Source organism: Poecilia mexicana, unplaced genomic scaffold, assembly GCF_051168715.1.
Source record: "Poecilia mexicana isolate PSO_F unplaced genomic scaffold, ASM5116871v1 scaffold_18, whole genome shotgun sequence".
Taxonomy (NCBI): Eukaryota; Metazoa; Chordata; class Actinopteri; order Cyprinodontiformes; family Poeciliidae; genus Poecilia; species Poecilia mexicana.
The window spans coordinates 3,002,010-3,056,712 of NW_028263387.1; the positions used below are offsets into that span (position 1 = coordinate 3,002,010).

General features: G+C 39.4%; 1 protein-coding gene across 1 annotated transcript; it reads right to left on the reverse strand.

Moving 5' to 3' along the window:
- Nucleotides 1-777: 777 nt before the first annotated feature.
- On the reverse strand, nucleotides 778-44,967 carry zanl (zonadhesin, like). Its single transcript, XM_088015974.1, has 91 exons — nucleotides 44,938-44,967; nucleotides 43,937-44,138; nucleotides 43,554-43,819; nucleotides 43,234-43,318; nucleotides 42,889-43,041; nucleotides 42,511-42,675; nucleotides 42,331-42,431; nucleotides 41,968-42,046; nucleotides 40,732-41,142; nucleotides 40,442-40,635; nucleotides 40,176-40,317; nucleotides 39,769-40,013; nucleotides 39,364-39,512; nucleotides 39,029-39,157; nucleotides 38,661-38,799; nucleotides 38,278-38,419; nucleotides 37,506-37,702; nucleotides 37,014-37,149; nucleotides 36,788-36,853; nucleotides 36,493-36,686; nucleotides 36,227-36,368; nucleotides 35,820-36,064; nucleotides 35,415-35,563; nucleotides 35,080-35,208; nucleotides 34,712-34,850; nucleotides 34,329-34,470; nucleotides 33,489-33,685; nucleotides 32,997-33,132; nucleotides 32,771-32,836; nucleotides 32,476-32,669; nucleotides 32,210-32,351; nucleotides 31,803-32,047; nucleotides 31,398-31,546; nucleotides 31,063-31,191; nucleotides 30,695-30,833; nucleotides 30,312-30,453; nucleotides 29,472-29,668; nucleotides 28,980-29,115; nucleotides 28,754-28,819; nucleotides 28,459-28,652; nucleotides 28,193-28,334; nucleotides 27,786-28,030; nucleotides 27,381-27,529; nucleotides 27,046-27,174; nucleotides 26,678-26,816; nucleotides 26,295-26,436; nucleotides 25,455-25,651; nucleotides 24,963-25,098; nucleotides 24,737-24,802; nucleotides 24,442-24,635; nucleotides 24,176-24,317; nucleotides 23,769-24,013; nucleotides 23,364-23,512; nucleotides 23,029-23,157; nucleotides 22,661-22,799; nucleotides 22,278-22,419; nucleotides 21,219-21,415; nucleotides 20,819-20,957; nucleotides 20,107-20,223; nucleotides 19,712-19,836; nucleotides 18,702-18,847; nucleotides 18,335-18,478; nucleotides 18,004-18,111; nucleotides 16,791-16,960; nucleotides 14,505-14,707; nucleotides 14,088-14,232; nucleotides 12,853-13,100; nucleotides 12,555-12,732; nucleotides 12,338-12,446; nucleotides 12,062-12,156; nucleotides 11,593-11,769; nucleotides 9,836-10,044; nucleotides 9,612-9,756; nucleotides 9,430-9,527; nucleotides 8,152-8,298; nucleotides 7,888-8,052; nucleotides 7,678-7,805; nucleotides 7,247-7,518; nucleotides 6,958-7,166; nucleotides 6,449-6,593; nucleotides 6,075-6,322; nucleotides 5,863-5,992; nucleotides 5,565-5,766; nucleotides 3,898-4,059; nucleotides 3,689-3,819; nucleotides 3,392-3,594; nucleotides 3,164-3,299; nucleotides 2,613-2,750; nucleotides 2,319-2,412; nucleotides 1,467-1,510; nucleotides 778-1,011 (listed from the first exon to the last, which is right to left on the reverse strand). Exons 1-91 carry the CDS (start codon nucleotides 44,965-44,967, stop codon nucleotides 956-958), a joined length of 14,151 nt encoding a protein of 4,716 aa, XP_087872100.1. The 3' UTR covers nucleotides 778-955.
- Between the last annotated feature and the right edge of the window lie 9,736 nt (nucleotides 44,968-54,703).

The following is a 54,703-nucleotide window of genomic DNA, read 5'->3' on the forward strand; positions in this document are numbered from 1 at the left end:
GTTTGTCTTATTTGATTATTAGGACAACAGGAGGCAAATGCAAATCAGCTGATTTGCATTTGCCTCAGCTGATTTGCCAGCTGATTTGCCAAATGCAAATCAGCTGATTTGCATTTGGCTTACAGTTCTACTGAATATAAAAATAAATTATATATACATAAATCACAAAATGTGTTGAGATGGATTTATATATCCAGCCAGTTCAGAGCTTTCAAATGACAATAATTAGTGAAAATATGTCAGCAGATGCAATCCCAGCCTGAGCAGGTAGAGACCATTCTGAGGTAAAAACCATTAAGCAGAAGCAGCTTCAGGACAAGCAGTTCTGTGCCTCAACTTGCTAGTAGTGGAAAGAACAGGGGATATAATACTTCAAAAGGAAAAAGTGAATTGTGAGGATTCCCTCTCAGCCTCAGTAGTGTCTCAACAAGCAGACTGGTTCTGTTCTCTCCCTCCATGCTTCAGGTTCTGCCTCTGAGGAAGCCAAGGAAGAGAATGAGCAGAACACACATGAAACCTCTAGACTCTGTAGTTTGTGGGCAGAGACTTATGACACTGGTTTCACTTCAGCTTCAATGGTGAAACATGGAATAACCACAGCAGACTATTCGGAGACAGAGAAGTGCTTTACTAAGACAGACTGTAGACTCCAGAGTCCAGACTGTTTTAAAAAATGTTTTGCTACTTGTGTTGTATGTCGTATTCAGGCATTTCTGAAAACAAGAGAAAATATCAAAGAAAGAGCCGTGGCGCTTAGTAACCAGAAGGCATTCAGGATGTGCTTCAACAAAGGCATATTTATTCACAAATCACAGACATTTTAAAAAGAACAAGTTCATTAACGAAACATTAACATTTCACACAAAAAATGGTTAGTTCAAAAATATAAGTTAAAAAGTGTCAGTTTTTCACATGACGAAGAAGAGCAGAGCAGAAGTTGACAAGTGAACCAACATCACATGTTGGTCAGTTTTTCTTTCCGGTCATCATCTATCTGTTCGTATGGATAACCTGGAAGACAAAGCGCAGGGCAGAGTTACAGGAAGGAAAGCATTAACAACCACGAGTCATTCAAAGCTGAAGCTGCATGAGCTACTTCAGGAACACGTCTTCCAGAAAAGTTTCTAAAATGATTTAACACATTTAGATCTTGTTTAAAGATTCTGAAAGTTTTTCAGTTACTTAATTAAAAAAAATTTAATTGTTTTAAAGCATTTCACACAACCGCAAGTATTCTATTCTATTCTATTTGAGTCAACAATCATCAGCAGTTGCATGAAGCTTATCTGTAATTAACCCCAAGATTTTCCACAAAATGAATGACCTTCTCAAAAAAAGACCATTTGAATTTTCTAATTTTTAATTTCTCCCTTATGATTTTAAAATGGTTTTAATTTTTATTTCAGCTTTTCAGAATTTAAAAGCTCAGTCTAAGTCTAACTGTTGATCAGATTAACAATTCTTACTTGTTGATTTCAAGCTGACGCTTCCGTCATCAGAAATGCTTTTCCTGTGAACAGAAAGGGCAGAAATGAGACTTTTTCCCCCATGAGAAATGATAGAATTGTGATTCATTTAAAATGTTCTCTGTTAGTTTGAAATAACTGACTGAATTAACTTAAAGGCAAGACTCAAAGGGGCAATGTTATGTGTTCTTCAGGCACATATTGCCATAGCTATTTTAATTCCATTTGTTATTAAAATGCTGTGTATATCAAACATCACTTAAAAGAAATTTGACTTCATAATTTAAACAGCTTGAAGCTGAGCCTGTCTCTTTAAAACCTCCTGCTCTTTCTGAAACTCCGCCTTCAGGAAGTCATCACAACACAGCTCCTCTAATAACTAACAATGTTTTTACCTGCCTTAGACTGTAATAAAGCTCTGCAGATGTGCAGTTCCACCAGGTGTTTGCTAATTGCCACTAGCTAGTCTGAAGGAGCTGAGCGGGGGAGTTGCAGGGAAGAGCTGCTCTGTGAGGCAGCTCTGAGGAGGTGGAGTGACGTCCACCCAGGCGTTTTGCACAGCTGAATGGTTGCCATGAAAGGATTTCTCAAACATGTATAAACAAATCAGGGTCACACCCCAGGCATGATTCTGATAAGGAATAACATAATGTGATGTGAAGCTCAAAAAACTGGACTTTACATAATATTGCCCCTTTAAACAGCACATCAGAGCCTTTAAATGAACATGCATGGACATGTTACTATACTGACAGTAATTCTAGAAGATCTGGGAGTTTTTATGGGAATCTATGAAAACGCAAGTGATCTCCAAGTCTGTTGTATCTGGACTGGAACTCTGTTGGGACTCACTTGTTTTTCCGTGTGCACACACACACAACGGTAATCACAATGGCAACGACGGCAACCGAGACCAAGACTGCAATTAGGATTATCCACTTGGTTTCTGTAAGAAACAACAAAGACATTTCAATGAGAAACCGCCCTACTATTACATTCTGCTGCTCGCACCGAATAAAAACAGCAGCAACATAAACAGCTAACCACTGGTTGATCTGCATGTTCAAAACAAAATGGAATCCTGTCATTAGCTTCAGAGCTGGAGTGTTAACTCGGTTCATGAGGATAAAATTGAGCAGCTCTTACCCAGTCCTCCAGGAACATCAGTAACCTCCATCTCACAGACTGAGCCGTAGAACCCTTCTGGACATGCACATGTGTATGCGTTGTTGTCTGCCACACATGTTCCTCCGTTCTCACAGGGAGAACTGAGGCAGGGACTTGCTGCATGAGGGAAGAACACAGATGAGCTTCTAATACAAGAGTAGCAGTGATATTATCAGCTAAGTTATCAGCGCACGGAAGCAGACATTTTACTCATCTTTACTGTTTAACACCTTATATTAAAACTACAAGCTAAACCAGCTCCAGAAAAGCATGTAGTGGATAAACTAAAGCAAAACATGTGATTTTTACAGTGACATCTTGAGTTAAAGTTCATGCCTCCCGCCGAGAAGATGCCGCCCTGGGTGGTTGCCCATATCGGAACCCGCTACAGAACTAGGCACACATCGCAATCCATGTGTGCAAGTTTGAGTAAGCTAACAAACATTCTCAAATAAGACACCAGCTTTTTGAGATCAGTTAAAAACCTATGGTCAGTTTTTTTTAATTGTTTCTCCAAAAGGAAAACAAACCTTTGAAACAGTCTCGCTTTAAGTCGAAGATGGTGCAGACATAATCCTCCTGGCAGCTCTTGGGTTGGCACACGGCTCCCCTGCTGGTACACTCGCACGACTGGGAGCAGTCTTCAGTGACAAACTTCTCATTCAGCTGCAGGATGGAGAGAGAAAAGATGAAGCAAATATCCATAGAGACGCACAAAAACATGGATACCCTGGGTGTGATAAGGGGGTGCGGCTCACAGGGTAGTATCTGTTGAGGAAGGTGCAGCCACACTCTGGGTACGGCACACAGATCCCCTCGCTCATGACGAAACCAGAGGCACACTGGCACCCTTCCATACAGGAAGTGATGTCACATTCAGAGGGTGCTGCCAGGTCGGCGCAGGATGATGGACAAGCCGTCATGCACTGGGAGTAGGAGCTGTTGGCACCACAAGTCAGGGCTGCAACCCAAACACAGACAGTCAGGTTTGTGAGGGAGTTTGTGGCGGCGGGGCCAGGCTCCTCTTCCCCGTGTCTGTGGATTATTAATCTTACCGCAGTTCAGATTCTGCCTCCAGGCTCCCAGTTTAACTCCGGCCTCCTGACAGGCGGTGGCGTACGCCTCGTAGCCGCCACAGCGCAGCTCCTCGCTGCCCTCCTCAGCACACAGGTCAAACAAACAGTCACTAGAAGGACAAACAGACACATTGAGCATGAGCAACTCCTCATACATGGTTCCACATGGTGCCCACAGGATTACTCACTCCTGGTAGGGTTGGGGGTCCACAGTGTCATGGCAGGCCACAAACGGCCCCTGAGGGTCTGATAGGGCTCCGCACTTTTTCACGCTGTTGTAGTCGCTGAGTTGAGACGCGGAGCAGTCAGACGTCTCAAATCCTGACTCTGGATCTGTCTCCACCTCTCGCCTGGAGAAGGACAGAGGTTTGAGTTAAATATGACTGACTGCTCAGGCACACTCATCTGGGTAGAAACTGACTAAGGCAAATCTTGAATCATTTCAGAGTGTTTGCTGTAGGCCTGCATTGACCCATGTATGTAAACTGCACAGTTTTATTCTGGATTTTTCTAGGAGTGATGTGATAGTCGAAGAAACTGTCCAGCTGCTTTACAGACAACAACTAAAGAAACATTTTTGTTTTTTCAGGTTTTAAAATCTGCCGTCTATGAAACATGAAGTGATATATGCGTAGTGGGGACTGGACTTCAACATGTTAATTTTGATTAATTAATCACATAGATTTTGAGTTTTAAGTTGGAACCTTTGTATTGATATGTTTCCGGTACGCCCATAAATCTGACGGACAGGTGAGATCCGCAAACACAAACCACAAAGCTGCTTGTGCAGACCTACTGGGGTTCAATCTGACTGGATTCTGGAAAAGATTATTGTTGTGTTCAAGTCATTGAACACAAATTGAGCTACTCTATGAGTGAAACTATTCAATCCTAAAATAGCATCTCAATGCTAAACATGTAGCAGCAGCACAGACTTCTCCGATGCTGATGTCAGCGTTTCTACGTTCAGATTTCTAAAGAAGTTCCATGAATGATCAGGAGTTCCTGAAACTCTGGAAAGATGAACAGACAGAATAGGACATTGTTCCAATCTGATGGTTGAAGAACAGATTAACACTATAAATTTATTTGTTGTTGAGCTCATATGTCTATTTATTCAATAATTTAGTAGCAAAAAGGATTTTGAATTGAAAATGTTGCCTAGCATTGTTAGTCAATTAAAACTTTTCATTGCGTCCCACTACTACTGCAAAAGGTTTATTGTGCATCATTATGCCATGAAATGCAGCTGTTCTGGTGTCAGCATCTTGATCAGAACCCCCTGAAAGAGGGGATTTTGTATCTCAGTGGAAAATCTCTGATTAAATAAAGAGTACATGGAGTCTTAGTGAAGCAGTTACAATGCTGGCTCAGTTTCTCTTCATCAGGTTTCCCTTCCAGACTGACATTAATAAAACATGTTGAACCAACATCAGGATCTGTTAAAACAACCAACAGAATGATGAAGCCAAAACTTTCTGATAGCCATCATATCTACAGAACCCTGTTCTCATATCAACTTGTCATTTAAAATGAGATTGTTCACAAGTTTCTGTGTTAACAGACTTCTTGTATTTACTAGGAATGCACCGATTGTAGTTTTCAGGACGATTTCCTTCCTTAAAACGCCTTACCTGCCGATCCCCGTTGTGGCAGATATCAATGGATCGACTAGTGTTGTTTCAACTACTGACTACACACATGCAGTCGTGACCTGGTGGGTGTGTCTGTCACTCAGCCTCTCTCATGGCAGAGCAAAAGGGGACATCGGTGCACCACTGGGATTTACGATGAGGAATGTTCACATAGGAGTAAAATCCTCATCAACCAACTTGAACACAAGCAGTTCTCCTACCTGTGGACATGAACGGCCGTCTGAACGTCAGAGATCTTCAGCCCACCAGCTTCTCGGTCGTTGGTTCTCCAGCTTTCTCCAAACTCATTCAAACTCCTGACCACTGTCCCATCAGGTTTCATGTACTCGTTTCTTGTGATGCCATCATAGTTTCCACACAGTCCTCTGACAGAGTCCCTGTATGTGCTGGGGAGCTCAATTTCTAAAAGAACCAAGAGGGAAAATGGAAGTGATGGGGATGAAGGCATCGATACGTAGGTTGAAGGAAGGTCTCAGTATGGTGACGTAGATACTTTACCTCCACGGATTTTGCCATCAAAGCGCACTGTGAGTCCAAAGTCTGTGGAAAGCTGGACTTCCTTGGAGTTCATTGTGATTGTCAAGCCCCTGACCGGAGTGAAAGGAGGTGTGACACGCTCTCCGTTCACCTGAAGGAAATAAGAGTCAATGACTTTTAGTTTTCTTTACAAAAAAAGGTTGCACCGATGCACGCTTTCCTCCAGAACTCACCAGCACAACGTTCTTCTCCAGGAAACGAACGCTGACGCCGTAGACGTCAACATACATCTGATCGAGGATGGACACTCTCTTGCTCATACCTCGCCTGATGTTCTTCCCTCTCACAAGCAGGGGAACCTGGGAGTCCAGGAGATTGTGGCCCTGAGTCAGGATGTAGGTGTTAGCTCCTTGGAAGTGATGTTTGAAGCCGTCGAAAGTCCTGTAGTGAGGGTCTCCAGTGATGCTGCACCGGTCAAACTCTACAGAGGATGACGATGGCAAAGAGTCGGTTAAAAACAGAAACTAAACTGCCAGGAATCAACGAGTCTCTGATCTGCACATGTCTGATATTTCTAGGATGTGTGATGGTTAAGTGTTGAACTCACTGCTGGGCTGGCAGTAGATGTCTCCGTTTTTGTCCAGGGCACACACTGAGTTCGAGTTACAGCTGTGGCTCTTACATGTGATTCCACCACCAAGGTTACAAGTACACAACTCAGAACATTTATCTGTCAGCCATGAGTCTCCCACCTGCACACAAGAAAACCGATGCTCAGTCATATTTATCCACGTACCGACTCCTACATACAGAATGTCATTTCCTGATCAGTATATCACATAAACATGGCTCCAGGAATGTTTTCTTATTTTTATGTGATTCTTTGAATCTCACTGCAGTGCATTATAGACTGGATTGAATTTGTCAGCATGATAATTGTCATGAGACAGTTTTGAGGCAAACTGACGTAAGAATTTAGAGAGTAAACTCTGTGCTCAAATCCCTCGTTGTTTCTGTGAACTACAAAATATATTCCATGGAAAAATAGTTTTCTGTCTAAAATACTTTGCTGTTGTATTACTGAACATCCAGGCTGATGTTTGCTGTCAAACTCACATCATGGTACTCTCCGTCCGAGCCCACACAGCCACATTTATCCAGAGGAACACACTTGTCATCACTGAGGACGTATCCGGCGTTGCACTGACAGCCTTCCACGCAGGTGGTTGGTGGAAGGTGGCAGGATATTGGGAAGAGGTCAGAGCAGGTGGGGGGGCAGGGCGGAGTGCAGTCTGAGTAGTGGCTGTTTGTGGGACAGGGCAGCGCTGTGAAGAGAAAGGACCATACGGGGTAAAGCAGTGACCTCTGAGCTGGACCGTGACTCATCAGCATGAATGAAACTTACGGCAGAAAGTGTTGTTCCTCCAGCTGATGGTGACGCCGGCGCTGTGGCAGGCCTGGGCGTACGCCTCCACGTTGTCACACAGCGTCGCCTGCATGCCGTCGTACTCGCACATGTCGTAGATGCAGTTACCAAGGAAGGCCTCGGGAGGCACTAGAGAGTGGCAGGGCTTGAAGCGGTCAGACATGATGACCTCAGCACACTGAGCCGTAAACAGATTCTCTTCTTCTGTGGTGCAGTTGGGGTGGATGTCGGGGCGTGTGTCCGGCTGACAGCTACAGACAAAAAAAAATCCGTTCAACTTTACTAAATGTCCCTTTTGCAATGCAAACACAGAAACATCCTAGAGTGCAGTTATGCATTTTTATATTTGCTGAAACAAAGCTACGCACCATTCAGATAGTTACAGTTAATCGGATTTTGTCGACACTTACCCAGGATCACTGTCTCCATCCGATTTCCAGCTGTTGCCCAGTTCAATCACGTCCTTGGCTGGTCTTTTATCAGGCATCAGGTTATCATCAGAGTTATCATGGTTGTAGTTCCCACACATGCCACACACCTGGTCAAATCAGAAACCAAGCTTCAGAGACTGTCCTACACTCACAAATGACAGAGTAAAACATGTAAAATGCTCTCTCTACCTTGTTGAAGTATTCTCCAGGTATGGTGACTTCCAGGTGATGGACTCCATCAAACTTCACCTGGAGGCCAAAGTTTGTGTCCAGAAGGCTGTAGGATCCGCTGGTTATCACCTTGGCTCCAGCTTCATCTATGGTGAGCGGGGTTCGCACACGCCGCCCATTCAGCTGAAACAAGACGTCATGAAATGAGACGTTGGATATGGTTTTCGTTTTTTTGCTGGCTTTAAATCATCCATGCTCATGTCAGTGAGTTTGAGACATTACCAGAACTCTGCGGCCTTTCTGGAGCTCAACCTCGGTGTCGTGAGGCAGGTAGACTTTGACGTAGCGGACGTAGGAGGCCTCTGGCTGACCACGCTCCTCGTTTTTAGCCACCACTTTGAAGGGAGTTACCATGCTGCTGTTGCACACCTGTAGGGTGTAGACAAAATGCATACAATGAACATGTCTGATTGTCTCCAAATGAAGTATGACCTCAGACAATAATGCTAAAGCATTATTGTCTGAGGTCAGTATGTGAGTCATACTTCATGACTCACATACTTCATGACTCACATGATAAATCATGTGAGTCACAAAAGCATTGGGATTAATAAAGTATTTTTCAACTGAAGCAACAAATAGACACATTTCAAATTCTATAGTAACTCCTGAGTCAATATCAGGGAGATTTATCTGATAGTGGCTCTGTACATGTCACTCTTTCACTTCCTGCTGAAATGCCGTTCACTCTGCTGCATCCCAACCAATATTATTTAAAATATATTTTTTTAAAAATCACAAAAAGTTACAACTGTATAGCTCAGTTTAATAAGCATTATGGCTTCTGTGGTGCTCTGCTCAACCAGACTACAGATAATATATAATAATAACTGTTTTAGGGTCATGTTGATGAACTAAATCCTAAAATCACATTGGTTTTACTCAATCAGGTCAACTTTCTGAACTTTGGAGCAACATGAGCATCAAAATGCAGGACTTGTTCTCACATCTGGAGAATCTGATCAATGAGTGATGAGCAGGAGGAGAGATTCCATCAGGACAGGACAGAGACGGAGAATTTTACACAATGAAGACGTAATGTTCAGTTCACATGTAATTAACATTATCAGTGTTTATTATTCAATCTACAGAAATCCAGGTTTGTAACATTTAATTAACACACTCTGTTAGAAAACAATTCTTTTTTTCTCCTAAAGCCTTTTTTAATGGAAATAAACTGATGATGTCACAAAAATGTCATGAATTTAGTCAGAAGATCGAATTTCTCTGAGTCAAATTAGAATAAAAACCTGATTGAGAAAAATGGATGTCATTTTTGGATTCAGCAAAATAGTCATAATTCCATTAAAACAGACAACTTCCAAAAAAATATTTATTTGTAACCCAGTGTATGTAAAGCCTTTCTTCCAAGCAATTTACTTTAGACTGTATGACTGTCATTCTTGGAACTGAATCAGTTTGATAATATTAATGTCAGTCTAGACTAGAACAGGCTGTCTTCTACTGCTGGGTTGAATCAGGAAGGTGATTATTCCTCACCTCCACCAGTGTGTATGTGCAGGTACCCATGAACGTGTGCATCACACCGTCAAAAGTGTAGTAGTGTGGATCTCCAGCGACATGACACACTCCTTTACCTGGGGAAGGAAGAGGAAGTGATGTAACCGTGGCAGAGGGATGCAGGAACACATGCCTGGGATGTGTGTGTGTTTCCAGGTTACCTGTAGAGTGACAGCCCAGAACTCCCTCCACCACCTTGCACTCCTGCGCCGGGCTGCACCGCCACGGCTCACAGGTGACGTTGAGATTCCCGTTACACTTACAGCGCTCCGAACAGTCAGACTCAGTGAACCAGGTGTCTCCAACCTGAACACACACACCCACACACACGTTCAACTCCTGCCATGAGTCACACATGCTTTCTATTCTTGCAATGAATACCCACCGGTCTGTATGCCCCTTCTTCATCTGTACATCCACACTCACTGAGTGGGACACACTTGTCTCCACTGAGGACCAGGCCCTCATTACACACACAACCCTCCACACAAGGGTGCTTGCAGGAGCCCCCGGGACCTGCAGGGTCCTGGCAGCTGGGCTGAGGGCAGGCAGAGGCACACGGGTCATAATAACTGCCGGCCAGGCACTTCAGAGCTGCAGGGGGAGGGAAGGCGGAGAAGGCAACTCTTAAAAACAAGGACAATCTTTTTAATCAGGAGTTCCATCAACTCAGCTCAAAAACACACACACACATCTAAATTGCAATATCAGAGACTGCGTTATAAATTCGGTCACCACTAAAGTGACTTGCCCTCATTCGAACCTCTCACAGGTGTTGTCTTTCATTTGGCTACACTGCGGCATTAAAGTGGCACAAGTCAAGAGGGAACGAATAAAAACTGCACAAACTGAACAGCTGCCAGGATAGGTTCAGGCTTTATAACTTCATTTCTGCTACAGTCTGCCTACTACACCAAACAGACTGAAAAAAATAACTGAAGGAAATCGTTAAGATGTAAAATCTCTTTTCATATTCACGTGTAAATATGACAGTTTCCACACAGTCTGACATTTTTCCTTTGGTTTTGCTGCTTGTGTTGTTCAGCATGGTTGTCTTCCTGTTCATACAACTCTTATGTCCTCTTGATGTCCTCAGCTGTCAGGATTTCTACTTCAACATCACTTATCGCATATGTAAAGGTGGCATTATGTATTTTTCAGGCACATATTCCATTTTATAGAACAATCATGTAACGTTATCTTCAGGTGTTGTCAAAATGCTGCATATAAAAATTACTCAAACAAACTCGACTTTGCCTTAAAATTGTCCTCTGTCTCTTTAAGAAGCTCCCACTCTTTCAGACACTCCTGTTTCAGCACGTCATCACAACAGTGCTTCTCCAGTATGCCATTTACAATCATTATTAGGAACATTAGACTGAGAAATAGTTCCTATGATGAGCTCAGCAGATGTACAGTTCATCAGGTGTTTGCTAATTGCTGCTGCCACTAGTCTGGAGGAGCTGAGAGGGGAAGGGGAGCTCTGTGAGGCGGAAGCTCGACTGGGGACTACGGCTTCAAGGAGGAGAGTTGTGGGAATAGGTGAGACCAAGCGATTAGTGGTTGCCACGGGAGATTAAAGGATTTCGCAAACATGCATGAAAGAATCAAGGCAAAAACACTCCCGGTATGTTTTAGATGAAGATAATATTATAACATGATGCAAATCTCAAAAAGGGTTAGGCTTTTTTTTTTCATAATACGTCCCCTTTAAAGTTTTACTGCCAGACTTGTTCCAGAGTACTTCAGACGTCTGACAGCAAAATACAATGTGTGGTCAACGCCCAATAAACTGGTGGAAAGAACGAGGTTTATAGCAATCTAATTATATGGCAGACATAATGGTAAAACCAGCAGAGTACTGGTTGGTGAAGATTATATGAGAGGTTTGTTTAATAAGAAATAGTTCTCCTCTTCATGGCCCCACCCTTACACTGAAAAAACAATTTGGTCAAGACACAAGGAGTCATAGGAACAATCATACAAATAACTTCACTCAATATTCAAAGGGAAACTCCAGAGATAGCCTGTAGAAGCATCAGCATGTGGTGGCATCTATTCCCATCATGTCCCAGTAATCACCAGTAATAAGTCTAAAGAGATGACCTGGTGGTGAGGACTATCAGGCTGAGGCAGACTTACGACAGAAGGTGTTGTCTCTCCAGTGGATGGGGACTCCTGCAGCAGCACACATGTCAGCGTAGCTCTCTATGGCCTGGCACAGGGCCACGGTCTGGCCGCCGGTGGCACACAGGTCATACACACAGTTCTCAAAGAAGGACTCAGGAGGAACGACAGAGTGGCATGGCTTAAAGATTCCTGAGGAGGAGATGAGAAGCAGAGGACTGGTGAGCATCACGTTCATCATCCTGTTAGACTCTCAGACCAACCAGAACAGATCGCTATTGTTTTATTATTCTGAATGTTTTTCATCTCCAAGACCTTTCTGATTCAAGAGACTGAAATATTAAACTGTACTAAAGTCACATTATGTAAAACCCTATGAAGTCCAATATATTGCATATTTTGGACTTTTGTTTTGTCACCTGACCACTCCTGACATGTGTGTGTGTGTGTTTAGGTGTGTGAGCATTAGTGTGTGTGAACCAACCAGTGGGATCAGTGATCATTCCACAGCTGGTGGGCTTCTGTGCCTCTTCCTCCACATCTTCATCACAGTCTTCCTCTCCTCCACCGTTAGTGCAGCTGCAAAAAAACCAAAAACGTCCATCAGAAAAGAAGATCGGTCTCCATGTTTCTGGAGACACGACCAGATTCTCTGCAGGCTGCAGACATTTCAGCTTCTTCAAAGACAGATGATATGAGGGAAGTATTTTGTTAATGTTTAATGAAATCTGGAGCAGAAAGTCAAATACTCATCACTCACTCTGGCCGTGGGTCAGGCACCTGCCAGCTGTCTCCCAGGTCGTTGGTGTTAGAAGCTGCTGTATTGTCTGGTTTCAAGTTGTCGTCGTTGGGCTCGCCGTTAAAATTTCCTGTCAGGAGCAGAAACATTTTTGTTACTTACAAAATGATACACTTTGAGATTTTCTTCATCTGCCATCTGAGAAGAAGCTAAAATAATTCGCTAATGTGTTTCTTACCACACATGCCACAAAGAAGGCCGTTGTATGAAGTTGGAACGGAGACGTCTGCGTGGTGATTCCCGTCAAACCGAACCCTCAGCCCAAACGATGTTTCCAGAACGACAAACTTTCCACTCAGGTAGATCTGAACCCCACTGATGGAGGTTACAGGTGGAACAACTAAAGTCCCGTTGACCTGAAGAGAAAAGTCACATTTATGAAGCAGCACAGAATGCAGTGCTTTTTACTCACACATGACAGAAATTCACTGTTAAGGAAAGTGAATCCTGCCAGTGGTTGTACTTGCGGTTCAGACCTGGACTTTGCGACCTTTGCCAAGGATGAAAGTCACGTCGTTCACGATGACGACCACAGCTCGGACGTAGGAGACCTTCTTGTTACTCCCTCTGTGCTCATTCATGGTGTCCACTGTGAAGTACGGCAACCCGGAGGACTCGTTGCAGGGCTTGGTTAGTGTGTAGGAGCAAGCACCCATGTAATTGTGGGTTTTCTTATCAAAGGTGGTGTAGTGAGGATCTCCAGAGACTGAACAGATACCATTACCTAAGAAAGAGAGGTTGGATTTGAACCAAGCTGTGTTCAGACACTCAGCCTTGAAAACCATGCTTTTCTATGTTACTGTAGCTTGGCAGAGCAGAAACAGACTTATTGGAATATATAAATTATAGACCCAGTAGTACCAACAAGCAGAAAACAGCTAACAGGTACCAGCATGTTGGATCCCTGGTGGTTTTGCGTACTCCATATTTCCCCAAACATTAATTCTTTTTCTTTCATCACCAACACAAAGCAACATGTTAGCTACCATGTGACCCAACAGGCAGTGTGATCTAAGGAACTCCATGTGTTGTGCTGTCTGTACAGGTCACATGATTCTGCCTCCCCAGCGTTCTGCTGACTCTGTGCTCCAGGTCCATCGTGTGTTTTAATCCAGTCAATGTTTCCATCCTGGCTGTGTTCTCCAGGTCTCACAACTTTTAATCTCTACAACGTCTATATCCACTTTATGTTTTTAAATTATTTACCAAGTTATTTGTTTACGTGTTGTGAACACTGCAAATGAGGGAAACACCTTCCAACTACATTCAAGTTATGGACATGCTTAAGCTTCATTCTGTCCATGCAAGGTTACGTCAGTAATTGTGTGCAGTGGTTGATTCCCCAGTGACCCGTTATGATGGTGGTGTGGTGCTAACATCTTAGCATACAGCCGTATTTAATGATATCAACTTTAACTATATTTTAAAAGTAGAGTTCAGCAAAAATGCATCATCCTCAGTCAGATTTACCTGCCATAGAGAAAAAATTCCCTCTGTTTTAAATGAAGGTGTAAATTGTACAAAGATATTTTCAGCTTTGATCTAGACTTGTGCAGCCAACCAGACTGACAAAGGATAACATCCATGAAAAAAGATTGCAGAAAAACGTTGGACACTGCAGATCAATTTCACCGCGTGTGCATGTCCACAGACGACATTCATATTTAATAGCGTGTTGAAGTGTGTGTCAGTTTGACTGTTCTTTACTCACCCAGAGGTCGGCATTCATACTGTCCGTCGTGCAGCTGGCAGCTCTCAGTGCCGGTTCTACAGCTGGTGTTATAACATTGGAGCAAACCTCCTTTCTGACACTCACACTTCTGCTCACAACCCTCCAAGTACCAGTCCTCTCCAACCTGAAACCCATACGAACAAATAAATACTGATTCACTCCGGCTTCAATGTGAAAAACAGCTTCCTTAAATGATTTTTATCTTGATATTTTTAGACACGTGGAGAGAACGCTCCTTAAAATGTGTGTCGTGTGCACCAACATGGATCTTTCTCGGCAATTCTCACAAAGAGGCTTTGAGCTTCTAGCTTTTCCTTCTTGTTTTATTTTTTTTTTACAAAGATTCCATAGCAGGAACAAGTCATAGTGAATCTGTTAAAAACCGGTTCCACTTACAGGATAGTACGTCCCACTGGCGTCCACACAGCCACAGTCTTTCAATGCAACACATCTGTCATCACTGAGGATGAAGCCTGGGTTACACTCACAGCCCTCCACACACACGTCCTGACAGCCAGGCGGGCCGGCCACACCCAGGCACGTTTCAGGACAGGAGCTCACACACAGGGAGTACGAGCTGTTAGGGGGACAGGCCAGGGCTGCATGGACAAACACACCGAGGACAAACAAAACGGTGGACAAAGGGAAGGCAGAATTAAAGGAAGAAGGGAATAGAGAAGGGTGGGTGGATAAAAGGTAAAATAGGAAACAAAGAAAGAGAAAAACAGTTAATAAGTTGTGTGGATAATAAACCAGATAAAGTAATAATCACAGTAATAGGAATATTTAATTCCCACCTCAACCCAGTTCTTATGTTTTGATGATGAAACATCAAACCTGTTCTATAGCAAACATTTTCCAAAATATTGGAAAATGTTTGTTTATAGTTAATATTTGAACTCCTCACACGTCTTCTTTGTCACGCTTACAGTAAATGTGTCAGATTGTGAAACCAATTATAGCATTAGACCACAGCAAATACAAAATGTAGCTTTTTTTTTTAAATTGTGATTACATTTAAACAGTAGTTATCCAAACCCTTATTAAATCATAATCCACAAAAATTAATTTCTTTAAGTTTACTTGCCACAACCAGGGCTGGTTACAGCCTGGCCTCCATAATAAAGAAATATCTGAAATTATACATATATATATATATATATATATATATATATATATATATATATAAAATCAATTTAATGAAGTTTGATTTACACTTTACTTAAAGAAAGAAATTTAGAGAACATATAAAAGGAAACTAAAAAGCTCAAAACAAAAATATTGTATCAAAAATACTTTTATTTCAATGTATTTTGAAATAAAATGACGCCTGATGTGTGAACAGATGTGTGTCTGTTCTATCATGGATTGATAGAACAGACAAAGCTCTAAAAACAGAAACTCAGCCCAGCTTTGTGTACAGAAACAACACTGCAGCTGATCCTGCATTAAGCCCTGCAGTCACAGGCTTAAGCGCTAAGGCTAACATCCTGAAGAGAAGCTGATCTGTTTATACAGCTCTTGAGAATACCTGACAGAAACTCCTTTGTCTGGATTAAATTAGCTTTATGTCTGAGTGAGTAGAGATAAAACTGTAGTTTATTAATTTATTGAACTTGACCTGATGCAATAAACGTATGTAATATTTCTATAAAGGTGAACACAATGGATTAAACATATCAATCAAATACATTTTTAAACCATTTTTTAGGGATATTATTGGCATGGTTATTGGTATCGACTAAAATTAGCTGTAAAATTTAATATCAGACATTGGCCATCCTGTCAAAAAATCTCATCAATATAAAAAGTGTTTTTATGTGACAAACCAGTGACAGTGATGCACTGTTTGAGTGTTGTCATTGTCTTAGAGAGCAAATGTCATGAATAAATTTGACATTAAACATAATGCAAGTTGAAAGTGTTGCATCATTTTCAGCCTAATTTTTAGCATTTGCATTTGGTATCAGGCTAAATTGACAAATATAATGCAATGTTTTAATTCCACAGTAGAGAAAGCCATAGAGTTTCAATAAGTAGGTATAGGAAAAAAATATTGGTATTGGTGTCGGTTATCGGTCAAATGATAAGTAGTATATCGGCATATTGGATAATGACCAAATATTAAATATTGTACATCCACGCTACCATTTTTACATTTTTGGATGCTAACAGAGCTAACAGCTACATTTGTGTTAGAGGAGTTAACCATTGACTAGCCCACTTTAAAACAAGTCAGGTTAAGTCTCTCGCCTTTATCTTCTCACATCTCTTTTAGCTCAGGCTGACCCACAGCAGAACACCAACGGCAGCCAGGAAAGAAAAAACCCTACTGAATAATGTACTGATACTTGAGCTGCAGAACTGAGAGAACCAAACTGCAGCTCCGGTAGCATCATGCAAGCCAGGACTCTCACTGACTTTTAGATGAAAACAGACAAGTTCACTGCAATGATCTGGAATCAGTTAACCTAGCATAACACACAAATGTTCCCTTTGCTGCTTTTGTACGACCCCAGAACTAAAAGTGGTTAATCAGAAATATTTCCACACATATTTCTGTAACACATGTAACATAAGTTACAGTGCATACATTTAGTAAGACTAAACCACTAATCAGAACATTTGATTTGTGTCCTCGGTGCTGAACTGAGAAGACAACAGGTCTCATGGAAAACTTACGGCAGAAGTCTGGAGTTCTCCACTGGTGCACCGTGGCTCCAGCGCTCTGGCATGCATCAGTGTAAGCTTGCAGCTGGTCACACAGCACATGCTGCTGGCCGCTGAACTGGCACATGTCGTAAACACAACTTTTGAAGAACGACGTGGGATCTACAACAGCGATGCAGTCCCTGAAGAAAAGAGAAACACACTTAGGGACGTTCGAGGAACGAAGAAGGACATTTTTCAGGACAGTCACCAAAAAAGCTGTTAAAACAGAACTCTGAAAGATCAGGAGAACACAGGAGAGAGGAGACAGAGCTGAGCACTGATTACTTCAGAAACTCATAAAAACTTTGTGTTTTGTTCTTCAAACCGATCCAGTAGTTTCCAAAGGAATTGTGGAGGATTTTTTAAAAATGTAAGTCTAAATTGTTCAAACTTTTCAAAACCTAAATCTATAGCTCATAATGGCAGAAAGGAAAACAAAGACTCTGATTGGTCAGGCCCAGAGCTAACATTCTGTCTGCTTTTAGCTCTCAGTTAGTTCCTGCAGCCAGGCCACAGGTATGAGGTGTGTGTGTGTGTGTGTGTGTATGAGGTGTGTGTAGGTGTGTGTGTGTGTGTGTGTGTGTCTTTGCGCATGGTATGCCTCCTGTTTGTGTGTGTCAGTCTCTGATGATACCAGGATTGATGACTTTATTTGGAAGGATATAGTGACCTCTAGTGGCTGCTATGAGTGCATAGATGTGAAGCAATTATGTTCAGAGTTCCAAAATAAGATATAAATGTAATCAGAAGCATGATAAGGCAGATATATAATGTCTGCCTCAGTGCAATAAATGCTTTATTGGGATCTTTAGTCTTCAGTAGCCTTTGATCCCATTCCAAATCAAAACATCCAATCAGTGCAGTTTTAAAGGTTCAGTTGTTGCCAAGCCAAGCATAAAAATATCACATAATTGCATGCACATAAAACCTTTATGGGATTATTGCCATCATATAACTGCCCCTGTATCTGCAACGTGCAATTTAAATCATCAAAACCGGACAGGAAGCTGCTGACGCTGCTGAGGAAAGGGAGTTCCCACTGACATAAAGATCTGGTAAAAGATACACACCAAAGAGTTCAAGATGAAAGCTAAAAGGATCCTCAGTGTTCTCTGTACAGCTCAAAGTACAGCTGTACTGTTGAATCACTGATTAAAAAAAGGTTCTTAATGTTGTGTCTCACCTGAAGGGTCCAGCAGGATCTTTTATTTTGCCACATTTGTCTGGTTTCACCAACTCATCCTCCAGGGTGGGGTCGCAGTCTGGGTCCGGCTTCGAGCCTTCGGTGCATCTACACAAACAAAAGCCATCAAAATCAGCATGGATTTAATGAAAACAACATGTTATGTACTGTACAGTACATATGTACAGGAAGAGACTGTTGAGAAACAAATATAAATCGCCAGATAGAATTTATGTTAATGTTTTTATTTCATGTTTTTTACAAAGTGCACATGGCGTTATCAGCGCATTATGATTAAGAGATACATTTATCAGTTGAATGTTAAGCTCACCTCTCATCCTCGTCCTCTTTCGTCTGCCAGCTGTTTCCAAAGTCATTGACGTTGTCTACCAAGGAGCCGTCTGGTTTAGTGAAGTCGTTGTTTGGGTTCCCGTCGTAGTCGCCACAGAGACCACACATCTGGTCATAGTAGGAGCTGGATGAACACAAAGGGAAGAGGAGTCCTGAAGAACACGAGCCATAAAATCTTTAATGAAATATATATGAATAAGCAAGATTTGATCCAGGGATGCTTCAACTTCTGGTTTATTTCAGAGAAGTATTGAAACACAGCTGCTCAGTTACAGAGCAGGTCAACACTGTGGGAAAAAAAGTTAAAGACACTTTACATATAATTTACAAAATACATTTATACCAACCTAGGTACTGAGATCTGGGCATAATGATTTCCATCCCATCGAACACGGAGACCAAAGGTCGTCTCCAAGGTGACGTACTGACCAGCAAGACTGATTGACATGAGCGGAGAGGGGGAGTGAGGGAGAGCCACGCGCACACCGTTCACCTGCAAGACAGACGGACGTCGAAAATGAGTTCAACAAGGATGAACTAAACAGAGCTGAATAAATATTTGCTATGATGCTTATATTTAAAGAGCTGCAACAGTTAAAAATGGAAAAGTAATAAAGTAGCTGAAGAAGAACAAATACTGATTTGAACAAGTAAATTCAGTGAACCAGACACAGAGAGAATAGCACATATGGTTGATGTGTGGTGAGGACAAATTGGATATTCTCTGTGAGGAATATTAGCCACTACACTGGTCAACAGCCAAAAAATTATCAGGGATTTTTCCAACTATTTAAAGGTCATGTTGATGAGCTGAATCCTAAAATCACATTGATTTTGTTCAATCAGGTCAACTTTCTGAACTTTGGAGCAACATGAGCAACAAACTGCAGGACTTGTTCTCACATCTGGATCAGTTCTCTGAACATTTTACACGATGAAGATGTAATGTTCAATTCACATGTACCTACCCTGATCAGTGTTTATTATTCAGTTTACAGAAATCCAAGTTGGTAACATTTAATGAATACGCTCTGTTAGAAAACAAGCTTTTCTCTCCTAAAACCTTTTTTGGATGAGAAATATTAACAGAAATGAACTGATGATGTCACACAAATGTCATCAATTTAGTCAGAAGATCAGATTTCTCTAATTCAAATTAGAATAAAATGATGACCTGATTGGGAAATATGGATGTCATTTTTGGATTCAGTGGTGCAAAATAGTCCTAGTTGAGTAAAAAAAAAAATATATATATATATATATATATATATATATATTATTTTTTTATTTTTTATTTTTTCTGTAACCCAGTGCTATGCTAACAATAAAAGCAATGGAAGCTACAGTCCATACAGACCAGAGTTCTCCTGGACTTCATCAGGGTGACGGTGACTCCATTCACAGTGACGTAGAGTTTTCTCAGGTAGGACAGACCTGGTCCTCCTCGCTCCTCATTCTTGGCCTCCACAGAGAACCAAGGACCTATACAAGTAACAGTCACGTCTCTTCAATGTTATCACTCTGTATTTATTCACCACTCACTTATTTTACTGGACGTTACATGTATTATGGAGCAGTAACACCAAAGACTAGCTTGAAGTTACATTATGAACGTTTACATTGACTGGTCACATTTCCATGTGACCATCTAGTCATATCTTTTTAAGTTTTTCTGACTAATCTTACAAAGACAGAAAGTGTAAGCACAGTTTTAGTATTAAATGATGTAGACATGAAGCAGCATTGTTCTACCTGTGTTGTTCTTGCACGTCCTGGCCAGTGTGTAAGTGCAGGTTCCCATAAAGCTGTAGAACTTCTTGTCAAACGTGTTGTAGTGGGGATCCCCAGAAACCACACAGTCCTGTGAGCCTGAGCAAGCATGTAAAAAACTTCAAGAGCCAAAGCTAGAGCAGTCAGCAAAGCATCAACAAATTCTTTCTCTGTTGTCAGAATGAGTCAGGCTACGCTGAGCTATCTCCTGCAGTTGTTCTGCTGGCCTAAGTCTGTAGCACTCTATTTCTTTCTCCTGCTACTCTCCAGTTATGCAAGAGTTAAAGTTATTGCTTCCATTAACTAACTGGCATTACTCAGCAAGAGAGGGGTCTTTCATATTTTAAAGTTAAATGTGAATATTATAAGCTATAGATCAACTAGAATTGCTAATGCTCCTTTTTATCTACTAAGACATTCAAGATTTTTCAAGTTCTCAGCTGGAGATATGAAAGATCAACTCTGAAGTCAAAGTTCTGACCTGGAAAATTGGACTTCAAAATCCAATATGGCTACCACACATATGTGGTAACCAGTTTGGCAAATGGCAGCTGCAACTTCATCATTGCCAGTGCATTAATTATAACACTGTTGCAGTCTTGCTGACTGCTATCCACATTCACACAGAGTGTTTGAGAGTGTTTATTGGTCAAACCATTCACCATTTTCAGATGATCTGTGTGTGTGTATTTACCGGTGGGATAGCAGCCCAAATCTCCATCCTGAACTTTGCACTCGTGCATTGGGGGACACTCTGACGCCTCACAGGTAACAAATGGAGCATTACACTTGCACTTCAGCTTACAGTCGTCCACGTAGAACTCCTCTCCAGGCTGAAACAGATTAAAAAAAAAAAGTTGTAAATCTCACAAGCAGTAAGACTTGTCCAGCTAGGTGTCTTCTGATCATTTAACAAGGTCAATTTGTTAACTTGAATAAGAAACAAAAAACAGTTTTGCTAACTTATCGATAAACCAATGTATCGATACACATTTATTTGTGAAAAATGTTCTCAATTAAGCTGAGTCAACAAATGTAAGTGGGATACAGTCCACTGAAATATCTGTGGGCCTATAATGCCAAACTCCATTTACCTTGTAATACTGTCCGTTTGAGTGATTGCAGCCACAAGTATTACTTGCGACACACTTTCCAGCACTTAGCACATAACCAGGATCACACACACACCCCTCAGAGCACGGTCCGCCACAGGAGGAAGGTCTTCCAGAGCACGTCTCCTGACAGGGGTCAGCACAGGGCTCATAGTGGCTGTTAGGGAGGCATTTCAGCGCTAAGGGAAGAAAAAAAACACATTAAGAATCTGTCCTGGATCATTAAAATGATACAGTAAACAGGCTAACACTACAATCTGGGTATGTTCCACTGAGTAAGATTGAACAAAAACTCTTCAAGTTCAGTTGTAGTCACTAAAAAACCCCAAACCTGTAAAATGTCTGATGTCTGACATCACATGAACACTAAAGGAAGAGAAATGTTTTTTTTCCTCTCACCACCATGTATGTAAGAAATGTGATGCTCCACATAATGTTCTCTCTTGTTAATCTTGTTTTTTCCCAGGTAGTTTTAGTTTCCATTTGTTTCTGCTCTGTTTATTTCTTACATTCACAAAGAATGAATCTATGATCCATTCCTTTAACATTGTGCCAGCTTTCTGCCATAGATGTTCCCGGTTTCCTCTGATTAGTTCCTCTGGTTGCTAAGTTATTCTCTAATATTTATGTGTATTTATAGATCTAGGGTTTCATTGTTCATCTCTGGCTCCTCTCCATGATGACCTGCTCTCAGTTAATATTCCTGAATCTATGTAAGTTTTCTTGTTAATTTAATATTAAGGACTCGGAGGAAAAAATCACTTCCCACTTTTTCTATTTCCTGAAGGTGTCTGGTTGGACTACTGTAAAAGTTGCAGTATGCAACAATGAAAATAAAAAATAAAGTTCTCAAAGTACCAAGACAAAAAGTATTGCATTAATAAAGCTACTTGATGATACCAGAGACTATCTGATGGAATCATTGATGGAGTCCATTTTGTAGGAACTATTTTTAGCTCCTTAGTAATTTAGCTGAGCATCATAAACCACCACAGCCTTCACTCTAACCTCCATCTAGTCGTTCACAGCTTCAATACTCACGACAGAAACTTTCATTCCTCCAGGCTCCAATGGTGACTCCGCGGTCCTGGCACTCAGTGACATAGGCCTCAATAGCTTCACATAGAATGGGTCTGGCTCCATCCAGTTCACACAAGTCAAACACACAGTCCCTGAAGTAGTTCTGAAAACAAACAATCCATTTGCTGAGTTACAGAACTAATGGTGTCTCTGATCTAATGTTAAATGTGTCACAGAAAGCAGCAGCAACCATTCAGTCATTTTTATAGTCAAACTCTTTATAGTTTTACTATAAAGATTTCCTCATAGATTACATTGTTTTTCAAAGCTGTTATAATCTGTGGTTTTTACAACATCAGTAAAGCTGCTTGGCAGATAAAATGTTCCTACTAAACTCCACATACGTTTGGGTTGACTTTGGGGTGGCACGCAGCGAAGGGCCCGTTTTTATCCAGCAGGATGCCACAGTATCCAGAGCTCTCATAAAGCTCCTCCTCTTCTTGATCACATCCAGGAATGGTGGTGTTCGGTTTCTGATTGCACCTGTCAGCACGAGTTGGGCTCATTAATTAGTATTCATTATGCTAATTGGACTGAACTAAATAAACTGAATTAATCAAAACAGAATCAAAAGAACCATGAATTCATCTGAATAGGCCTAAAGTTCGATTTGAAAACTCATTCATTTTCTCTTGAAATTAGATATATACATTTTAAAAGAAACAGAATTTTGTTGGTTTTCAGGATCTGATTTTATTTGTCCAATACTCACTCTGGATCAGTGTTCCAGCTGTGACCAAAGTCGTTTGGATTGCTTGTCAAGGATCCATCTGGTTTACGGAAGTCGTCTTTAGTGTTTCCATTGTAATCTCCACACAGTCCACACAGTTTGTCCTCATAGCTGTAGTTCACAGAAAATATCTGGTTAATAGTTTTGTAGTAATGTAAGTGAGATGAATGTTTCCTCAGAAATGTTTGTGGCTTGTTGTCTCAGTGTCTTATGATGTCCATGAATTTGAGACATATGAACCATAAACTGTCTCTGCTTCAGTAAAAGAACAGAAGAAAAGACAGCAGAAGTTAAGAAGAAGTGAGGTCATCACTCACTCCTTGATCACTTTGATGTCCATGAAGTGGTTTCCGTCATAGCGAACAGTTAAGCCAAAGTTTGTGGACACGGTGTAATGTATTCCTGACTTGAAGACAGACACACCAGGGGATGGACTCACTGGAAGGTTTACATTGGTCCCATTCACCTGGATGGAAAAAGCAGGTGAGGAAAATCATGAAGAACCATGATATGAAACAGGAAATCTTGTCACTAAAACACAGCAAATGATTTTTATTCCAATTACCAAAATGAAAACCTTAACTATAATAAATAAGATATAAAACAAAAATACTGTCAGAAGCAAGAGCTTCATGAATCTCAAAAGATGGTCCAGATGTTCAGAGCAGCTGTGATGACTAATCAACAAGTGTAATTCTTAACTTTTTCCCAGTATTTCCTACCTGCACAGTTCCACCTTTGAGAATGGAGATCTTCATCGTGTACACATATACATGAACAGCCTTGACATAGGAGATGGTGGGCGTGTTGTATCGGTATTCGTTGTCTGTGTGGACCTCAAAGTACGGCAGACTTGTGGTGTTGCAAGGTGCAGACATCAGATAGCTGCAGTTGCCCATGAAGTTGTATTTGCGTTTGTCAAAGGTTGTGTAGTGAGGATCTCCAGTTGCTACGCATGTTGATGTACCTAGGGGAAAGAAAAACTACAAGCTACACATCAAATGATTCTTAGCAGAGCTTTCTGATACATACAGTTTGTTCTAAATGTTCTAGTGCATCAAACTTACTTCTGTTACATGTTTGAGAGCTAAACAGTTGTTGAAAATGCCAATATTTGAGGCATCATTACCTTTAGGATAGCAGCTAGAAACACCATCGACCTCCCGACACTCTTCAGTTGGATCACAGGAGTTATCAACACATTCAAAGGTGTAGTTCCCCAAACAGCGACACAGCTTTGAACATCCATCTCCTGATACTAGCTCACCGGGCTGAAATAAGAAGAAAAACAAGGAATCAGTAGCTGGACTCACTTGGAGGAGCAGAACCATGAGCTGCTTCTTATGTTTTGTTATTTTTAAATTAGATATATGTTGTCATGAAATGCCATCTGACCTCATAATAGTTCTTGTCATCATCCAAACAGCCACATTTATCCAGTGGAACACACTTTCGTCCCTTGAAGACAAATCCAGGTTTGCAGAAGCATCCACTGATGCAGGAGCCAGAACAGTTGGTGGAAGGTTCCATGCATGTAGGGATACAAGCTGGACCACAATCTATATACTCTGCATTAGGTGGACACGGTTCTGTTCACAGAAACAGGAAAACAACAGATTAAACTTTTGTAATTGAACTGATTAAATCGTTTGTGTTAGAAAAAGTGAAGATAGTCTAAAATGTATCATACGAGATGTTGGTGGTTTAGGTGTAGTTGGACGAGGAGTTGGTGGTTTAGTTGGTGGAGGAGTTGGTTCTGTTCACATAAAAATAATAACTCATGAAATCATCAGATGAAAACATTTGTAATGAGATCATGAAATCAAATCAACTGGAATACTTGTTGGTCTTGGTCTAGGTTGACTAGATGTTCTTGTGGTAACTGTTGTCTTTACTTTGAGAGGAGGTAAACTTACTAGGATAGCAGCCCAAGTCTCCATCCTGCACTTTGCACTCGTGCGTCGGGGGACACTGTGACGCCACACAGGTAACAAATGGAGCATTACACTTGCACTTCAGCTTACAGTCGTCCACATAGAACTCCTCTCCAGGCTGAAACAAACACAAGTAGCTCAAAATCTCACACAGTAAAATTGTGGAAACAGCAGCTGGTTATCTGTTAGCAAATGTTCATTTAACAAAGACACTAAAGTGCATGTTGGACAGGGATGACAAGTAGATTCAGAGAATATTAAGAGAAGTTCTTTGGGACAAATGTGAGATTAGAAAACTAAGTAAGCAGAGCTTCATAGAAATATAAACTGAGTATTAAGAATTTTATACATATAAAATATTTTTAAAATTATGTTTAATTTTCTTCCTTTTGAAAATGGTGCAGAACTTTCTCTTGGTTCGTCACACAACACAACAAGCAAAGTGCAATATAGTTTGTATTTGTCTTACTTTACCTCGTAATACTGTCCGTTTGAGTGATTGCAGCCACAAGTATTACTTGCGACACACTTTCCAGCACTTAGCACATAACCAGGATCACACACACACCCCTCAGAGCACGGTCCGCCACAGGAGGAAGGTCTTCCAGAGCACGTCTCCTGACAGGGGTCAGCACAGGGCTCATAGTGGCTGTTACTGCTGCAGTTCAGTGCTAGGAGAAAACAGCCAAAAGTCAATTATAGGGGCAGAAATACAATAGTTATTTGTTTTAATTGGTGGCTGTTAGTCAGGAAGATTTGATGCTAACTTTGTTCATATATAATCTGGGTATATCTGACAGATTCAGATTGAACAAAACATCTTTAGGAAGAAAACAAGTCAGTTTTCTGTTTAGACAGAGATTCTAAAAACTTCAGCACAATGAAAAAGTTGAACCTAAGAGCTGAGAGAGAAGATGTAATTGTGGTTAAAGTACCTTAGAGCCTAGAAAGAAACATAATATATCATAGATTATCTTTATGAAACCATTTGGATCCAGAATGTCCTGAAAAACCTCTATCATGTTACAAAACTGAAGGTAAAACCGGATCCTTTTGAATTAAACTGGGTACTTTTGATAGCATGTTAGCATTGCAATGTTAGCAATGTTAGTATTGCTATCAAATGCTAACATTGGATAGCAATGAGCATCAAATGTTGATCTTTGCTAATCATATTGATTATTTGATGGAAGATGCGATGAAGTCCATTTTGTAGGAACTACTTTTAGCTCCTTAGTAATTCAGCTGAGCATCATAAACCACCACAGCCTTCACTCTAACCTCCATCTAGTCATTCACAGCTTCAATACTCACGACAGAAACTTTCATTCCTCCAGGCTCCAATGGTGACTCCGCGGTCCTGGCACTCAGTGACATAGGCCTCAATAGCTTCACATAGAATGGGTCTGGCTCCATCCAGTTCACACAAGTCAAACACACAGTCCCTGAAGTAGTTCTGAAAACAAACAATCCATTTGCTGAGTTACAGAACTAATGGTGTCTCTGATCTAATGTTAAATGTGTCACAGAAAGCAGCAGCAACCATTCAGTCATTTTTATAGTCAAACTCTTTATAGTTTTACTATAAAGAGTTCCTCATAGATTACATTGTTTTTCAAAGCTGTTATAATCTGTGGTTTTTACAACATCAGTAAAGCTGCTTGGCAGATAAAATGTTCCTACTAAACTCCACATACGTTTGGGTTGACTTTGGGGTGGCACGCAGCGAAGGGCCCGTTTTTATCCAGCAGGATGCCACAGTATCCAGAGCTCTCATAAAGCTCCTCCTCTTCTTGATCACATCCAGGAATGGTGGTGTTCGGTTTCTGATTGCACCTGTCAGCACGAGTTGGGCTCATCAATTAGTATTCATTATGCTAATTGGACTGAACTAAATAAACTGAATTAATCAAAACAGAATCAAAAGAACCATGAATTCATCTGAATAGGCCTAAAGTTCGATTTGAAAACTCATTCATTTTCTCTTGAAATTAGATATATACATTTTAAAAGAAACAGAATTTTGTTGGTTTTCAGGATCTGATTTTATTTGTCCAATACTCACTCTGGATCAGTGTTCCAGCTGTGACCAAAGTCGTTTGGATTGCTTGTCAAGGATCCATCTGGTTTACGGAAGTCGTCTTTAGTGTTTCCATTGTAATCTCCACACAGTCCACACAGTTTGTCCTCATAGCTGTAGTTCACAGAAAATATCTGGTTAATAGTTTTGTAGTAATGTAAGTGAGATGAATGTTTCCACAGAAATGTTTGTGGCTTGTTGTCTCAGTGTCTTATGATGTCCATGAATTTGAGACATATGAACCATAAACTGTCTCTGCTTCAGTAAAAGAACAGAAGAAAAGACAGCAGAAGTTAAGAAGAAGTGAGGTCATCACTCACTCCTTGATCACTTTGATGTCCATGAAGTGGTTTCCGTCATAGCGAACAGTTAAGCCAAAGTTTGTGGACACGGTGTAATGTATTCCTGACTTGAAGACAGACACACCAGGGGATGGACTCACTGGAAGGTTTACATTGGTCCCATTCACCTGGATGGAAAAAGCAGGTGAGGAAAATCATGAAGAACCATGATATGAAACAGGAAATCTTGTCACTAAAACACAGCAAATGATTTTTATTCCAATTACCAAAATGAAAACCTTAACTATAGTAAATAAGATATAAAACAAAAATACTGTCAGAAGCAAGAGCTTCATGAATCTCAAAAGATGGTCCAGATGTTCAGAGCAGCTGTGATGACTAATCAACAAGTGTAATTCTTAACTTTTTCCCAGTATTTCCTACCTGCACAGTTCCACCTTTGAGAATGGAGATCTTCATCGTGTACACATATACATGAACAGCCTTGACATAGGAGATGGTGGGCGTGTTGTATCGGTATTCGTTGTCTGTGTGGACCTCAAAGTACGGCAGACTTGTGGTGTTGCAAGGTGCAGACATCAGATAGCTGCAGTTGCCCATGAAGTTGTATTTGCGTTTGTCAAAGGTTGTGTAGTGAGGATCTCCAGTTGCTACGCATGTTGATGTACCTAGGGGAAAGAAAAACTACGAGCTACACATCACATGATTCTTAGCAGAGCTTTCTGATACATACAGTTTGTTCTAAATGTTCTAGTGCATCAAACTTACTTCTGTTACATGTTTGAGAGCTAAACAGTTGTTGAAAATGCCAATATTTGAGGCATCATTACCTTTAGGATAGCAGCTAGAAACACCATCGACCTCCCGACACTCTTCAGTTGGATCACAGGAGTTATCAACACATTCAAAGGTGTAGTTCCCCAAACAGCGACACAGCTTTGAACATCCATCTCCTGATACTAGCTCACCGGGCTGAAATAAGAAGAAAAACAAGGAATCAGTAGCTGGACTCACCTGGAGGAGCAGAACCATGAGCTGCTTCTTATGTTTTGTTATTTTTAAATTAGATATATGTTGTCATGAAATGCCATCTGACCTCATAATAGTTCTTGTCATCATCCAAACAGCCACATTTATCCAGTGGAACACACTTTCGTCCCTTGAAGACAAATCCAGGTTTGCAGAAGCATCCACTGATGCAGGAGCCAGAACAGTTGGTGGAAGGTTCCATGCATGTAGGGATACAAGCTGGACCACAATCTATATACTCTGCATTAGGTGGACACGGTTCTGTTCACAGAAACAGGAAAACAACAGATTAAACTTTTGTAATTGAACTGATTAAATCGTTTGTGTTAGAAAAAGTGAAGATAGTCTAAAATGTATCATACGAGATGTTGGTGGTTTAGGTGTAGTTGGACGAGGAGTTGGTGGTTTAGTTGGTGGAGGAGTTGGTTCTGTTCACATAAAAATAATAACTCATGAAATCATCAGATGAAAACATTTGTAATGAGATCATGAAATCAAATCAACTGGAATACTTGTTGGTCTTGGTCTAGGTTGACTAGATGTTCTTGTGGTAACTGTTGTCTTTACTTTGAGAGGAGGTAAACTTACTAGGATAGCAGCCCAAGTCTCCATCCTGCACTTTGCACTCGTGCGTCGGGGGACACTGTGACGCCACACAGGTAACAAATGGAGCATTACACTTGCACTTCAGCTTACAGTCGTCCACATAGAACTCCTCTCCAGGCTGAAACAAACACAAGTAGCTCAAAATCTCACACAGTAAAATTGTGGAAACAGCAGCTGGTTATCTGTTAGCAAATGTTCATTTAACAAAGACACTAAAGTGCATGTTGGACAGGGATGACAAGTAGATTCAGAGAATATTAAGAGAAGTTCTTTGGGACAAATGTGAGATTAGAAAACTAAGTAAGCAGAGCTTCATAGAAATATAAACTGAGTTTTAAGAATTTTATACATATAAAATATTTTTAAAATTATGTTTAATTTTCTTCCTTTTGAAAATGGTGCAGAACTTTCTCTTGGTTCGTCACACAACACAACAAGCAAAGTGCAATATAGTTTGTATTTGTCTTACTTTACCTCGTAATACTGTCCGTTTGAGTGATTGCAGCCACAAGTATTACTTGCGACACACTTTCCAGCACTTAGCACATAACCAGGATCACACACACACCCCTCAGAGCACGGTCCGCCACAGGAGGAAGGTCTTCCAGAGCACGTCTCCTGACAGGGGTCAGCACAGGGCTCATAGTGGCTGTTACTGCTGCAGTTCAGTGCTAGGAGAAAACAGCCAAAAGTCAATTATAGGGGCAGAAATACAATAGTTATTTGTTTTAAATGGTGGCTGTTAGTCAGGAAGATTTGATGCTAACTTTGTTCATATATAATCTGGGTATATCTGACAGATTCAGATTGAACAAAACATCTTTAGGAAGAAAACAAGTCAGTTTTCTGTTTAGACAGAGATTCTAAAAACTTCAGCACAATGAAAAAGTTGAACCTAAGAGCTGAGAGAGAAGATGTAATTGTGGTTAAAGTACCTTAGAGCCCAGAAAGAAACAGAAAACATAATAGATTATTTTTATGAAGCCATTTGGGTCTAGAATGTCCTGAAAAACCTCTATCATGTTACAAAACTGAAGGTAAAACCGGATCCTTTTGAATTAAACTGGGTACTTTTGATAGCATGTTAGCATTGCAATGTTAGCAATGTTAGTATTGCTATCAAATGCTAACATTGGATAGCAATGAGCATCAAATGTTGATCTTTGCTAATCATATTGATTATTTGATGGAAGATGTGATGAAGTCCATTTTGTAGGAACTACTTTTAGCTCCTTAGTAATTTAGCTGAGCATCATAAACCACCACAGCCTTCACTCTAACCTCCATCTAGTCGTTCACAGCTTCAATACTCACGACAGAAACTTTCATTCCTCCAGGCTCCAATGGTGATTCCGCGGTCCTGGCACTCAGTGACATAGGCCTCAATAGCTTCACATAGAATGGGTCTGGCTCCATCCAGTTCACACAAGTCAAACACACAGTCCCTGAAGTAGTTCTGAAAACAAACAATCCATTTGCTGAGTTACAGAACTAATGGTGTCTCTGATCTAATGTTAAATGTGTCACAGAAAGCAGCAGCAACCATTCAGTCATTTTTATAGTCAAACTCTTTATAGTTTTACTATAAAGAGTTCCTCATAGATTACATTGTTTTTCAAAGCTGTTATAATCTGTGGTTTTTACAACATCAGTAAAGCTGCTTGGCAGATAAAATGTTCCTACTAAACTCCACATACGTTTGGGTTGACTTTGGGGTGGCACGCAGCGAAGGGCCCGTTTTTATCCAGCAGGATGCCACAGTATCCAGAGCTCTCATAAAGCTCCTCCTCTTCTTGATCACATCCAGGAATGGTGGTGTTCGGTTTCTGATTGCACCTGTCAACACGAGTTGGGCTCATCAATTAGTATTCATTATGCTAATTGGACTGAACTAAATAAACTGAATTAATCAAAACAGAATCAAAAGAACCATGAATTCATCTGAATAGGCCTAAAGTTCGATTTGAAAACTCATTCATTTTCTCTTGAAATTAGATATATACATTTTAAAAGAAACAGAATTTTGTTGGTTTTCAGCATCTGATTTTATTTGTCCAATACTCACTCTGGATCAGTGTTCCAGCTGTGACCAAAGTCGTTTGGATTGCTTGTCAAGGATCCATCTGGTTTACGGAAGTCGTCTTTAGTGTTTCCATTGTAATCTCCACACAGTCCACACAGTTTGTCCTCATAGCTGTAGTTCACAGAAAATATCTGGTTAATAGTTTTGTAGTAATGTAAGTGAGATGAATGTTTCCTCAGAAATGTTTGTGGCTTGTTGTCTCAGTGTCTTATGATGTCCATGAATTTGAGACATATGAACCATAAACTGTCTCTGCTTCAGTAAAAGAACAGAAGAAAAGACAGCAGAAGTTAAGTAGAAGTGAGGTCATCACTCACTCCTTGATCACTTTGATGTCCATGAAGTGGTTTCCGTCATAGCGAACAGTTAAGCCAAAGTTTGTGGACACGGTGTAATGTATTCCTGACTTGAAGACAGACACACCAGGGGATGGACTCACTGGAAGGTTTACATTGGTCCCATTCACCTGGATGGAAAAAGCAGGTGAGGAAAATCATGAAGAACCATGATATGAAACAGGAAATCTTGTCACTAAAACACAGCAAATGATTTTTATTCCAATTACCAAAATGAAAACCTTAACTATAGTAAATAAGATATAAAACAAAAATACTGTCAGAAGCAAGAGCTTCATGAATCTCAAAAGATGGTCCAGATGTTCAGAGCAGCTGTGATGACTAATCAACAAGTGTAATTCTTAACTTTTTCCCAGTATTTCCTACCTGCACAGTTCCACCTTTGAGAATGGAGATCTTCATCGTGTACACATATACATGAACAGCCTTGACATAGGAGATGGTGGGCGTGTTGTATCGGTATTCGTTGTCTGTGTGGACCTCAAAGTACGGCAGACTTGTGGTGTTGCAAGGTGCAGACATCAGATAGCTGCAGTTGCCCATGAAGTTGTATTTGCGTTTGTCAAAGGTTGTGTAGTGAGGATCTCCACTTGCGACGCATGTTGATGTACCTAGGGGAAAGAAAAACTACGAGCTACACATCACATGATTCTTAGCAGAGCTTTCTGATACATACAGTTTGTTCTAAATGTTCTAGTGCATCAAACTTACTTCTGTTACATGTTTGAGAGCTAAACAGTTGTTGAAAATGCCAATATTTGAGGCATCATTACCTTTAGGATAGCAGCTAGAAACACCATCGACCTCCCGACACTCTTCAGTTGGATCACAGGAGTTATCAACACATTCAAAGGTGTAGTTCCCCAAACAGCGACACAGCTTTGAACATCCATCTCCTGATACTAGCTCACCGGGCTGAAATAAGAAGAAAAACAAGGAATCAGTAGCTGGACTCACCTGGAGGAGCAGAACCATGAGCTGCTTCTTATGTTTTGTTATTTTTAAATTAGATATATGTTGTCATGAAATGCCATCTGACCTCATAATAGTTCTTGTCATCATCCAAACAGCCACATTTATCCAGTGGAACACACTTTCGTCCCTTGAAGACAAATCCAGGTTTGCAGAAGCATCCACTGATGCAGGAGCCAGAACAGTTGGTGGAAGGTTCCATGCATGTAGGGATACAAGCTGGACCACAATCTATATACTCTGCATTAGGTGGACACGGTTCTGTTCACAGAAACAGGAAAACAACAGATTAAACTTTTGTAATTGAACTGATTAAATCGTTTGTGTTAGAAAAAGTGAAGATAGTCTAAAATGTATCATACGAGATGTTGGTGGTTTAGGTGTAGTTGGACGAGGAGTTGGTGGTTTAGTTGGTGGAGGAGTTGGTTCTGTTCACATAAAAATAATAACTCATGAAATCATCAGATGAAAACATTTGTAATGAGATCATGAAATCAAATCAACTGGAATACTTGTTGGTCTTGGTCTAGGTTGACTAGATGTTCTTGTGGTAACTGTTGTCTTTACTTTGAGAGGAGGTAAACTTACTAGGATAGCAGCCCAAGTCTCCATCCTGCACTTTGCACTCGTGCGTCGGGGGACACTGTGACGCCACACAGGTAACAAATGGAGCATTACACTTGCACTTCAGCTTACAGTCGTCCACATAGAACTCCTCTCCAGGCTGAAACAAACACAAGTAGCTCAAAATCTCACACAGTAAAATTGTGGAAACAGCAGCTGGTTATCTGTTAGCAAATGTTCATTTAACAAAGACACTAAAGTGCATGTTGGACAGGGATGACAAGTAGATTCAGAGAATATTAAGAGAAGTTCTTTGGGACAAATGTGAGATTAGAAAACTAAGTAAGCAGAGCTTCATAGAAATATAAACTGAGTATTAAGAATTTTATACATATAAAATATTTTTAAAATTATGTTTAATTTTCTTCCTTTTGAAAATGGTGCAGAACTTTCTCTTGGTTCGTCACACAACACAACAAGCAAAGTGCAATATAGTTTGTATTTGTCTTACTTTACCTCGTAATACTGTCCGTTTGAGTGATTGCAGCCACAAGTATTACTTGCGACACACTTTCCAGCACTTAGCACATAACCAGGATCACACACACACCCCTCAGAGCACGGTCCGCCACAGGAGGAAGGTCTTCCAGAGCACGTCTCCTGACAGGGGTCAGCACAGGGCTCATAGTGGCTGTTACTGCTGCAGTTCAGTGCTAGGAGAAAACAGCCAAAAGTCAATTATAGGGGCAGAAATACAATAGTTATTTGTTTTAAATGGTGGCTGTTAGTCAGGAAGATTTGATGCTAACTTTGTTCATATATAATCTGGGTATATCTGACAGATTCAGATTGAACAAAACATCTTTAGGAAGAAAACAAGTCAGTTTTCTGTTTAGACAGAGATTCTAAAAACTTCAGCACAATGAAAAAGTTGAACCTAAGAGCTGAGAGAGAAGATGTAATTGTGGTTAAAGTACCTTAGAGCCCAGAAAGAAACAGAAAACATAATAGATTATTTTTATGAAGCCATTTGGGTCTAGAATGTCCTGAAAAACCTCTATCATGTTACAAAACTGAAGGTAAAACCGGATCCTTTTGAATTAAACTGGGTACTTTTGATAGCATGTTAGCATTGCAATGTTAGCAATGTTAGTATTGCTATCAAATGCTAACATTGGATAGCAATGAGCATCAAATGTTGATCTTTGCTAATCATATTGATTATTTGATGGAAGATGTGATGAAGTCCATTTTGTAGGAACTACTTTTAGCTCCTTAGTAATTTAGCTGAGCATCATAAACCACCACAGCCTTCACTCTAACCTCCATCTAGTCATTCACAGCTTCAATACTCACGACAGAAACTTTCATTCCTCCAGGCTCCAATGGTGACTCCGCGGTCCTGGCACTCAGTGACATAGGCCTCAATAGCTTCACATAGAATGGGTCTGGCTCCATCCAGTTCACACAAGTCAAACACACAGTCCCTGAAGTAGTTCTGAAAACAAACAATCCATTTGCTGAGTTACAGAACTAATGGTGTCTCTGATCTAATGTTAAATGTGTCACAGAAAGCAGCAGCAACCATTCAGTCATTTTTATAGTCAAACTCTTTATAGTTTTACTATAAAGAGTTCCTCATAGATTACATTGTTTTTCAAAGCTGTTATAATCTGTGGTTTTTACAACATCAGTAAAGCTGCTTGGCAGATAAAATGTTCCTACTAAACTCCACATACGTTTGGGTTGACTTTGGGGTGGCACGCAGCGAAGGGCCCGTTTTTATCCAGCAGGATGCCACAGTATCCAGAGCTCTCATAAAGCTCCTCCTCTTCTTGATCACATCCAGGAATGGTGGTGTTCGGTTTCTGATTGCACCTGTCAACACGAGTTGGGCTCATTAATTAGTATTCATTATGCTAATTGGACTGAACTAAATAAACTGAATTAATCAAAACAGAATCAAAAGAACCATGAATTCATCTGAATAGGCCTAAAGTTCGATTTGAAAACTCATTCATTTTCTCTTGAAATTAGATATATACATTTTAAAAGAAACAGAATTTTGTTGGTTTTCAGCATCTGATTTTATTTGTCCAATACTCACTCTGGATCAGTGTTCCAGCTGTGACCAAAGTCGTTTGGATTGCTTGTCAAGGATCCATCTGGTTTACGGAAGTCGTCTTTAGTGTTTCCATTGTAATCTCCACACAGTCCACACAGTTTGTCCTCATAGCTGTAGTTCACAGAAAATATCTGGTTAATAGTTTTGTAGTAATGTCAGTGAAATGAATGTTTCCACAGAAATGTTTGTGGCTTGTTGTCTCAGTGTCTTATGATGTCCATGAATTTGAGACATATGAACCATAAACTGTCTCTGCTTCAGTAGAAGAACAGAAGAAAAGACAGCAGAAGTTAAGAAGAAGTGAGGTCATCACTCACTCCTTGATCACTTTGATGTCCATGAAGTGGTTTCCGTCATAGCGAACAGTTAAGCCAAAGTTTGTGGACACGGTGTAATGTATTCCTGACTTGAAGACAGACACACCAGGGGATGGACTCACTGGAAGGTTTACATTGGTCCCATTCACCTGGATGGAAAAAGCAGGTGAGGAAAATCATGAAGAACCATGATATGAAACAGGAAATCTTGTCACTAAAACACAGCAAATGATTTTTATTCCAATTACCAAAATGAAAACCTTAACTATAGTAAATAAGATATAAAACAAAAATACTGTCAGAAGCAAGAGCTTCATGAATCTCAAAAGATGGTCCAGATGTTCAGAGCAGCTGTGATGATTAATCAACAAGTGTAATTCTTAACTTTTTCCCAGTATTTCCTACCTGCACAGTTCCACCTTTGAGAATGGAGATCTTCATCGTGTACACATATACATGAACAGCCTTGACATAGGAGATGGTGGGCGTGTTGTATCGGTATTCGTTGTCTGTGTGGACCTCAAAGTACGGCAGACTTGTGGTGTTGCAAGGTGCAGACATCAGATAGCTGCAGTTGCCCATGAAGTTGTATTTGCGTTTGTCAAAGGTTGTGTAGTGAGGATCTCCACTTGCGACGCATGTTGATGTACCTAGGGGAAAGAAAAACTACGAGCTACACATCACATGATTCTTAGCAGAGCTTTCTGATACATACAGTTTGTTCTAAATGTTCTAGTGCATCAAACTTACTTCTGTTACATGTTTGAGAGCTAAACAGTTGTTGAAAATGCCAATATTTGAGGCATCATTACCTTTAGGATAGCAGCTAGAAACACCATCGACCTCCCGACACTCTTCAGTTGGATCACAGGAGTTATCAACACATTCAAAGGTGTAGTTCCCCAAACAGCGACACAGCTTTGAACATCCATCTCCTGATACTAGCTCACCGGGCTGAAATAAGAAGAAAAACAAGGAATCAGTAGCTGGACTCACCTGGAGGAGCAGAACCATGAGCTGCTTCTTATGTTTTGTTATTTTTAAATTAGATATATGTTGTCATGAAATGCCATCTGACCTCATAATAGTTCTTGTCATCATCCAAACAGCCACATTTATCCAGTGGAACACACTTTCGTCCCTTGAAGACAAATCCAGGTTTGCAGAAGCATCCACTGATGCAGGAGCCAGAACAGTTGGTGGAAGGTTCCATGCATGTAGGGATACAAGCTGGACCACAATCTATATACTCTGCATTAGGTGGACACGGTTCTGTTCACAGAAACAGGAAAACAACAGATTAAACTTTTGTAATTGAACTGATTAAATCGTTTGTGTTAGAAAAAGTGAAGATAGTCTAAAATGTATCATACGAGATGTTGGTGGTTTAGGTGTAGTTGGACGAGGAGTTGGTGGTTTAGTTGGTGGAGGAGTTGGTTCTGTTCACATAAAAATAATAACTCATGAAATCATCAGATGAAAACATTTGTAATGAGATCATGAAATCAAATCAACTGGAATACTTGTTGGTCTTGGTCTAGGTTGACTAGATGTTCTTGTGGTAACTGTTGTCTTTACTTTGAGAGGAGGTAAACTTACTAGGATAGCAGCCCAAGTCTCCATCCTGCACTTTGCACTCGTGCGTCGGGGGACACTGTGACGCCACACAGGTAACAAATGGAGCATTACACTTGCACTTCAGCTTACAGTCGTCCACATAGAACTCCTCTCCAGGCTGAAACAAACACAAGTAGCTCAAAATCTCACACAGTAAAATTGTGGAAACAGCAGCTGGTTATCTGTTAGCAAATGTTCATTTAACAAAGACACTAAAGTGCATGTTGGACAGGGATGACAAGTAGATTCAGAGAATATTAAGAGAAGTTCTTTGGGACAAATGTGAGATTAGAAAACTAAGTAAGCAGAGCTTCATAGAAATATAAACTGAGTATTAAGAATTTTATACATATAAAATATTTTTAAAATTATGTTTAATTTTCTTCCTTTTGAAAATGGTGCAGAACTTTCTCTTGGTTCGTCACACAACACAACAAGCAAAGTGCAATATAGTTTGTATTTGTCTTACTTTACCTCGTAATACTGTCCGTTTGAGTGATTGCAGCCACAAGTATTACTTGCGACACACTTTCCAGCACTTAGCACATAACCAGGATCACACACACACCCCTCAGAGCACGGTCCGCCACAGGAGGAAGGTCTTCCAGAGCACGTCTCCTGACAGGGGTCAGCACAGGGCTCATAGTGGCTGTTACTGCTGCAGTTCAGTGCTAGGAGAAAACAGCCAAAAGTCAATTATAGGGGCAGAAATACAATAGTTATTTGTTTTAAATGGTGGCTGTTAGTCAGGAAGATTTGATGCTAACTTTGTTCATATATAATCTGGGTATATCTGACAGATTCAGATTGAACGAAACATCTTTAGGAAGAAAACAAGTCAGTTTTCTGTTTAGACAGAGATTCTAAAAACTTCAGCACAATGAAAAAGTTGAACCTAAGAGCTGAGAGAGAAGATGTAATTGTGGTTAAAGTACCTTAGAGCCTAGAAAGAAACATAATATATCATAGATTATCTTTATGAAACCATTTGGATCCAGAATGTCCTGAAAAACCTCTATCATGTTACAAAACTGAAGTTTAATGCAAACTGGACAAAGTGTCCACTGAATATCAAAACCTGTCAGATGTTGATCTTTGCCAATCATATTGATTATTTGATGGAAGATGTGATGAAGTCCATTTTGTAGGAACTACTTTTAGCTCCTTAGTAATTTAGCTGAGCATCATAAACCACCACAGCCTTCACTCTAACCTCCATCTAGTCATTCACAGCTTCAATACTCACGACAGAAACTTTCATTCCTCCAGGCTCCAATGGTGACTCCGCGGTCCTGGCACTCAGTGACATAGGCCTCAATAGCTTCACATAGAATGGGTCTGGCTCCATCCAGTTCACACAAGTCAAACACACAGTCCCTGAAGTAGTTCTGAAAACAAACAATCCATTTGCTGAGTTACAGAACTAATGGTGTCTCTGATCTAATGTTAAATGTGTCACAGAAAGCAGCAGCAACCATTCAGTCATTTTTATAGTCAAACTCTTTATAGTTTTACTATAAAGAGTTCCTCATAGATTACATTGTTTTTCAAAGCTGTTATAATCTGTGGTTTTTACAACATCCGTAAAGCTGCTTGGCAGATAAAATGTTCCTACTAAACTCCACATACGTTTGGGTTGACTTTGGGGTGGCACGCAGCGAAGGGCCCGTTTTTATCCAGCAGGATGCCACAGTATCCAGAGCTCTCATAAAGCTCCTCCTCTTCTTGATCACATCCAGGAATGGTGGTGTTCGGTTTCTGATTGCACCTGTCAACACGAGTTGGGCTCATCAATTAATATTCATTATGCTAATTGGACTGAACTAAATAATCTGAATTAATCAAAACAGAATCAAAAGAACCATGAATTCATCTGAATAGGCCTAAAGTTCGATTTGAAAACTCATTCATTTTCTCTTGAAATTAGATATATACATTTTAAAAGAAAAAGAATTTTGTTGGCTTTCAGGATCTGATTTTATTTGTCCAATACTCACTCTGGATCAGTGTTCCAGCTGTGACCAAAGTCGTTTGGATTGCTTGTCAAGGATCCATCTGGTTTACGGAAGTCGTCTTTAGTGTTTCCATTGTAATCTCCACACAGTCCACACAGTTTGTCCTCATAGCTGTAGTTCACAGAAAATATCTGGTTAATAGTTTTGTAGTAATGTAAGTGAGATGAATGTTTCCTCAGAAATGTTTGTGGCTTGTTGTCTCAGTGTCTTATGATGTCCATGAATTTGAGACATATGAACCATAAACTGTCTCTGCTTCAGTAAAAGAACAGAAGAAAAGACAGCAGAAGTTAAGAAGAAGTGAGGTCATCACTCACTCCTTGATCACTTTGATGTCCATGAAGTGGTTTCCGTCATAGCGAACAGTTAAGCCAAAGTTTGTGGACACGGTGTAATGTATTCCTGACTTGAAGACAGACACACCAGGGGATGGACTCACTGGAAGGTTTACATTGGTCCCATTCACCTGGATGGAAAAAGCAGGTGAGGAAAATCATGAAGAACCATGATATGAAACAGGAAATCTTGTCACTAAAACACAGCAAATGATTTTTATTCCAATTACCAAAATGAAAACCTTAACTATAATAAATAAGATATAAAACAAAAATACTGTCAGAAGCAAGAGCTTCATGAATCTCAAAAGATGGTCCAGATGTTCAGAGCAGCTGTGATGACTAATCAACAAGTGTAATTCTTAACTTTTTCCCAGTATTTCCTACCTGCACAGTTCCACCTTTGAGAATGGAGATCTTCATCGTGTACACATATACATGAACAGCCTTGACATAGGAGATGGTGGGCGTGTTGTATCGGTATTCGTTGTCTGTGTGGACCTCAAAGTACGGCAGACTTGTGGTGTTGCAAGGTGCAGACATCAGATAGCTGCAGTTGCCCATGAAGTTGTATTTGCGTTTGTCAAAGGTTGTGTAGTGAGGATCTCCACTTGCGACGCATGTTGATGTACCTAGGGGAAAGAAAAACTACGAGCTACACATCACATGATTCTTAGCAGAGCTTTCTGATACATACAGTTTGTTCTAAATGTTCTAGTGCATCAAACTTACTTCTGTTACATGTTTGAGAGCTAAACAGTTGTTGAAAATGCCAATATTTGAGGCATCATTACCTTTAGGATAGCAGCTAGAAACACCATCGACCTCCCGACACTCTTCAGTTGGATCACAGGAGTTATCAACACATTCAAAGGTGTAGTTCCCCAAACAGCGACACAGCTTTGAACATCCATCTCCTGATACTAGCTCACCGGGCTGAAATAAGAAGAAAAACAAGGAATCAGTAGCTGGACTCACCTGGAGGAGCAGAACCATGAGCTGCTTCTTATGTTTTGTTATTTTTAAATTAGATATATGTTGTCATGAAATGCCATCTGACCTCATAATAGTTCTTGTCATCATCCAAACAGCCACATTTATCCAGTGGAACACACTTTCGTCCCTTGAAGACAAATCCAGGTTTGCAGAAGCATCCACTGATGCAGGAGCCAGAACAGTTGGTGGAAGGTTCCATGCATGTAGGGATACAAGCTGGACCACAATCTATATACTCTGCATTAGGTGGACACGGTTCTGTTCACAGAAACAGGAAAACAACAGATTAAACTTTTGTATTGAGAATGTATTAAATTTTTTTTTTTTTAATTTGTTAAAAATTTTTTATCATACTTGATGGTGTAGTTGGTCGAGGAGTTGGTGGTTTAGGTGTAGTTGGTCCATGGGTTGGGGGTTTAGGTGTAGTTGGTCCATGGGTTGGGGGTTTAGGTGTAGTTGGTCCGTGGGTTGGGGGTTTAGCTGTAGTTGGTCGAGGAGTTGGTGGTTTAGGTGTAGTTGGTCCATGGATTGGTGGTTTAGGTGTAGTTGGTCCATGGGTTGGGGGTTTAGGTGTAGTTGGTCCATGGGTTGGTGGTTTAGGTGTAGTTGGTCCATGGGTTGGTGGTTTAGGTGTAGTTGGTCCATGGGTTGGTGGTTTAGGTGTAGTTGGTCCATGGGTTGGGGGTTTAGGTGTAGTTGGTCCATGGGTTGGGGGTTTAGGTGTAGTTGGTCCATGGGTTGGGGGTTTTGGTGTAGTTGGCAGGGCTAAATTTAAGAAAAGGGAATTTTTTTTAGAAATTAATTGTATTGTTTCAATGGTCTATTATGCAAAGATGTTTTCATGTACATTCAGGAAGTTATTAAAAAACACACACATTCTACATTTTTTAAGGTTTTATTGTCTCTAGTGGCTTCCATCTGACAGTGAACCAACAGGAAAGAAGGCAATGAGAGAGCGTACATGCAGAAATGTTTATTAGGCTGGAACTCAAACCCGCGATCTCTAAGGCCTCCTCACATGGGCCATCCTCAACCCTTGTGCCACCACAGCACCCCAAAACCCTTTTATAGGTAAAGCTAACAGAGACGCATTGTCAACATTACAACAACTAACAAGGTCAGGAAAAAGTTTTAATCAATAGAAAAAATAGCGATGGAGATGCGTTGACAACCGTAATATGCAAGTGTGATGTTGATTTTGGCATGTTTTGGTTCAGTGCCAAGAAAAAGGCAACCTAGACACCAATTCTGAGAGATTATCAGTAGAGCAGGTTTTTAAATGAGGTAAAATCAACCTCTGCAGTGTTATATTAGGTAATAGCAGCGGTAGCTGATCTCCCATAGCTGTCACTCATTAATAATGGCAAAGTACACATCAAGCCTAAAAACATAATACAGTAATGGACCGAATGTTCTGGTCTTTATGTGGGAAATATTTTTGGTGTTTAATCCTGATACATGTAAGTAGCATTGTTATCATTTGCTATGGCAACAAGTCTGAGCTTTTCTTGTACACTTGTACATATACAAAATCTCATTGTACACTTTGTGAATCTTTATGAGACTAATTTATCTCCATAAATTTCTTACCGGTGCAGGACTTGATACACACAGCATCAACAGCAACATCAGTCAGTGACGTTTCACCATATTTGCCAACAATTACAAACTGAAAAGAAATCAAAACAAGAAATCTTACACACTTCCTTATGTAGCAGTTTTTTTTAACCTAAATGAGATTGAGCAAAAAAGTTTTAAAATGGGTTTCCTATTCCACATAAAGAGCTCTTGTTTTTATTTGCACATCGTGTAAAGCATCATGTTCTGTTATGTTAAATTGTTGGGGCAGTACCTTTGGCATGCAGTCATTACCCAGTCTTTTTAAAGCTAGCAGACTGATTCAGGGTCTTGATCATACAAGAATAAAGAACAAATTACTTCCATGAATTTTACCTGAATGTCCCCAGTTCCCTCCAGGCGAACCTCTGCAGGTTTCCAGCCCTGACCCTGGTTACCTCTGACAGTAAATGATGGGTTTCCAAGGCTTCCACCTGCTAAAAAAGAAATAAATAGGAAACAAACCAAGTAAGTATGGCAAAGTTGTCATTGTAACATTAGAAGAAATAATTTTACCTGTGATGGCATGGACACTGATTTCCATGGTGGTGCTGGTACCATACAGGTAGTAATGAAAGCTGAGTTCCAAACATCCAGAGGTGGATGGTATCACAGGACTCCTGAGTTGAGAACTCTCTCCAGGGATAGCATCCAAAGAATCCAGCAACATGTATTCGCCAACTGCACACATATACAAACAATTGTCAAAATTTACATAGACTTTTTTGGAATTTTGTTTTAAATTTTTACATAAAGACTTAAGACTTCCATTTGTAATGACTAACTGTAACACGAGTTGTCTTTTTGGTAAGAACTATGCAAAACACCTTTTTATTCATTTAGGATAAGTTTCTGTTACACAATGATTGAACACCAGACGCAGAGCCTCCTTACATCCAGGTTTTGAGAAGTCATCCTCAGGCCCGGTGCCCTCTGTCTCTGTTTGCCCCGCATATTGGCTAAAACCGAACACCTCTGGATTGTCGTTGTGAATTGTCCACCCACACAGATCGCCAGCAATGTCAAAGTCACATTCAGAGTCACAAGCTGTAGAGAATACCAAGGGACAAAATCATTTACCTTTTCAAATAAGGTTATGGTTGATGTGCTAATTAGGTTTAGGGAGTTACAGGTGGGTATGGAGTGGTTAGGCTTAGGATTCAGCACAAATAGGGTTAGATGACAATAATCATTGGAAGTAAATATGAAAGAAATACAAGCTTGTGTGTCAGAACTCACCAAAACATTCTCCCTCAGTAATGACTATGTTGTCCAGAGCTGAGTCACAGGATGAAGAGAGCCCTCTTTTAGCCTCAAACACAATCTGTGCATGGACAAAAAAATAATTATCAGTGATAACATGAAGACGAATGTTTCATTGTCCTCTTTACATGTTAGTAGGGTGGTCATAATGTTATGATGAAATAATTTCTGACTTTTATAAATAGCATGAAAAATTACATGTGTAGAAGTAAGTTTAAGTAAGAATGTCTATTCTGTTCTTTCACCTACATGTTTGTCCTAACTAAGAGTATCTGTAGTAATATGGAAACACTCACAGTAACACTCTCACTGCTTGCTTTGGACACTGTGATAGAATCTCCCAACCAGGCTGAACTCTGCGAGCCTGTCTTTTTCCAGACCTCGCTCTCACCGCCGGATGTTTTTGACAGAACCTTCAATTCGTTGTTTGTGTCGGTTCCATACATGTAGTACCGGAAATTAACACAGATCTTAGATGTTGGTGAGGAGATGACGGAGCTCAGCAGACGAGCTTTTTGTCCATTAGCCACATTGTCACACTCATGGTAGATATAATAACCGTCTGAAAAACAGAAGCACAAAAGGACAACTCATAGTCTCATGAAGGTTTCCCTTCTAGAATTTTAAATTAAGCCTCTCAATTGTTGGACGCTAGAGAACTAAGAGTATTTATACTTACTTCCATCAGGGTAGTCTCCGCTGGGGCCGGTGTGTTCTGTTGGTGTTGGACCTTTATGTCGGGTCCAGTCACTGTTATCTGAGGTGTCCTGAGTGAAGCTGCAGAATGGCTCACTATCTTCATTAAAGTCACATGAGGTAAGCACAGCTGTGGAGAGACATGACAGACACACATGGATCCATTTTATTACTGCAGGGCTTATCTACAGCTGAACATAAACATCCATTTGTCTGCACTACTTTTCTTTTTTATATATTGTAAATAGTGTGTTGTCTTTTTAATGCACAAATACAAATGCACATTATATACATTTATATAAAAAATCTGTCAGTTGCACATTCCTTGGATCAGAGTTCACTCTGACTAATAAATGAACAGTAGTTTTATTTTATAATCTTTTACAGTGCGTTATTATTATTGTTATTTTTTACATATATGTTAACTTTTTTATTTTTTTATGTGAACCTGAACCTGCTGTTTAGCCTGAATTTCCTCTATTCTATTCTATTCTATTCTATTACTGCAGGTCAGCTGTTTGTTTTGGGTCACAGGTTTCTTGCAGACTTAAGTTTCACAAAAACTATATAGACATCAATCTCTTTTGCAGCAAACCAAGAGAGTGCAAAGGATACAAATCAGTTTCTTTGAACTGGATTAAGTGTAGCAAAGTAAATTCAAACTTTAGTTTTTCTATGTATTTATTTAATTTGGTTCAATTCTATTAATTAATTTATTTACTATCCCTCTAAAGACAAAACAGAAACACACAGGGCAGACAACCATCCATACACATTCTCACAAATAAGTGCCTTTAGAGCAGCCAGGTAAATGCTAACTGGACTCCTTTAGACCAGTCTAAAAGCTTGACACTTGATACCATTCAACAAGCCATTCTGACAAACCAGCAAGTCTACAGGAAAATTGGGGTTTAGTGCCTTGCCCCTGGGACACTGGCATGTGGCAGGAGGATATTGGAATCAAACATACAACATTTGGATTACAGGACAGCCCTTCTGTTCATTGGGCCGCATTACGTCTAACTATATGTTTTTGGAGGGTAGGAAGAAGCTGAAGTCCCTGGAGAAACCTCAAGCATGGAGAGGAAAACATTTAGACTCCAGACAGAAAGGCCCTGGCCACCACTGAAACCCAACCTACATCAAATAAACAGTTAGAAAAACATACAAAAAATTCCACTGTTAAAAATTATTAATGTTTCAGAGTCTTGATGTCAAAATGTATGCTTATTTGCTTTCCTTTGAATGTTTGGACTTGTTCCAACAAAAGAAGGAAGGGTGGAAACATAGAAGATAAGAAGCAGTAATTAGATAAAGCTTATGATATTCCCAAGGACACCGAGGTGCTGTGGATGCAAAGTATCAAGCTGCGACACGTATCTGTGGTCATTTATCATGAAAGATGCAAAGGTAAAATTGGAAAACCTTTTATATTTGACAAGTTAAAACACTTTGTAAGAAACAAGAGGAAAATCAAAGGCAACATACCATCTTCTCTCTGGTTTCTCTGCAGGCTGTAAAAGAAAGAAAGAATAAAAACTTATTTCAATTTAAAGACTATGATGGATTTTCAGTGTTTTTCTAGGAATTAGCAGAGCTGGTTGGGTAATATGGTTTAAACCATATAACATGACACGAAGACTCAAATGTCCCTGAGCTGGAAACAATACCACACTGTAAAACATTTGAAAACTTCTACTTTGCAAGTAAATACATTTAGTGAGTTTTAGATTTTGAACCCAAATGTGTGAGTTTGTGAAAGATATACTTACAGCAGTAAGTTGTGTTAACTTTTTATTGATTCTGTCAAACCTCCAAGAGTTGAATAAACTAGAGTTTTTAGGCTAGCACTTAAAAAACTGAATGAAGAAGACAGGAGTGGGAATTATTTCCCCGAGTGCTTAGAGGCGTGTTTTTATATCCATGAGTGAGATGGAAGTGTGTTACATTGATCTAACTCTTGTTTGTTGTTAAGATGAATGTGTATTTTAATGCAACTAACAGTTTGCGAAGCTTGAGTATGATGCCCTGTATTTTACTCAGGGCATCATAGGGCTTGAGTATGATGCCCTATATTTTACTCACAATATCAACTTAAAATAGATACTGAATGTTTTTGAGCAGAATTTGTTGTGATATTTAATAAAATTCATTGTCAGATCAGAAATTTTATTCATGTAACTTGTAAGAAGAATTTAAATTATTCTAAAGTAAAATAAGTATCTATTTTAAGTTGATATTGTGAGTAAAATATAATACCCAAATGTGTGATCTTTAGCTGAGTGAGGACATTTTTTTCTTGCATATTGTGAAATAATCATTTAGTTTAAATTGCAGCATTGTTAAAACTCACAAGTTAAGATTAATGAATTTAAAAATCAATGTTTACACATCTTATCTCTTGTTATTGAAACAACTTCATAAATTTTAATTTCTGAGTTAAAACAATTTTCTTGTTTACTTAAATTACATTTTCAAGGCAGAATAACTTTTATTTTCAAGTTAAACCACCTTCAAATGTTTTGCAGTGCATTAACAACTTTATCTAGCTAAAAAAAAAGATCTAAAAATGGCTGAAGTCAAATCCTAAAGGTCACTGCACCACATAAATAAATATAAATAATATAAATATCATAAAATCAACACTTCAAAGGAGTTTAGAAGAAGTGAATTATAGACCATACATTAGAAGATTTGGGAAAACAAAATAATGAAATATATTTTTAAATATAGCATTTATAAGGCAATCATTATTATTATTACAATAATTATCAGATGTGGTTACTTCTGAAAATGTGATGATTTATTTTTTGGATGCTGATAACTAACCTTTGCGGTGCCTTTCGTGCCGTGCATCCACACACCCATAAGAGCAAAACCAGAAACTTGAATCTTTCCATGATGACCAGCATAAGAAGACAGACTGTCTGATGGGGGCACTATATATAGTGGATGAGAAAGTCTAAACCAACACGTGGAACTGAGTATAGCTGGGTGGTGCAGAGGCTGAATAACTGTACATGATGTTGCAAAATAGGTAAATAAGTAACTGTGAGTGATAGGGACAGGGTGTGTTCCCTTTGGGTTTGAATTTGGTGTGAGTGAGTGTGTTTATTTGATGACCTTGCTGAATGTTCACGAGCTGGGTGGGGATGCCCATCAAGTGCTATTCACAATGAGAATGTGTACTGTAAAAGTTCTGATTATGTAATAAAAAGGATACTTTGATCCCAGGAACACCTTTTTCCTGTCTGAAAATTTTATTTCTCAGTACGTAATCTTTTTTTAAGAGCAAGATTTTACTGCATTGATATTTTTCGCCTGTCAAAATCAAATATTCTACAGTTTAAATATAATTTCTCTACTGTTGTATTCTTCTTAATTGGCTTAATACAGATTGGGACAAAGAGAGTGAAGCATAAATGAGGATTAGATTGAGCCTTTCTGAACTGACTTCTTCCACTTCTATTACTGATCCCAGAGGAATATTGTGAGAAGACCAGAAACACATTCAGCTTAAACTGACTTGTTATTATAGGACCAGCTTCAGAAGGAGGTGGTGATCAGTGAGTAACAGCGTGGTTTCATGCTGAAAGAGAGCTGCAGAACTGATGTTTGTTATAAGGTGGTTGATGGAGAACTACAGAGAAAAAGAAGTGTCTCTGTGGACTAAGGGAAAATATCAAGATAAGTGACACAGGAACCATGTTACTGGTTAAACAGAAAGCGTCTGAGGGAGCTGCAGGTTCTCTACAAGGACAGTGAGACAGTAGTGAGGTGTGTGAGAGATCTGTTCAAGAAGCAGCTATGCCTACTGTCAATAAATCAGAACATACGTAGGTTTGTTTTTGCAGATTAAAAATACCTTTGGAAAATAGCAGCCTTCAAGTAGGTCTTAAAAATGATTTTGTTAAGGCCAAATTTCTGTTATAAAAATATTTTTTCATGGGTCTGATGCAATATTATTAGTAATAATATTGTGTGTAAAATTATTTACACTCACATGCGCGCACACACACTTTTTCAATATACATATCTGTATATCACATAAATTGCTTTATTATTTATTTTTGTATTTGTGAATTAGATTTCTTAATCTGGGACCTGAGTCCGAATTTCATACCACAAACAAGCAAAGGTGACAACAAAATAATAATTTAATCCTTGATATTCTAATTTTAGCAGACATAAAGGCTTCTAGAACATCAGTCTGTGGGGAATTAATCATTGAGTTACTAAAATAAATAAACTTTTCAATAATGCTCTCATTTTTTAATAGGGTGCGTACATCAGGGATCAGATAATCAAGTCAAAAGATGTTCAGCATGCAGCTTCCAGTTAGGAGAAAATTAGAAAAACCACACAAAAGGTTCATGGACGGTACAAAGGAGGAAGATAAAGAAGGCAAGTGTGACAGAGGAGGAAGGGGGAGATGAAGCATTATGGTAGCCCTACCATAATGGGTTACCACATGGGAGGGTACCTCATTTTCATCATTTCATCATTTTGAATGTAACACTGATTTTTAAGTTAAGTTATACTGATACAGCCATTGTACATGAAACCAAACTACCAAAATATTAACATTGTAAAAATGTCAAACTGAAACTGACATTGACTTTAACAGTTTCAAAGAAATCAATCATCATATGCTAATCAATATCTGAGGCTCAAATTAGGGAAGACTTACAAAGGGTGTAACTTCCTGGAACACAGACAGGAGATACAACCAGTGGTGCCATGGAGACGACGGTCAATAGTCCGTATTTAGAGGAAGAGTCAAGTTGTCTTGTAACTAAACGAGATGACATAGAAATAAAGGATATATTTCCATTAATGAATATATTCCTAGTAAGAACAAACAGAGATGTCAAAATGACTAAGACTTCCTTAGAAAAACTAAACAAACCAAACTATTGAAATATAAAATGTTGACAGTACATGTCTGCTCTATTTCAACAGAAGCCGTGGAAACATCTTAGTATGTTTCAAAAACAAACAATAGTTTCACTACTGTCTTTTGGCCAATTTACTCCAGATAGATCTCAAAATCTCCTTTTTCACATTCACAGTCATTCCATTTTCAAGAGCCATAAACGGTGGAATCTGCCCCGAGGAGCCGAGTTCGTTCTGTTTAGGTCCAAATGATGATGATAGTTTTCCGAATTAGGTTTTTTTTTTTTTCTCATTCAGTTTTTATTTTTTAAGTTTCCAGATTTCAAATATAAAGTTTTGAGATCCTACCCGTTTGCTTCATTTTGTTTGGCCATACTTCAGAATTTTTACGTAACTAACTTGGCAGCAGCTGGCAGGTTTTACCACACTGTAATATTCTTGAAGGAGCTTTACTGCTGCTGTTAAACTACACAGCTATTTTGAAATTAGTTCAGTTCGTCTGCCCGTCGTTGTGTCCTTGGACAGGATGCTTCACCCGCCTTGCCTGCTGGTGGAGGTCAGAGGTCATGGTGGCGCCAGCAGCAGCCTCACTTCTGTCAGACTATCCAGTAGCTTGCCACTGGATAGTGCGTATGCTGGAATGGCTGATTACAGTGAAAAATGTTAATAAAGTGCTATATAAGTCTGATGTCATTTAATTTAGGCACTCTTTACTCTTTTTGATATTCATTGTTTTGCTGGACAGAAATTTTGAAAGCGATTCAATAATATCTCTGATCATTTAGTAATTCCTTATTAGCAATCCTAAAAATAGTCATAGAATGTATTTTTTGTTTTACAAGGTCAATATGTTTAGCTTTTTAATTCAATAGATTTGTAAAATATGCCACTGTGCTTTATTAGTCATTTAACACAGTGGATGTAGCTTAGATGAAAGACCTTGGAGTCAAAGATTAAAAGCTTTTCACTGCCTTGGCATGATTTTCTCTTCTTTCATGGGTTGAATATGATTACTTGCCACTTGTATTTTCAGGGGAACTCAAACACTGTGGATCCCAGCCGTTCATCAGTTCCTTTGTTTGTTTCAGCTCAGCAAAACTTTGAAGTGGAATATGTTCATGTCCAACAGGTTTTCGTTCGCCTGATCAGTTTCATGTTGGATCCACGCGTTGCCATTTTCAACATCTTTGTTGTTGTGTTTTGCTTGTGCAAATTATGATCAACTGGTTCCCACAGCAACAGGACTGATTTAATTTTCTATCTGCACTTTGAACTCTGGGACACTCCATCAGCAGTGACACCTATACTGCCCAGCTTATCTGGAAACGACAGCTCCAGGCTGTAAGAACCGCCATTTAAAACAGATTAAGAAAGAAAGACAGAGTTAGGATGTTGGGTTGTTTTGAGCTGTTTTGGTGTTTTCATTCTAGTTCCATTATTATTGAGTTCCTTAGTTTTTTTAATTTGATTACATCAGCCTTATTCTATTTTACTTTAGTTCAGGGTTTTCTCAGTGATTCTAGTTTATTATGTTTATCTATTCTGTTACCCTTTGATTTATTTTCCTAGCTCCTCTTTTTTTTGTGTACTTTCACTTGCTCCTTGTCCCATTTTCACTCTCTTCCCCCTCACACCTGCATTCTGTCAGTCAGTCTGGTCTATTGTTCTAGTATTCACACTCTCAGTAATTATTTACCCCTCTCACATTCCCATTAGATCATATTCCCCTAGTCATTCTCCTTGTGCTTTTGTTTGTTTCTGATATTTTTGGTTCTCCTCTGGCTCCTTGTGCTCCCATGATGTGTTTTTTTCTAATTCTTAGTTCTTTTTTTTTTTTTTTTTTTTTTTCATTAACCGCTGATGCATCTCTGCTTTTGGATCCTCTTCAACCAACACATCATGACAGAAAGTAAGACTTGTTTTATAAAAACTGATTTATTCACTCAGTGATCCATATAAACATTTATCTCAAATCAACACATAGAAATATTTACAGTAAACACAATACCTTCATAATCCCAGGGATTCTGAAACATCCCTGGGTATCGTTTATTTTATGCTCAACTAAATTTCTAACTTTACTTCACCGAGGAAAAAAATTCAGCAACCGCTTTTTTTCTGCATTATTTTGTCATATGAAAATCCATAAATAAAAGACAGTTCTGTGAAACTTTCTCCAAATGATTCCCAAATTTTACTGAGTAGTGTGAATAAATGCAAGTTTTTATTGTTTTGTACAAAACAATAAAAGCTACTTTCTCTTATTGAACAGGAAGGACATCTATTTGAAACAACAGATTCAATAATACAAACGAAGGCACTAACTGTAATAATACCATGTAAAATTCTTCACTGTAAATCACCAGAATTTTTGGTGAATAGTTGCTTATAAAACTATCCCCATACAGCTTTCAAATCAAAACGGACTCAGATAATCTGAGAACTGTGGAAAACAGGATCAATGTTTTATTTCAGATCACAAATTGAGGAAATAAACTGGACACATTGCTGTAAAATGATTGAATGGCTTCATAATTCCAGTGCAACAGTCCTTTCCTTCTTGGTATTGTATAATCACCTGTATGCATCCTGCCAGGGCAGCTGCAGTAGTTCACTTCTTGGAAAACAAAATGCACTAAAAGTTAATTTTTCTTCATGCTTTTGTTCATTTAAGTAGATACTTTAAAACAAATGCACCAAAATCAAATTAAAATAATATAAATTAGTCTTAAATTGTTTATCTGCAGGGTTTGATTGCCTGTGCTTCCGAACAAATTGAAAGGGCCCATATAAATTTCTTCTCTGAATCTAAAAAGCAGTGATGTCAAGACTGATTTCACCTTTCACATTTAAAAAAGACCAGAGGTGTGAAAAAACAGAGTGAGGCAGAAGAGGAGCAGACTGAAGCCAAAAACAGTGAAAATTATTATTATTTTTTTTATATAAAAATATTTGAATGTTGCTCAGAGCCTCTTCTCATATGAACCAGTATCACGACATCATGACATAAAGTTATAAGTTCTCAGGTAGTAATAAAATTAATGAAATAATAATGATAGTTACAGTCCAACAGAAAAGGCATCACTACAGTTAGAGAAGCTCATGTTTATTGTAACATCCTCCTTAAAATTTTACATAAGCAACGTAAACACATTTTTTGTTGGAGAACATGAGCTTTAATGAAAATGGTATGAATGAAACACTCATGATTCCAAGGATTATAAATATGTTTTTATCTTTTAGCTTTACCTAGCTTAAAGCCTTAGCATATCTCTTATGCATTGTCTTTCCATTCACAGAATCCAGTGGTGTTCATACATTTTTTTTTCCTTTTCTAAAAACAAAGACCAGGACATTCAAAATCCTTCAGCTGTGGCTTAATACACAATTTAAACCCGCCAGTTATCAGTGTTTCGTCTTCCCCTGATAACACTTGCTTAACGTTCATCAGCATCATATCTAAAGATAGAGTAGTAACACACCTTTTCATCAACAGGTCTGAAGTCACTGCCATATTGTTCCAGGGTGAACCTAAACGAGATTGTTGAGGACAGGTTCCAGTTATAGCCAATGGATGTCCAACCTCCATCTGATGGAAGACTTCAAGTAAACACACAAATGTTTAAAACCATTTTGAACCCATTTTAATTCATCAGGTAAATTAGTTACTCTTAGTCTAATTGACTTTGGATGAAGAAATTCAACCAAAACAATGATAATTTCAGTTAAAATAAGTACATGTGGCTGTCCTGTTGTAGCTACAATAATATGATCTGGATGTGCAGAAAGATGGAAAAGTAAAAAAATGTAATTTAGTTTTACGCCTTGTGACCTTTTTGTGATTTGACGTAACAAAGGTTCAATACTTAACAAATACAACATTCCTGATATTACACAACCTTATTGAATATCTGTCTTTACATTAAAAGGAGAACTTAAGCCATTATTGACCTTCAGTATCAATGTTATCATAGAGGGTTTTAATCATGGACATGAAACCAGAGGAGAAACCAAAAGCTTTCAAACTGTTCCAGAGACGTTGGTGCTACAACCAATCAAATGCCTTTTCTTGGTCAAGGGAAATCAGAGCAAAGTTTATGCCCAAATAACCTCAAATGAATGATATGTTATCTCTTATTGATCTGTTAGGGATACAATAAGACTGATCAACATGTATAACTTGATCACTTTTCTCAATCTGCAAGCCAGGACTTTTGGGAAGATCTTATAATCAGCACATAACAGACTGACAGGTCTCTAATTCTTTATCTCATATAGATTCTCCTTCTTAGGAACAACAGTGAGCACAGCTCTGCAACACGTTCCCCTCTCTACACTGATACTGAGGATGTCCAATGCAGAGCAGCATGATTTAGAAAATTCCACAGGAAAGCCATCTATCCCTGGAGCTTTACCTCTTTCCCATGCTCAGCAGCGCCTCCTGCAGTCCTTGTAAGGTTAGAGCATGCTCCACATTAAACAAATACTAAAAAAGTATTACCAAAAAAAAGCCACATTGTGGCTCCACATGATTCCCAAATCATCAACAACACAACTAAAGTCATTCAGTTTCAATAGAAACTATTTCTGAAGAAAAGTTTTGCTACTCCTGCACTTTGTGAGGTTTTATTACTAAGAACAAGATCTTCGTCCTGTTCTTTCTTCCATTATCAACACTGCTGTGGGTGTCTTGACCAAAAGCTGGCAATGCATTTAAAGTTCATAACACACAGCCCCTTGTTCACATCCTTTGCACCAATAAGGTTCGAATAACCTTAAAGCTACTAACAGTCAAGCAAATAAACAGCTAATAAAGAAAATATAACATATTATGTGCTGCTTTTTTTATTTTATTTATTTTTTACTTTTAGGTAACTCATTTAATTCGAGCTCTGATTTTCTGCATCAGTATTTGAATTGTTTATACTTCAGTGTCCTTTCAGTGTCAGAAGTCATTTCTCTCTGTAACCATTTAGCTGAGTCAACAAACAATTATATCAGGGAAAAAGTCATCTAAAGCCAAATACCATTTTGCTTTTGTTACTTCTAAAAATGCTTCTAATCTCTTCTAGACTGAATCCATTAGTTCTCTGGCCATCAGGAATAGAGGAGTCAGAAAACTTTCACATTAGAATCAGTTAAAGAATCTGAACCTTCTTTTCACCCAGTAAATCTGCTAATTGTCTTCGGTTGCAAGAATGAAGAAATGAAGTTGTAAGTAGCATTTAAGACATTCTTATAAAGAATTTCCCTAATATCAGTTGCAAGTGTGAACAACTACTGTGTGAGTGCTGCCAGCAGTCCAGTCTGAAAGCCTGAGAGTCAGGAGGACTCCAGACTCCTCCTGACTCTAGAGGCGTGTGCAGCATTGCTGGATGTTAAAGGTCACCAAAGGCACAAACCGACATTTAAGGCACAATGCAAAAAAAAAAAAAAAAAAAAAAAAGAGTCAACTAGGTAGAATGGCCTTGTTAAAAATTAACATACATAACACACAGGGGTAAATATATCCCACAATAAATAAATTCAGAGTTTACATTAGTTTGTTTGTCTAGAAGGAAATACTTAACTGGAGAAAATTGTTCAAAGAACAATTCTTATTATTATTTTGTTTTAAAAGACAGATTTCATAAGCATACGGTTTCCAAGCAACTTGCTATTTGTCATGTAATTTCACAGTAAAGTCATGTCTCTTCCTCCTCCACCCATCATCTCAAAATTGTGTGCCTAAGTATTTTATTTGATGAGACAGAGCAATTTCTAAGATCAGTGTGTTCGGGTGTGGTGACTGCAGGTTGGGTCAAGTGGTTTTACAACTATTACCTTTATTATTTTCAGCCATTCAGTTCAATGG

Coding starts and splice junctions, on each gene's coding strand:
- zanl (XM_088015974.1), bottom strand. CDS start 44,967: ATGCGGCCCAATGAACAGAAGGGCTGTCCT. Junction 40,318..40,441: donor ATGACAAGAACTATTATGAG/GTCAGATGGCAT, acceptor TTCTTATTTCAG/CCCGGTGAGCTAGTATCAGG. Junction 22,800..23,028: donor AGCTGGAACACTGATCCAGA/GTGAGTATTGGA, acceptor TCGTGCTGACAG/GTGCAATCAGAAACCGAACA.